Here is a 70,924-nt window from a genome sequence, read left to right on the forward strand (position 1 = left end):
CCTCCTCCTCCCAACCCATGGCAACCGGATTGTAGTCTCAGCTCTGTAATTTTGTCATTTGAAGACATTACATAAGGACTTCCCTGGCGGTCCAGTGGTTAGGAGTCCCCGCTCTCACTGCCAAGGGCGGAGGTTCCATCCCTGCTCCGGGCCGGAGCTAGGATCCCGCGAGCCACCCAGGGCTTTTTTTCACTCACACACAGCTCTTGAGATCCATCCATCGGAATTGTTGCAGGTATCAATAGTTAGCTCTTCCTTTGTATTGCCAGCTGTCGTCCTTGGTGTGGATCAGCCACAGTTTGTTCAGGCCTTCACCCACTGAGGGACATGTTGCCGATTCCCACTTTTAGGCTTCCACAAATAAATCTGCTATGAATATTCGTGTATAGGTTTTCCTGTGGTCAGAAGTTTCCATTTCTTTGGCATGCCTGCCCAACAGTGCAACTGCTGGGTTCTAAGGAGATGGAAGTTTAGCCTTGGAAGGAACTGCCAATTTGCATTCCACGGTGGCTGGACCATTTTACACGTTAGCAACCCACATATATTTAAAGCACATAACTGAAAATGTTTACAAAACATTATCTTAAGCAAGACTGTTAACAGTTCTGTTTCTCACTTCTAGCTATGTTCTTGTATGCAATCACCAACATGGTTATACTCACACAGTTTTAAAAAACACAAACCCTGTACATTCAATTGTGATTTTCTTTTGACTAGCAATAATATAGCTTCGAAATTCTTCCATGTCAGTACAGAAACATCTAGCTCATTTCTTCTCTGGCCACGCGGTATTTGATAGAGTACACGTCCTATGATTTACATAACAAATCCCCAACTGATAAACGTTTACCTTTTCCCTTCTTCTTCTTCTTCTCCTTTTTCTTTGTTTTTGCTACCTGCTCTGAACATGTGTCAATGTCACCCTAGAATAATTACCTCTAAGTGGACCTGCCAGGTCAAAGCCTATGGGCATTTACACTTTTAATGGACACTACATAACTGCCTCCCCAAAAGACCCTGCTTGTCATACACTAGGGCTGTTAGTCCTTTGTTCCATGTGTTGTAAATATTTTCCCTCAGTCTGTCTCTTGTCTTGAAAGACTAGGCTGGCTGGTTTGGGCTGTCAAGAAGTGATACAATTTTATATGACCAAATTTATTAAACTCTCAGTTGATGATTTCTGGGTTATGTATCTTGGGCACAAAGGCCTCCTCCCATGTGTGAGGAGAGTGATGCGACTCCCGGGGGGGTGGGGGGTGGGGTGGGGGGTGGGGGGGGATTTCTGAGTCCCTACAGCAAATTCCTCATTGACCCTGGCTGGCAGGTCGGCCTGCTGGCCAATCACTCTGGGGGGCGGGGGGGTATGCGCGCGCGCGCGCGCGCGCGGGGACAAATTGGGGGGAGGTGGTGTTTGTCACATGACCCCACGCTGTGTAGACCGGGATTGGGGACAGTGCCTCTCAGACACCCAGCCCCTGCCCTCCAGGGGTGCCAGTCCACTTGGGGAGAAGACAAGGAAATGTGTAACAAGAAGAGTTTAGCTATATTATTTAAATGCATAGGTGGCCCGCAGGGGAGCGAGGGAGATCCGTGGGGGAAACCGCAAATGGAACCAGTGGGGTGGCTGGGGCCGAGGCTGGGGCTGCAAGAGGAGCTGCGGGCGGGCTTTCCGAGGGACTCAGAGTTAATGGGCCGCAGAAGGTGAGACAGCAGAACTGAGAATCCGCCTGAAACCAGCGCTCCTGAAAGGTCACCTGCGCAGTGACAAGGAAGGACAGGGCTGTAAGACGCAGTGGGTCCATCCCAGCACGGGTCTGAGTGAGCAGGAGAGGAGCTCCCTGCCCCCATCATCCACAAGCTGGGGCTGCCTCCCCTTCCCCCGCCGCAGACAGAGGGGCTTCAGAGAACCGCAGGCTGAGAGAGAGGACGCCCACCGCCCCCCATCGTGGTAGTACTGCTGGGCTCCCCGAAGAGCAGCCGCTCCTGGAAGGGGACGCCTCACCCCCGGCTTCCCCCTCGGGACTCCCAGAGGCCCAGCCGAAGATGGGTCTGCCATCTCAAATTGAAGACACCGCCCACCCTCACGAAGCATCGGACGACTGGCCCTGTCAACGTCCTGTCCCCAGGGCATCCCTGTCAGAGGCCACGTAATATAGTTTTCGGTGAGGGCTGCGAGTGTCGGCTCCGTGCCTGGACTCGTCCATCCCACCCTCGCGGTGGCCCTAGGAAGTTGGGGGCGTGTCATCCCCATTCTCCAGATGAGCAAATGAGGACAACACGACACAGAAGGGTTGAGCAGCTCGTTCTGAATCACTAGCTAGCAGGTGGCCGAGGCGAGGTGTGGATCAAGGACACTGGCCTCTAAGGCTGACCTCCTTTTGCGGGCCAGGCGCTACATCTGGATCGCTCCCTCGCAGGGAGGCTCCTGGGCCCTGGTGCGTGTGGCACATCAGCTTGTCCTGAAGGCATCAGAGGTGAGTCCTGGTGACTATCCGCGCCCTGGCCTTGGGCCAGCCCATAAAGGGAGGAGGGTGGGAAAGAGAAACCCCTTATATTCTTGTGCTTAATGCGGGGGGGGGGGGCTTTGAAACACAGACTGACATTACCTTTGGATTCTCCTGAGATCAGAGAGCAGTTCTCATGGGTATTTACAAGTCGTTTGCATTATTGTGCTAGAAGGCTACTCCAACTCCCCAAATCTTCAGCAGCCTCCAAGACACAAAACAAAGATACCAAGGAAGGAATCACAAAGATAAGACTAATTTTAAAAGCCCAGGCCGCTTTGAAAAAGAAAAAGAACTTTAGAAGTTAAAAACAAAGCCACAGTCCTTGAAATAAAAATCTCAACAGATGAATCAAACCACAGATCGGATGCCACCGAAGAAGGAACCAGTGACCTGGAAGATAGGTGGTGCCTCGGAAATCACCTCCTGCCCCTCCTGCGCCGTTCCCCCTCTTAGCCGATGCTGTTGCTTTCTCCTTCCCTGAGAAACTGCAGCAGCCCCTCCTCAGAGATCCAGCCTCTGTTCTTCAAGGCCCCTTATCCTGGCCTCTAGGCTTCAGATGACGTCAACACCCTCCCTTTTTCCCAGGCTCTGGGGGTGGGGGGCAGCTTCTTCCTGTACCATCTCTGTTCCTCCAGCCCTCCGATCCCTGAGTAACCAAGTGGGGCTCGAGGCACCCGTGACCTGCGGGGGCCTCACCACTCATCAAGCTCTCCCCTGCGGTTGACTGGGATGAAGGGCCAAGTGCAGCAAGTGCCCGGGGGAGCCGCAGCGGCTGCTGCCCTGAACTGTCGTGGAGGGGACGCTGGGGATCAAGGCTGTGCTGTGGGGTGACTCCAGAGTGTCCCCGGGAGTGCACAGAGAAAAAACTGACAAGGTCAGATTCCTTACCTCTCAGCTCAAGGCACAGTACACAGCCAGAGCACTTCCATGGCAGCCCTAAAAATTCTCTTCCTCCTGTACCTGCAGGGCTGACGGTGCTGGAAATCAAACACTACAAACACAAACAAAACCTGCATCATTGTGCGGGTTGCAGAATCCCAAAGTCACCTGAATTCCCAGCCTCTCCATGTTTCTCGTGTGAAAGGTACGGCACTGGCTGGAGGAGCGGGACCCTGAAGCCTAGAATCGGGACATCTGGCTGCCCTCGGTGGAGGCTGACAATTGGGAAGCCCCGGTCCCCTAGAACCTCCCTTGCGGGTGGAGGTAGCCTGCCCTCCCATCTCTGGCAGGCAGCTGTTCTCTCCCTTGAGGACTGTGTCATCACCTCACCTGGCACAGATGCCTTGCAAGGGGACACCCACTGTCCTCCACACCCTCTGCCACCACACCCTGTTGCCATCAGACCCATAACTGAGGCCCAATCACAGCATGATCCGGGGGGACAGACCAAAGCCTGACCCTATAGGAAACAGCTCATACGTCAATAAATATTTTCCATAAGGATATTAAAAAAATATTTTCCAGACTTCACTGATATCTACCAAGTGAACTGTATTTGAACATTTGTGGTAGTAGTTTCTCAGGGTGTGCGACTCAGTAGGTGAGGTGGGCCACTCGATGGGGTGGATTAACTGATAGTGTATTTACTAGAGGTTCCAGATTAGAAGTATTAGGACAGGGACTTCCCTGGTGGCACAGTGGTTAAGAATCTGCCTGCCTAGGGACTTCCCTGGTGGCGCAGTGGTTAAGAGTCCACCTGCCAATGCAGGGGACACGGGTTCGAGCCCCGGTCCGGGAAGATCCCACAGGCCACGGAGCAACTAAGCCCGTGCGCCACAACTACTGAGCCTGAACTCTAGAGCCCGCGAGCCTGCGCTCTAGAGCCCGCAAACCACAACTACTGAAGCCCGCATGCCTAGAGCCCGTGCTGCGCAACAAGAGAAGCCACCGCAATGAGAGGCCCGTGCACCGCAACAAAGAGTAGCCCCCACTCGCCGCAACTAGAGAAAGGCCGCGCGCAGCAACGAAGACCCAACGCAGCCAAAAATAAATAAATTAATAAATTAAAAAATAAAAAAGTGTTAGGACATACAGCTGGTGTGTAGTCTAGCACCTCACATGCTTGGCTTGGACCTACTACTGAACTGCATTTCATGGGTTTTGATGCCACAAATGCCCTGACAGGAGGTGCAGGACAGAATCCATACGCTTAGGGAGAGAGGAATTTGAGAATAGATTCATCGTATCTAGCCTGAACACTCCATCCCCCAACTGTGTTCCAGGGATCGGTCCAGAAGCAGCTCTTTTCAGCAAGGCGCTGAGAGAGCCATTAGAGCAGGAACACTAGCGTTAAGGACTAAGGACCAGCAAAAGCGAAGGCCCCGACCCCAGGAGCAGTCTGGCATGTTCCAGGAAAAGCAAGAATGGTGGGCTGGAGCCAAGTGAGCAAGGCGCAGAAAACGAGCCTCTAGGAGGGAAATCGTTGGGCAGCCTGCTACAGGACTGCTTGATGCGTATAACCCTAAATCCTCTAGTTCTGGGAGCAAAAACCTGACTTGAGTTGCCCCCGTGGAGAGTCACACCTTCTCACCCAGTTTGCAGACCCAGAGCCCCCTGATGGAAGGGGAGGCCGTGTTCCCTGGGAAGGACCTTGTTGCAGCATTGCTGGAAGTGCACACCGCAGATCCTCCCAAGCCTTCCTAAAGGACCCATTCACTAAAGTGACAGGTCATCCTGGAGAAGAACAGGTGTGTCACACCTGTCAAGTGACATGGGGAAGACTTTGTTACCTTCTTGCTCTCCCCACCTCTAGAAGCGTGGGCACCTCGGGCGGATACGTAGATCCCTGGTGGTATGGGTACTAGCTCTGGACACTTCTCTGGATGCTATTCTCGGGCGGGCCGGGGAAGGATCCGTGCTTTATCTTAGAACATCTCAGAGACACACTCAGGAGGCCTGGAATTGAGTGGGCGGGGAAAGAGCTGTGTGTGGGGGTGGGTGCCACACTCTGGGCCCTGGGAGGGTGGAAGCTCCCAGGAGTACAGATCAAGGCAGCTCTCAGAGGCCAGGACTGGGGCCCAGCCGGACAAGGAGTGACAGTGCTCGTTTGCCCTCTGAGTGGGGTCGCCACCTTCCTCTTCCCCTTCTCCAAGTCACCCTGGGGAGCACAACGTCTCTTTTCTCTGCCGGGTCAGGGTGGGCCCAACGGTGCTCACGGGATCTCCTGAGCCCTGGATCTTGGGGTCGGCTTTTTCTTGGCCTTTCTTGTGGGAGGGCGCAGACCGCCTGGGGCCAATGCAGGCCCCAGGTCTCCGGGAAAGGAGGACTTCGCGTACAGCTCGCAAACAAGAGGGCTCAGGACTCTTCGGTTATGGCGGGGGTGGTGGTGGTGGTGGTGGCCTGCGGAGGCGGGGCCTATCTTTAATTTAATTTACCTGGCAGGTATTTTCTTTTTGTATTCCAGCCACATGGTTTACATTCTCAGAGTGAAATTAAGGAGTCAGCTCAGGGCTGGCTTTTCAGGCTGTATACTGTCCTCTAGTGGTGCATCTCCTGCCTGGTACCATTTCCAGGGCTTGTTAGGAGACATGGCTCTCTGCTGGTTTAGATAACAGCTCCTTCCTCATTTAGGATTTTATCAAGGAGAAACCAAATTACAGACACAAGGCACAAATGCAATAAAGCAGGTAGCCGGTTTTTAATTGCTTTATTAACATTAACCCTAACTAGCATGCTTAGCAGATGAGTACAGCTGAGATAACAGTTTGGTTTGGTCACTAGGCAAATGAGACATTTCTGCGATCTCACAGGAGTGCAGTGTGGAGACTAGAACGAGTTGTGTCCTCTCTTCACAGAACTGTCACCGCAAGCAGCACAGGACATACTAGGAGCTTTCCCTGCTGCTCCACAGCCTCCTCACAGAATAGGGGAGATGAAGGCAAACACCAGAGGAAATTTCAGGGCAACTGCAGTCACACAGTACCTGGGAGGCCACAGGCAGGACGGCAGCAGGTGAACTGGACTGGGACAGCAGTGCGCAGCGTGGTGTATAGTGCTGCCAAACCTGGGCAAGGGCGGGCTACAACTCAATTCGCATTTTCTTTACTTATGACACACATTTAAGAAACTGTTACCTTATGTTGGTCCTCAGCCCAGTTATCTGTAGTCTCATCAGAATATTTATTAGGTGGTTGTTTTGTTAGCTATTCTGTCACTTAAAACACTTAAAACCTTATCTTATAACCCATATTTATGAGTCAAAGGTGAAAGTTACTCTTGTATACGTAGTTATGGCTTAACAGGAAAGTAGTTAACTGGCTTTGCTTTTAAAAAGAATAAAGCGCAACAGAATAGATTTAAGTAATGGTTTGGCAATAAGCATACATGAAAGGTAAAGAGGCCAGTCTTTACCTGACCGAAGCCAACAGCTATTTTAATTCATTAAAATACACTTCACAGCCACTGTGATGTTTCTGGCACCGATTCCAAACATACTGAGCAGCTCACTCGGCCTTCCGCTCTGAGGCACTACTGGCACTGCCAGGTGGTAGACCTGGATGTCAGGCTCCATGGATACCGCTGCACAAACAGCCTCCCCGATGCCACCTGGAGAAGCAAGGGACATTAGGCCTGCTCTGGAAACAGCTGGGCAGCCTTAAACCCCCTCACACAGACGAGGCCTTTGGATTTGTGGTTCCCGTTGATTCATAAACCACCATCCCCTGACTGCCCAGAAGCATCTCGTTCAAAAGTGCGAGTCTCCAAGTTGCTCCCAGCCTCCCTTATGGCAGGGGCTCTGTCCACTGGGGCTCCATGGATGCAGGCGTCTGTGGAACTCAGATTCTCAAAGCTGTCAGGAACCTACGAACTGGATGCCGGCTTCGGAAGGGCCGGCTTGCAAGGCTGGCCCTGGGGTGGTGCCCGGCCAGTGGGCTGGTGCGAGTGCCCTGCATCGACAAGACACTTTCCCTACTGATAAGGGTGGTCCCTGTGCCTGGACTCTTGGCACCACAGGGTGGTTTAGGGGGCGCATGTGCTTTCCCCTGGGAATCGGGAAGTTTGGCACGTGCCGGGCAGTGACCAGCCCTCAATGAAACCCGGGGTGCCGAGTCTCGAGTGGGCTCCCTGGGTCTCCAGGGAGGCATCTGTCACTGCCGGAGAAGGGAGAGTGCTCGGCTGGCCCCTCAGGGGAGGGAGAGAGGAAGCCGAAGGTGTGGGGTTCTCCACCCCCGACCCACGTCTTCTGTCCTTGGGGGTGCTGGCGTGTGCCCTTTCCCTGTCATCAACCTCAGCCGGGAGGGCACTGGAGTGCTTTCCTGCAGATCACTGGGGTGCTCTTGGGGCCCCTGACATGCGAACACATGAAGCTCCCCACTCCCTCCTCTGCCTCACCTGACCTTCCCTAGCCAAACACTGCCCAGCCCCCTCTCCCTGACCACACTTTTCCTGCGTTTGCTGTGTTCTCTGCTTGCAAGGCACTATTGCCGTTTTTTTGTGGGGGGCAAACTATTAATCATTCAATACTCAAGAGCAACTGTGAAGCTTCTTATGACGCCTCCCCTCACAATGCCAAGTTAGACACTCCTCTGCACTGCCACTGAGCCAGCTACCCGGGGACCAGGCAGTGCACACTGTGCTGAGCACACACAAACGAGGATGGGCACGGCTCCACCCTCAGCCAGCCAGTGTAGGCGGGCGTCGCAAAGAGCAAGTAATACAGGTTGCTGGGTGAGTGGTTGGCTGGAGGTGCTGCCCACGATCATGGCACACCTCTGGTCAAGGAAAACAAAAACACGCTGCACCAAAGCAGACTTTCAAAGTGGTCCCCAAGGCCTGCACACACCTTCTAAAGAGTGATCCTCCACTGTGATAATCTGGCCACCTGTGGCTTTTGCGTTGGAGATGATGGTGGCTGCATCCAGGGGTTTAATAGTAAACAGGTCGATGACGCGGATAGAAATATCTGGAGAACAGAGATAACCAGATTGGTGTATGAAGCAGACTTAGAATAAAAGACAGATTGGGGCACAGAGGCAGCCCAACTCCTACCACTCCCAGCTTGAACTTCAGCATTCAGCAACAACCAACTGACCTTGCTTAGAAAGATCATCGGCGGCTGCTAAGGCTTCATGCAAAGTCACTCCAGCTCCAACAACTGTGATCCTGTCGTTGACACCACTGCGGACGACCTGGTGTTGCACCCACAAAACAAAAATGCTGTGCTTACTCCACACAGAGTGCGTCTCGAAGCGGAGGACACGCTACACTGCTATCCGGAGCCTCTACCAATTTCACTCCTTAATAGCTCACTATAAGAGAGGCCGAGTCAGCACACTGACCAACAAGGACATGTTCTTTTTAATAAGCCCCACTTCATGTTTGTTTAACAAATTCACCTACTTTTCCTCAGGATTCAAGACGCCAAATTACTAAGTTCTTTTACAATACGTATGCAAAATGACCCTTTAGCAAAGCAGGTGGATTTCCAACTGGGATGTGAAAGGCTGAAGGCCAGAAGCGAGTTGTACAGCCCATCTGCTCCAGAGCATGGACTCACACCCACCAAGGGGTCTGAAAAGGCACCACCTCTGGACTGCTTGCATATCTTGCTGGGGCACTGACACAGAATGGACTCTGATCATGAACATGCTAATGGGGACCATTTGGGGGCATTTTTGAGGTGCTGCCCAAGTGCCCTGTGAAGCCCGTGCATTAGTGGGCCCCTTCTGTGGCTGTGCAAAGGAAATCTCAGAGCAGGAGGAACTCGCCCAGGGAAGGGCTAAGACCAGCAGCCAGGCCCATCTGCCTTCAAAGCCCATGCTCCCAACCACTCGCTTTTCTGTAAGCAGACAGGGTTCTCTGCTCTTTTTTTCATCGTTTTGTTTCCTCCAAAGTCACCCAACCAAAGGCATCTGGAAGTCCGCATTGCATTCCTCTGTATAGCTTTTCCTGTAGCTTAAGAACCACTGCTGATTACGGATATTCAGGGCTTTAAACCACCCATCCCCATTCTTCGAGAATGTTCTAGCGTTTTCACACACACACACACACACACACATATACAATGTATAGATACATACATATACACATACACATACACACACCTACGTCCCCCTTTGCAAACCCAGCCCTTGAATTATCCATGGCATGCATATTATCACACACGTTTTAACTCACATCAGGAAGTTTACTTCATTTTGTCAGGACAGGACAAACATGGTGGGGGGGCGCAGAAAAGAGATATGAGAAAGCTTTGAAAACCATATGACTATCACCAAGACACACTCCCCACCACCCCCGGAGGCAAACATATAGCTTTGAGTTAGACGTGGGAGTCCAGGGAACAATAGTGTGAACGTGTAGCCCACACTGAAGTGAACAGTACAGCTTTTCCATTCGGCAGAACGGAACTATGGGGGACTGTTAAGTGCTCTGGGTACAGCTGCTCTACTGTGGCACTGAGAATTGTGGAGCAGCCTAGCCCTTAGCGATCAAGTTGGGAGTCACCTATTGCTCTTCAGGAGTGGCTATCAGTCTTTCACATACTTAAGGGGAGTATTAATGACGTTCTAAAAGGCTTATAAGATAAAGACAGGACATGAAACTTTCCTATGCAGTATGATCTCAACTAAGATATACACATATATATACGTGTATATAGAAAAAGCCAGGAAGAAAACGCGCCCAAATGTCTGTAAGCACTGCTCTCTAGGTGGCGGGCAGTCACTTATTTTCTCCACAGACGCTGCTGGTTTTCTGCACGCACAGCTCCGACAGGCAGGCGCACAGACGCCAGGGTGCCGTGGGGGCTTGAATCCTGGGCTTCCTGAACACCTTCTCTGGCCCTCATCTACAAAACATGGCCGGTTGCTAACAATCTGTGCTTCTAGGGCTTTCTCAAGGATACAGGAGACAGGAGGCACCTTGCAATGCCAGCCTTTTATCAGCAGGCCTGGGGGTGAGGCCACAATCCATGTGCAAAACCAACCTCAGGGTCACACAATGGCCAGAGGCAAGATGGTTCATATTTGTTTGTTGTATTCCTGGCCTTGGACCTGCAAAACCAGGACCTAACAGATATACTATTCATCTGAAATGGGTTGTATCATTTTGTTTAGCTTGAGGCTGTGATAAGGTGCAGCAAAGCAAATCAAAAGCCTTCAAGTTGTTACCAGCTTATCTTTAAGGGTGCAACAAAGAGGCTCCTTTCAGAAAGGAGAAAACTTCAGTTCAGGCTGATACTGGCAGAATGTTCCTTCCTGAAGAAAAGCAGGCAAAGGTCATGAATTTTTTTTTAAACTAGTGCAAAGAAAGAATGAAGCGTCAACTGTGGATGTCTCTAGCACTGGCTTTAAGAACAGTGCTCTCCACATGAACTGATACTGGAAGACACTGGAGAACTTGAGGCCTTACCTTGGCCTGTCCAATCTCAAAGTTTTCTTGTGGGGTGTAAATAACTGCAGTTTCTGGCCGACTGATCCGAATGTAGCACATCTCCTAGGGTGTAAATGAACACCAGAGCCACAGTTTAGAAAATCAAACTAAATTTCCAACTAATAAACCTCAAAAAGAAGCGGGGGAGGACCTAACAATTCTTTGTACTAAAAACAAAATGTGCTTTTTGGAGTGAGGGCCAGCTGTCACGGGGTCAGGTTACTACGAAGGACCCTGCTGGGGGCCCTGTGACGAGCTCTCCACACTGCCCTGGCTCACCCATGTAGGAAAGCTTTCTCAAATATAAATCGATCTGTTGTGTCTCCACAGAACATAAACGTGGGGCAGGAGCACTGACTCACCTTGAATAGAAAGCCTATAACACATGGGAAACAACTTTTGTCACAACAGCTTGTAATGCTCCATCCTTAGAAGTACCTTAGACACCGGAATATAAAATGACTATTTCTCCAACAAAAAGATGTAAATATGTTTTTTTATCACCTTGAACATATAAACAGGAATGTAAATGAATACTCCAATGTCCAGAGTATTTGTTAATTTACATACATATTTAAATCATACATGACAAACCAATACATTAATTTAGGAACACTGATTCCTTTTGTTCATTTACATGTTATGAACTAGTTCCATTCGGTGTATTTTTACGAGGTAAAATTTACTTAAGTGGAGCACGCACCGAATTCTGATAAGTTATACACCATGTAACCATCTCCTGAGTCTGGATAGCATTTGCACCTGCCCAGAAAGTTCCCTCATGCCTCTCTCCTGTCACTCTCCCCACCCAAGAAGCAACCTCTATTCCGATTTCCATCACCACAGCTTTGTCTCTTTTGAACTTCCCACAAATAAGATCCTGCAGCACACGAGATTGCACTGTACATGCAAGGACATAAAACAATGTCTAGGATATAGCAAGTAGAAAAATCCAGGACTATGTGTGAGGCCACTTAGGTTTAAAGGAAAAAAGTCAAAGAAACTCATGTCTCTAACACGTTGGAAATGCTTGGAACGGAACCCGCACAACCCACCCCAAGTGTGCCCAGGGTTGCCTGTGCAGGGGCATGGGTGCGTGCAGGGCTGGAGGGTGAGGTGAGTCTGGTGGCCGCTAGCTAGAGTGGTTAGAAAGATAAAGATTCTGTCCCCTAACCTCTGCTGCAGCTGGGTTCTGGACAGGAGTTAGGTTGTGTCCATCTGATGCCCTTGGGTGAGACTTCAGGAGGGGCAGGCAGGGCAGAAGCCAGACTTGTACCCTTCTAAGCTGTTTCTGAGGGCGGGACAGGGCTGGGGACCCCAGGGTTTGTCTGCAGTGGCCTCCCACTGGCAATTGTCCAGTTTTCTGATATCACGAGGTGGCAGCTGCACGGGCTGTGTCTAAGGCAGCACATGATGGCTTGTCGCTGGAGCCCACTTCTGTGGCCCTGCCAAGGGCTCCCTGTCTCAGAGCCCCAGAGCACCCCCTCTTCTTGACCCAAGTCCCACCCGATACAGGTCGTCAGGGGTTCGAAATTCTTCTGCACTGTTTTTTACAATGCACATGTATTCATGTTCTTCGTGGTTCATCACCTTTTTTGGGGGTAATGGTTCTACTTTTAAAAGGAATCCTACAACCAAATTTCCTATAACGAATATCTATTTTCTTTATGCTGAGAAAAAAATGGGGGAAAAAAAATCAAACCATCAGTATCAAACTAGCATCAGAGCCCAGAACCATTTTCTGCCTGCACCAGTGTCCCCTTAAAAATACCTTGGTATTGGCCGCCAGGAACACAGCATGCTCCGTTGAGATGGCATCGCTTGGATAGAAAATAGTGCAGTTCGGAATCGCTCGGAACATGGCCAGATCCTCCAGGACCATCTGGGAGGGGCCGTCTTTACCTGAGAAAGCAAAGCCATCGCCCAACAAAAAGATGAGCCTGCTCTCTGTCAGTCAAGCAAGCGTGCTGCCATGGCGACCACCATCGCAGCACACGTCACCGCCACACTCCACGTGAGGCTCCTAACTGACATCGCGAGCAACATGGCATAGGCCTCCTCTTGGCCCCAAGCCTCGCCAACACCTGGCACACGGTCATAGTGCTGCTGCCCTAAGTGACCCAACACTCCTCCCTGAGCACCAGGTCTTTGGCCCTGTTCTCTTCTCCCTAGGAGGGCCCCCTCAGACTCTGTCATTTCTTCTCTGCTCTTCTACCTTCTCCATCAAGACTACAGTTTTCAGACTCAAATGGTCTCATTCATTTCTCATGGCCTTCAAAGTAGCTGAGCATTACAGAACATAACCTTTGGGGTGCCCTTGGGGTGCTGCTGGAACTCAGGGGGCCTTCGTGTGTGGGGGAAAGAAACTCTGTGGAAAGAGAAAGCCCAGTGTACACCAGGGTGGCCTAGCTCTTCCAGCTAGGAAGGGAAATGTCACCATGTACACTGCCTGGCCTGGGACCGCTGTCTCTCCTCAGAACCCCAGCTCCTCTGGGCTGCACCTGGAGCCACTTCTCCGCTTAGCTGAGTTTACAACTTACTCCTCACCCAGCCCCAGGCAGAGACCCCAGACCTCTGTCCAGGCCCTCCTGTCTCCTTGCTCTCTTCCCCTGCATCTGGCCCATCCAGAGACCTCTTAGCCAGTCATGCTCTCCCAGGAAGTCCCCAAGACGACACCCAAACATGCACTTCCAGCTCTCCCCTCCAGCATGCTGGCAGCAAGTGTAAGCTGTCACATCTACCTTGACCTGCCCCGCCACAGGAATGTCAGATGCCCCATCTTTCTAGACTCCCCATTTCTGTCATCCACGAACACGACTCCTGGATGTTTCCCAGGCAAGAAACCCCTGGGGGCTGGGGTTTTGCTGTTCTTGCAGCCTGAGACTCCTCCTTCTGTCAGCAATGTTGAAATCTTTCTTCAGGTTCTCACAGATTTGCCCGATTTTCTATCCACTGCTAACACACACCTCGGTCCTCCTCCTGGCTCCCGCGTTTCCCCCAGTTTCCATGTAGTCCATCCACGGTTAGTGCCCACGTGTTGGGCCCCTTGAGGTCTCCCCTTCTGTCCAAGCAGGCTTCTCGTCCCCACTTAGACTAAGGCAACCAGAGAGCAGTAAACAATTCGGTGATGCCAGGGTGACCCAATCCCTACCTAGTATGTGGCTTGACAAAGAAGAGGCACTCAGGACAGATAATTATTTCTCTGTGACAGAAAAAATGGGCACTTTTCAGTAATACCAAGAGATTGGCTCAAAAGTTACCCAGAATGTCTGGAACTTCTAAAACATGACATGGCTTTTTTCAAAAAGGAGGTATGATAATTAAACATTATGGAACCTTAAGTACGCTGGCAGTTCAACCTCTTACAGGCTAATCTTTCTCTGTAAAGGAGGAAGGCGATTAAGATGACAGCACTGAGGACTCATACCTATGGATACACCGCAGTGGGACCCAATAAGGTTGATGCTGATTTGAGAGATGGCTCCCAGCCGGATCTGATCAAATGCTCGGGTCAAAAGGGCAGCGAAGGTGCAAACAAAAGTAACCGTCCGACCACGGGTGGCGCATCCAAGTGCCACGCTCACCTGCCACACAAAGAAGGTGAATCAGAACACTCCCGGACCCCACCGCCCCTTCCGCTCCCCAGCACAGAGTGTGGGGATCTCAGGGAAATCTTGACTCTGCACCCTCTCACCTTGCCACCCCTCCCCCAGGCACCTACCTGGGAAACCCCCAAACCTGGCACATCCACGGTGTCCCCTGAATGCTGCCAGAAAAGAGAGGAACTGCAGTGCTAACCCTGCTCCTTCAAATCCAAGATGTGGAAGCTCGGGACACTCAAGGCCGCCCTGCAGTCCCCGTGGGTCAACTTCCTATTCTCTTCCCCTACCTTCTGTCCCCTCTCTCCCTGCCCCTTTGCATGCTTCCCCTGGGCACTTCCGGGGAAGAGAGGTGAACAATGGAGGCTCTCCCATCCCATCCCCACGTCCCCAGCGTGTCATTAGCAGACCGGTACCTACCTGAGGCCCACTTGCCCACCCAACTGATCCTCATCCTTCTCTTGCTTTCTCAAGGGCATCTCTGACTGTGCAATTATGCCCGCCCCCATGTTCCCTCAGTTTTTCCCTCTCTGATCACTGAAGTGTGTGCTAGTATCTTCCATCTTCCCCCCTCACTTTCACCTTGTCCTCCCGCTCCAGGTGCTGCCCTTCGTCTATGTTCTCCTTCACAAGAAACTTCGCACACTTCCTCATTTCCCACTTTCTGCCCATTTCCCTTCATCTAGGCTGCCATTTCCTGTGAGGGACCCAGAAGCTGCCAGATGCAGAGGTCATCTGACCCTGTCTGCATCATATCTGACCTCTCAGGAGCCTCCAGCACTACAGATCACCCGTCTCACTGAACACTGCTGCTCCTGCCCAGGCTGGTTCTGCTGGGCGGTGCACCTAGACTGAGTCCTGGGGCTCGGGCCACACTCCTCCCCAACTGCCCCCTCCACGGGGAACCAGCATACGGTCCCATTGTGTCACTCTGATGTGCTTGATGCTAACCACCCCTCTCTCTCTCTGTTCTTCACCTCCCCTGGAACGCCAGGCTCACGTACCCTGACAGGTTTCAAACTAGAAGATGAACATCTTGGGGGTAAACAAAGACCGTCCAAGGGGCACATGGCTGTGGCTGGTCTCAACGTCAAGATCCTTGACCCCCACGTCTGTCGGCCAGCAAAAGGGCCCAGGGCCTGCTTCCTGCCGTCCCCCCAATAATCGCCTCCCAGTCACTGACTGTCAAAAGGCACCCTCTCACCCACACCGGGTCCTTCAGTCGGGCAACATCCTGGAGTGTAAGAGCTCCGCATCAAAACAGAAAGGACAATTCGAAATAATCGTAGCAGCCTTGAGAAACTACAGAACTCAAAAGATTGGATAACAAATTCTTTTTTTTTTTTTTTTTCTTTTTGCGGTATGCGGGCCTCTCACTGCTGTGGCCTCTCCCGTTGCGGAGCACAGGCTCCGGACGCGCAGGCCCAGCGGCCATGGCTCACGGGCCCAGCCGCTCCGCGGCATATGGGATCCTCCCAGATCGGGGCACGAACCCGTATCCCCTGCATCGGCAGGCGGACTCTCAACCACCGCGCCACCAGGGAGGCCCAACAAATTCTTTTTTAAGTCAGGGGTTTTCCAATTCTTTTAACAAAACTGAAAGAGAACCTAATGCAACTGTCAACCCTTTACAAATAATTTTCCACCAACAACTTTACATGAAAGATCACTGTGTGGTTTTGGCTTATAACAGGGAAGGAATTCAGATGAATTGAATGATGTTGCCACAACCAAACTCTTTCCCTTCCCATCACCTTATTTATGTAAACAAGGTTTCTTGGCACTTACATCATTAAAATACGAATAGATTTTGTTCTGAAACTTGTCTCATTCTAGCTTTAAGTGTACTTAACCAATGCTACACAAGCTAATAATTATAACTGTAGCTCAATCCAGAAGAAAAAAAAAATTGTAATGCTCCAAGGCCTATGGACATAGGACAATTTTTAAAAACTATCAATGTATATACATATTTTTATTGCAGAAAAGAACTGTCAATAAAAGGCTTTCATGCATAAATATATTTGGGGAAGCAGAACGGAAATAAGAATTCAAGTAGAAAAACGGATTTAATTTCTGACAAAGAGAGCCTTCATGTAATTGGATGATTTGAGTATTAAAGTGTCACAAATTTCAATATATGGGAAATTATATCCTTTGCATCTACTTAAATCTGTGATGAAAAATTTAGATGTTAACTTAAAGCTAGGCAGAAAAAGATCTAGTTTAGAAAAACACATTCAGCAGTTTGGAAAGCAAACACATCTGGAGATAAATGACCTATCCTCTAACCTACCTGGCGCCCCCATCCCCAGTCTAACAGGTACCCTGACCCCCTACCCCAGAGCGCAAAGAGAGCTCCGTTCCTCCCTCAGTCTTGTCCACGTCAGGAAGCGACACTCCTCTGCTCCCAGGTGCTCTGGCCTATGCCCTAGTGCCAGCCTTGGTTCCTGCCCTGACACCTGCCCCATGGCATCCTGCCGACTCTCCTGTCAAAGCAGATTCTGGATGAGTCTGCTTCTCTCCAACCCCACAGCTACTGTCCTGGTCCAAGTCGCCATCTCCTGTCACCTCCCCCCCTTCCCCCAACAAACTATTCTCCACACCGGCCCTTCCTTCTGCTCCCTAAACAGCTCAGATTTGGGCATGCCACAGAGCTAGCTGGGCCCTCTGCTGGGAATACCGTCCTCCCAAGATCTACGCATGACTGACTCCTTGTCACTTAAGTCTCAGCTTAAATGTCTCGGCCTCTGAGACCTTGCTCCTGACTGCCCTAGTCACGCTATCACTGTAGTCACCAGTTGCACCTGGTAGCACTGGATAGTACCCACTTGCTGGCTGCTTCTTTATTCGTTTTTTTCAGTTGCTGACTGAAAGAATCAATGAGTTAGGAAGCAAGCTTTTTGATAGGCGGCTCAATTCAGAAAATTATGAATTGTATTTTTTTCCATTCAAAATGGAAACAGCTTAGCTTAATGAGACGCACAGAAAAATGTACATATTCTTACAATTGCAATGACCTACTTTACTGAACAGGGGGGCTTAAATTCCAACACTGACAGGGCCAGGGAAGCACCGTGAACAAATGAGTGGGCCAGCAGGAGGCAGGGACATGGTGAGCTGGCTGTGGATCCCCATCTAAATGGGGCCCCTGCTTGGCCCCAGCTAACTGGTGGCAGGAAGGAAGGAATGTCGTCCCAGTGCTGCCAGATCTTCCCAATCTTCAAGAGAATCCAGAAATCTGGATTCCATATAAAATTTCCTGACTTTTAAAAGCTGGCAGCTGGGACTTCCCTGGTGGTCCAGTGGTTAAGACTCCGTGTTTCCAACGCAGGGGGCGCGGGTTCGATCCCTGGTCGGGGAACTAAGACCCCACATGCCACATGGTACAGGCAAAAAAAAAAACAAAAAAAAAAAACGACAACTAATTTAAAATATTTGTAAATACTACTTGTTCCAAATACAGTATCTCTGGTGGTCACGTAAGGCCTACTGGCCCATAGATTTCTGGCCAGTGCTGTTTTTGGCCTCTACGATGTGAAGGTACATGTGCGCTGGCCTCTGCACTGGCACAGAGCTTTACAAGTCAAGGCGTTTACTTGCACAAACTCCTTTCTCTCTCTTGAGGGGAGTGTGTGCGGATATGTGCATGCATAAGAGACTCCTGCATTAATGTCATCCTGGGAACAGACTGAAGCACAGATAAACAGAACAGCTCTACCTAAGGCCACAGCACTGCTGACATTCTTGAGACTGCAATTAGGGCAACACTTGAATATCTAGGATATATTAGGCCCCATGCAACAAGGTGGAGAGAAAAACCACAGTCCCTTGTAGCTTTCAATCTATTGGCCTCTGGGATGTTGTAGGATTGCCTGGTTGTGGGATGGGCAGGGCAGGAAGAGTGGGGTCACCTAGAGCTACCAGGGAGCTGGGCATGCTTTAGGCCTGGAGACCTGAGGGCAGATGGCTGGAGCCCCTCCCTGCAGTCCTGGAAGTCACCCCTCAGACTCTGCCTGGCTGCTCTGTACTTGTTTCCCCCGACACTTTTTCCCTCCAGCTCCTTTGCTTTTATAAGTGGAAAGAAAAACCGTAACACAGCACAGGCCTCCTATGTCTGTCAATGAGAAGCCTCAAGGTGGGTCCCCAGCATACATACCATGTTTTGCTCAGCAGCAGAACACTCAATGAAGCGCTCAGGGTGCTCCTTCTTGAATATATCAGAGCAGGTGGAGTTCTTGCTGTCACTGTCCAGCACAACGACTCTGTCATTTGCACGGCCCAGCTTAGCCAGAGCCAAACCACATGCTTTCCAAGTAGCTACCTGGAAGTTAAACAGTAGAGTTTCTTAGAATGGGTTTAGAAGGAAGGTGAATTGGTAGAATTATAAATTTTGTCATCTACCTTAATGAAGAAAGCGAATTTGTGATTCACCAATAATCTCCTTTTGGGTCATAAAAAAGGACTGCTAGCCAATTTTAAATCCATACTTGGCTCACTGGGTATCAATTTCCCCCAAATAAATTTATTCTTCTGTCTCATTCCTATAGTTGATTTAAAAATTTAAATTTCCCAAAATGCAAATGCCTCTGTGAGTGTTTAACTATAAAACTGATGATACTCACTGTAAATATTAAAATGTAGAACTTCAGAAACATAATACAAATAATAAACAATTCCATTAGGAAATTGTTTGAGATTGGACTCAACCTATGGATTAACTTAGGGGAGAACTGACATCCTTACAATATTGAGTTTTTATATTAAAAAAAAACAAGGTTTGGCATTTCCTCAAAGAGTTAAACAGAATTACTACGACCCAGCAATTCTACTCCTATAGGTATATACCCAAGAGAAAAACACATCTATACGAAACGTTGTACACAAATGTTCATTGCAGCATTATTCACAATAGCCAAAAGGTAGAAACAACCCAAATGTCCAGCAACAGATGAATGGATAAATAAAACATAAGATACACCCATAAAATGGAGCACTGCCACCACATGGATGAACCTCGAGAACACAGTGCTAAGTGAAATAAGCCAGACTCAAAACTTTGCATATTATATGATCCCATTTACATGAAATGTCTGGAATAGGCAAATTCACAGACACAGAAAGTAGATTAGCAGTTACTAGGGGCTGGGTGGGAATGGAGAGTAACTGCTAATGGGTATAGGGTTTGTCTTTGGGATGACGGAAATGTTGTAAGATTGAGTGTGGTGATGGTTGCACAACTCTTGTCATTCAATGCTAAAAACCATTGAATTGTACATTTCAAATGGGTAGATTATATAGAAATCCATAGCTTTATATATCTTTATTATCTCAATAAAGCTGTTATTTAAAAAAACAAGGTTTTCCTCCTCATTAATTTGTCTTTGTTCATTCATCTAAACACTCTTAAAAATATTTTTTAAAACAGGCAATTCATGTAGATGAGTACAAAAGTCAAGTTATGAAAGAATATCGAGTGAAAAGGCAATCTTCCTCCCACTCTCCCAGTTCCTCTCCCCCGAGGTAAGGGAAATGACAGGTTTGTGTAGCATCCTTTTGGCAATGGTCTACTCACAAATACTTGGTAAGCATCTCATGCATACAAGGCATGTGAGCTTCTTTTAGGGCTATAGTTTTATAAGTATCTTAACATAGACCTTATATACTTAAGTTTATTTTTAGTTATTTTAGTTTTTATTGCCATTGTAAAAGGGATAATCTCTCCATTTTATTAATATAAGAATCAATCTTTGGATATTAGTTTTGCTACAGGCTCTCTTTCTGGACTCCTCTTATTTCTAACCATTTTCTGTCGATTCTCTTGGGCTTTCCAGACATACGACTCTACCACCTGCAAATAGGCTTGCCTTTTCATTGTCAGGACTGAGTCTTTTATTGTTAATGATCATAATTCCCCCCTCCTGATACTGGTGAACGATATGCATTACTAATTTGAACTTCACTGATTCATATACTTCTTTAAGGTACTGAGTTGAGACCAGCGAACATTTTATTTAGAATTTTTACATCAGTATTCATAAGTGAGGTTGGCCTGTAGTTTTTTCCTTTGGGCCAGCATTATAACATTTTGGCTTCATAAATGGCTTTTTCCATAGTCAAGCAGGTTTGAAATAGCCTAGGAATTAACCCATTCCTTGAAGGTTAAAATTAAGTCACTCTTGCAACTTAGTGAGCCTGGAACTTTGGAGGTATAACTCTTGGACAGTTTTCTCAAATTTTTCTATGGCTGTTGATCTACTTAAGTGTTTTGTGTCTTTTTAGTCAATTTTGGTATTTTATGTATTCCTAAAAGAGGTCCATTTTTTTTTTTACAGGTTTTCATACCAATTAGAATAGTTTTCTCAAAATTCTGTTTTCTGCATCTGTGGTTATCTCCTCTAGTGACTAATTTTATTCATTTATGATTTTCATCTCTTTAAGTAGGCTAGATAATGGTTTGTCTACTGTATTAGTAATTCAAAGAGCCAACTCTTTGATTTGTGTATTAATGTGACTTCTTGTTCTTTAATTCATTAACTTTTTACGAACTGGCCTGTTTCCTTAATTTTTCCTATTAGTAAAATATATACACTTCTTTCAAAAAATGAAAAGCTTCCATAATCCCACCTACCTTCCAGACATAAACACTTCATCATAATCAATGGTGCAATTGACATTCATTCTATTCTGCACACTTGCACAGGTGTTTCTGTAGGATAAGTTCCTGTGAGTTGCACTGCTAGTTTTGAAGGGTATGAACAGCTAAAGTGTTAACACATATTACCAAAGTAGCCTCTGTTTATATGTACTTTTCCCTTATTAAGAGCATTCTTCTGCTTTTAAATTTGTTTTCTAATTTCCCAAATAGTCAATTCATTTATTTTAAACCCATATTACCAGGCTAAGAAAACGTAGGTAACACTCAAAATGTCCCCAAGTAAATAAATATTTCCTTCCTCCCAGGCTTGCCACCTTATTTCCTTAGGTTGTGAAGACCCTGCATACTTTGAATACAAAAGTGGTAACAAAAAGCAGAAAGGCTTTATGTTCAGGGTTTCACGCCTAATTTGTTTCCTTTTCGAAGAACTGGTCTTTGATGAGTTGGCGTGTCTCCTTGTGTAATCCAGGGAATAAGCCCAACAGATCAATCCAGCCAGGCCCCCATCCTTTGAGTAGACACAGAAGCAAGCAAAAGTTGCACAGCACTGAACACAAATAAGCAGCGACTGACTGGTAAGAAAATTCAGACCTGAGTTAAGTTTGAAATCAAAGAATAAATATCAGAAACAGTAAAGGAGAAGGTAATCCATATTTATTGCTTATAATCTTTAGTTAAATATCACATCACCTAACAATTTGTTCATTCCTGGAGATCAGAGTAAACAGAGTCCTCTGTATTTAGGAAAAGCAGAGAAAAAAGCAGTTTGCCTACCATGTCACCAACAGCGTAAGCAGGTGGAGAGGTCATTTCTGTATCTGTGATGTTGATTTGAGGCGAGTCTTCAACAGGGGGTTTTGGGTTAAGCTTCTTCTTGGTCTGTATCTGGCTCTCAATTAGTTTGATAATTGCATCCACTCTTTCTTTTGGCATTGGCCTTTCATGCCAATTTTCTGCATCCTCAACAGCTGCAACCCAATGGATAAAACACATTAATTCCCTAAGTATCTAATGAGCTCCTATTTGGTCATCTGAAAGACATCCAGATGGAGAAGATGTCAGCCACAGAGTAAAAACCTGGCACAGGGGGCCTGACATAGTACTACAGTCGCAGGAGACGGCCTTGACAAAGGCCGAGAGGCTCTTGAGGGGGCCACTGGCCCATGTGCTGGTGAATGGAGGGGAGAGAGGGAGATGAGGCTGGACAGGCAGAGCAGACCATGGAGGATCCTATGGGTATAAGGAGTTTGAGTTCTGTCCAAAGCAAGATGGGAAACCACTGACGGGTTTGGAAGGGGGATGGTGACTGATCAGATCCATGTTGTAGCAAGATCACCATGGCAGTCATGTGGGGGCTGGCTTGGGGAGACTGCAGTTAGGGAGAGATGACTGGGCCTCAGCAAGAGAGATGGAGAGGAGCAAACAGACTTGAGACGTACGTCAGGAGCAGAATCAATCAGAATCGATGATAGACTGGGTGTGTGTGTAGGGGGCACATAAGGGAGAGGTGGAGGCAAGGACAATACCCAGGTTTCTGCCAGGAGCAAACTGGTCCAGTCGACATTTACTGAACGGGGGTACCAGAATAAGACTGTATTTTGAGAAGGAGTCATAGAAGAGTTTTATTCTAAAACGTCAACACTAAAAACACACCAGGGATCACACCTACTGCAACTATTTATACTTGAGATGAACAACTTCAGATGTCCCCTTTGAAAGCTGCAAGAAGTTAAGACTTTCAAAACCCCCTCCCTTCCCCGACCCTCAGTTCCACAGTTACCTTTCCCAGAGGCGCTGCTTTACTAGTGGTCTGTGTGTCCTCCTAGGTAGCGTGGGAACAGACTAGGGCGCTTGCAGGCACGTACACTCACGTTTACGTATCTGCTCACGCTCAGCCCCCCTCTGGCTCTGCACTCCCATGGTGATGGCTCCCTGCTGGTCCTCTGATGGACTATCCTCTCAGCCACTCCCTTGCGCTCGCTTGCTGGGGGTCTGGGCTTCCTCCCCCTTGCCTTAACCAGATCTACTATCTACAAGCATGAAAAAGAGCCAAAGCGCTGGGCGCACGTCACAGGCGTAATCACCGTGCATGAAGTCAGCTGTCTGCCCAGCTAGACTAAGCCTCTCTCCACCTCATATGCTAGGCAGGTTTTTGACAACCACAAGCAGAAAAGCAACACTTCCTTACGTGACATGCCGTGGCCCCTGAAGGTCTTGGCAACTACAGCAGTGGGCTTGCTCTTCACTTGAGCCGCCTGCTGGAACACGTCGCACAGTGCCTCCACATCGCGGCCATCCACCGTGAAAGTACTCCACCTGCCAACAGAGAAGTGGGCCAGGTTAGAAGGCGAAGGGGGGATGGGGCGGAAAGAAGGTGCCACAAAACAGGACAGTTACCCAAAGGCTTCACAGCGCTTCTGAAACAGGTCTATGCAGTGCTTGAGGGGCAGGGTGCCGCTGTGGCACACGCGATTCACGTCAAAGATGGCCACGAGATTGTCCAGACTGTAGTGGGAAGCAAAGGCCATGGCCTCCCAGACGGAGCCTTGCGAGGACTCGCCATGTCCAATGAGGCAGAAAACCCGGTAGCTGGGGCAAGCCAAGAGATGTTAGGACCCTGCCTGGGGCTCCTCTGGGCAGCTCGAGCAAATATATTTCATGGAGAGAAACAAAGGAGGAGACTGAAGCAGCTGCTTCAGACCTAAGACAATTTTCCTTGTCAACGCTGCCCAAATTCCACAGCTGAGGAAACGCAGCTTTAAAAGCTTGGGCCTCACGACATGGGCTGCACCTTTGGCTAGTCTTCTCATTCTAGCTGTAAAAGTAATTTCTACGTTCTTCTGCCACTTCTCTGAGCCCAACGAATAAGAGCGGATGGGGAGAAGGCAGCTCCCTTAAATGCCCAAACATTTACATATATGGTTTCTTGATAAGCTCCATGTTAAGCACTGCCACCTTCTATTTCTGATCTTACAAATTTATATACAATAATAACAATCAAAACATCCGACCTCAGGAGCATTTGTTCTGTTATAAATATTAAACTCCTCCGCAGCAGAAACATGAAATGTTTAAACCACTAAAACACAACCCAGACCCCACAAAAATGCTATAAATGAAGTATAAAAAAAGTGATTAACCACAGGATAGGGACTAACAGAGGCAACAGTGAGAGATGAAAAGGTCAACTGTGGAGGAAGCACAACGAAGTGCCTCCAGAGGGGCCACCTGGGCTGGAACCTGGGACGGAGGGGCTGCAGACTCAGGCACCCTGGGTAAACCGTCGGAGTAGAACATGCACACCATCATGGCCAACCCTGAGCCCCCCAGGATCCCCCATCTTGCTGCTCCTACATCAGCAGCACCTGGGCACACACCCCTGCAAGAAAGGCATGGATCTGTCTGTCTTTAGGAAGGTGGACCATTCCAGAAAAAGAGACCTTTGATTAACATGTAGGGGTCCCCAATGGAAAGGCAAATACACCATCTGTTCACTCTATAGTGAACCTCACTGAGATATGGGAAACAGGAAGATGTCTCTTAGTAAAAACGTGAATCCTAGGACTTCCCTGGTGGTCCAATGGTTAAGACTCCATGCTCCCAATGCAGGGGGCTCGGGTTTGATCCCTGGTCAGGGAACTAGATCCCACAATGCTGCAGCTAAGACCTTGCATACCGCAACTAAAGATCTCGCATGCCGCAACTAAGATGCGGCGCAGCTAGCTAAATAAACAAACAAACAATAAATAAACTGTTTTCTTTCTTTTTTAAAATATTTATTTATTTATTTTGGCTGTGCTGGGTCTTAGTTGCAACATGCGGGATCCTACAGTTGTGGCATGTGGGCTCATAGTTGCAGCATGCGGGCTTCTTACTTGTGGCATGCATGTGGGATCTAGTTCTCTGAACAGGGATGGAACCTGGGCCCCCTGCATTGGAAGTGCAGAGTCTTACCCACTGGACCACCAGGGAAGTCCCTAATGAACTGATTTCTATACTGCAGGCAGCACTTAGGACCCAACAGGAGATGCTAGAACAGCTTCATGAAATATGATTTCTTTTTACTCCTTGACTACTTGGTAACCTGAACTTTTAATACAATCACTGTCTTCCCAAACTAATATGTGATAAATAAAGCCAAAGTGCTGGGGGAGGGGGTGGGGGGAACAGTTAAGTGGTTTCTGGGTAAGCGCCTTACCTGGCCTTGTCAAAGTACTTGCCAGTATATGCCATCCCACATGCGATCCCCAGTCCTTGCCCCAGCCATCCAGTTGCCACATTAACAAACGACAGTCTCTGTAAGAGAAGGGACCAAATGAGTCTACACACCCTCGTGCACCCCAAAGTGTCAGATCAACGTCACAAAGCCAACAGAGTCACAGGTAATCCAGCTGGTGAGGGCAACTGGAGCTCTGACAACATAGAAGTGGGAAGCTTCTGCACACAGCAGCCTAAACAGAGCCCAAGAGCAAAGCAGAAAAAAACATAAGCACAAGTCTTGCCATTTCCACAAGACCTTTTATCTAGTTGTATACAGACCAGATGTTCAATGTTTTTGGAGAATATAGACTCTTAAATAGAAGCTAGAAACACTGAAGAAGATTTCAATTTCCCTGGTTTGTAAAACTCAAGTCAATTGAGATTTGAGAAGTGGTGATGTAGGAGGTTATGCTAGAAATAAATCACTTTCTACCACTGCTCCATTTATCCCCACTGACCTGCTTGTACGCACAGGCTATCACTGTCCCACGGAGAGAATGTGGCCCTCTGAGGGCCACAAGGTGGTGCCAATGCCAAAGGTCTGCTGCGCTGAGGCCTCACTCACTCCCAAGCTTCTGAAGAGATATCAAACTTATTCAACACTTCCGCTGCCACCATCTTGGCCTAGCCACAAACATCTCTTGCCTCTGTCAGAGCAGTGGCCTCCCTGCTTCCCTCCACAGTCATTCTCAACACAGCCACCAGGCGGAGCACGATAAAACCGAAGTCCGTCCCCTCAATCGCTGTGGAGAACTGTCCAAGGTCTTGTCATCTAACGTCAAGTAGAGCTCAAGTTCTTGCAGTGGCCTGTTCACTCCAGACCCCCATCACCTCCCACTGCTCCGGGTGCCTGGCCTCCTGGCTGTCCTTTGAGCACACCACGCACATGCCTGCCTCAGGGCTTTAGCACGTGTGGCTCTCTCTCCCCCAAGTGCTCAGTGCTTGTGCCTAAATAAGGGCACAGCTTACTCCCTCACACCATCCAAGTCTCTGCTCAAATGCCAACACCAAGGCTTTCCTGGACCATCTCTTTCACCTAGTACCTGCCCTCCACTTCCCTTGGATCTAGGATACTCAGCTCCATCTGACATGCTATTTCTGGGTTTGCCTCTTGTCTGCCCCCTCCCTCCATTCAGATGTCAGCTCCATTCAGAGGCTGGTTTGTGTTGTCACTACCACGGATGAGTGTACAGTAGCTGTTAGTCTCAGATCCCTCTCCTGTCTTGCTCCACCCTACTGTTCTGCTCTTCCTGGGGCTCCTGAGCTTCCTGAACTTTCTCTACGTGCTTTGTGCCCTCACAGATTCCTGTTTTGCATCTCTAGCCCCGAGAACTGTCCCACTGAAGTCTCTCATGACAACATCGCTAGCTTAGTCTTTCTCCCTACAGCTCCTATTTTACTCCTGTAACAAGCTCTGGCTCCCAGGTGCCTTATGTGCCCTTGGAGCGAGCCTGCGCTCTACACTCAGACCAACTCCACTTCCCCCCAGCTTTAACGCAGGGGACAAGTAAGCCCACTTCCATAAGGCTTTGCTCTCTGGGTATGATGGTGAGGAAAGCCCCGTTCAGGAAGCAAGAGGCTGTAGGATTAATTGAGAAGATTAATGGGGCACCAGCATGATGTCTGGCATGGTGGAAGCACGCCCACATGGGTTCCCTTTCCTTTCCCAAGAATCCTTTCGCTGTGGGGGGGACACTCACAACTGAGGGGCCAAGAATAAAGATGCACACAAGCTGCTGAGGGCACCCAGGAAAGAAAGCTTTCTCTTCCAGGTGGTACTTCTCATCTTTGTTCTGACACAAAGTGTGCTTCAAGAACAAATTTACAAGAAGGCTTTTTGGTTACTTCCCAGGCCTCCTTGGCTAAAGAAAACAAAAGAGCTGATAAAATAAAAACTAAGGCCTGGGTGGTGGACGGAGAGATCATGAGCACCTCAGTCAGTGCCATGGCCAGGCCTTAGCAAGCGGCCTCCTCATGCAGCTGTCTACATAGATACTCCTGCCCTGGGAGCACAGATTATGGAGACCCTGGCTTCTTGGCCTCTAGCAAATCCATTTACTCCATTCCCAACCAGAGCCAAGATGGACTATGCTCCTGAGTGTTTTCTTTTTTAAAAAAACTAAATTTATTTATTTTATTTATTTTTGGCTGCGTTGGGTCTTCCTTGTTGCGTGCGGGCTTTCTCTAGTTGTGTTGCACGGGCTTCTCATTGCAGCGGCTTCTCGTTGCAGAGCACAGGCTCTAGGCGCATGGGCTTCAGTAGTTGTGGCTCGCGGGCTCTAGAGCGCAGGCTCCGTAGTTGTGGCGCACGGGCTCAGTTGCTCCGCGGCATGTGGGATCTTCCTGGACCAGGGCTCGAACCCGTGTCCCGTGCATTGGCAGGCGGATTCTTAACCACTGTGCCACCAAGGAAGTCCCCTGAGTGTTTTCTCTTGTCTTCAAACTTTATCTGCCGCGTAAGTCTGATGAACACACAAATCTGGCAAATGAGTAGTGCCCAGCCTGAGGCTACACGTCAGAAAGTCTCTCTATCCCTCTAAGGCCAATGACTCTGATTATACGATAGCAGCAATTACGGGATAGTCTAGGCATCTTTTTTTTTTTTTTTTTTGGGCTGTGCCGTGCGGCTTGTGGAATCTTGGTTCCCTGACCAGGGATTGAACCCAGGCTCCCAACAGTGAAAGCATGGAGTCCTAACCACTGGACCACCAGGGAATTCCCACATCTTTCTCTTTTTTTAAAGTAAAGCTCTAAACACCCATACTTTGTTTGTATACCTACAGTTATTCAGTTTTTATGATGAAGGAAATTCAAGCTTACAGAAAAGTTGTACGAATAGTACAATGAAGTTCCATATACTCTTTACCTAAATTCGTTGACTATTACTAATGGACTTCGTTTGCTTCATCTCTCTTCCTCTACACACACGTTTTATTTATCCTTTGCCAAACCTCATTTGAGATTGTGTTTTAGACACCAAGACAAGGATCACAACTACGGCTCCAGGTACTCTGCCTATACTCTGCCTTTGTCTTTACTTCCCGCTGCCCAGATCTGGGGTTTCTATTTGCACATGTCATTCTACCAGTTGAGCTTTAAATGCTTTGCTCAGAACACAGCAAACTTTCACACAGCATCAAAAGAGCTGCTTGTTCTTCTAGATTGACCTTGCTTTTAATATTTCTTTTCTTTCCTGTCCCCCAATGTCATGAGGTATCTCATACTATAGCTAGCCTAATGAGAAACTCCTTATTGGTATCAGGTCAGATACACAGAGAAATGGAAGAGAAAGCTGACTGATGGGTGGGATGTCCCTCCAAATCAAGCTCAATGCTCCTCGAGCTCAACAAGTTGGATTCACTCACGTGGCCCTCCTCTATCCAGGTGGCAGAGGATCGGAGCAGCATGACCCTGACAAGGGGGGCTTTAGTGGGGTAAAGTGAGGCACCATCAAAGGAAAAGAAGGACTGCCAGCTGCCGCAAGTCTTCCTTCCCAGCACGCAGTCCTCACTAGAACACCTTTAGATCTTTATGAGGTGCCATGGTCTGAATGTGTGTGCCCCCTCCCCAAAATCCATTATGTTGACAACCTAATGCCCAAGGTGATAGTATTAGGAGGTGGCGGTCTTTGGTTAGTGATTAGGTCATGAGGGCAGGATCCTGAAGAGGGGGGTTAATGCCCTTATAAAAGAGAGACCATTTCTCCTTACATCACACGAGGATACAGTGAGAAGTCTGCCACCAGGAACAGGACCCTCACCAGAACATGACCATGCTGGTGCCTTGATCTTAGACTTCTAACCTCCAGGACTGTGAGAAATAAATTTCTATTGTTTATAAGCCACCCAGTCTCTGGTATTTTATTATATCAGCCTGAACAGATGAAGACATGAGGCAAAGAGAGAAGCACCAAAAGGATAAACAGAGGCCATTTCAGGTCTTGTTGCCACATGGTGGCTTTTAAAATGAGTTCAGGAACCAAGTGTCTGAGCATGGGTTCCTATGCCAGCTTACCTTGGAGAGGATGAATCTGTCATTGTTCGGGTTCTCCGGGTCCATCTGTTTATACCTCATGATGTAGAACAACAGCACGGACATGATCTCAGAAGCACTGCTGCACAATGTGGGGTGGCTGAAAGACATGGCACAGGTCGTTTCTCACAGGCAAGTGACTCACCAGGGACACACACAGTGCATGAGGAGGCCTTTCAGCACATGGTCTCCTCAAACTGGAAGCAGCAGTCATTTCTCACAGCCCTGAAAGAATCCAGCCAAGGGAAGGGGATGCTGGGCCACTGCCCGCCAGGTTCACAGCTTTTAAGGATGCTTTGAGGCCCAGGAACCTCACAACTCCTCTCCCTGTAGGGAGCAAGACCTCACAGACCAGCCCCCTTCTATCAGTGGAGCACTGGCATACTTGGGGAAGTTCGCCTGGGAACTCTGTAGGCATTTGAGTGTCATTTCACTTGTATGAATTCATCTGTGATATCATTAATCAGAAATTTCACAAAGCAGAAATAAACCCACACGTATGTGGTCAACTAATTTTTGATGAGGGAGCCAAGAATACTCAACGCAGAAAAAACAGTCTCTTCAACAAGTGATACAGGAAAAATTGGATATTCACATGTAAAAAAATGAAACTCGACACCTATCTTACACCACTCACAGAAATTAACTTGAAATGGATTAAAACTTAAACCTAAGACCAGAAACCATAAAACTCCTAGAAGAAAAACATAGGCACTATGCTACTTGACCTGAGTCTTCGCGAGGATTCTTTGAATCGGACACTAAAAGCAAAAGCAAAAAAAAAAAGCAACAAAAACAACAAACAAACAAAAACCAAGTGGGACTGAACCAAACTCTTCATGGCAAAGGAAACCATCAACAAAATGTAAAAGCAACCTACTGAATAGGAGAAAGTATTTGCAAATCACATATCTGATAATGTGTTTACATGGAAAATATATAAAGAACTCACACAATTCCATAACAAAACAACAAAAAATCCACTTAAAATGGGCAAAGGATCTGAATAGGCATTTTCCCTAAGAAGACATAACAACAGGCACATGAAAAGGTGTTCAACATCACTGATCATCAGGGAAATTGCAAGTCAAAACCACAATGAGATATCCCCTCACACCTATCAAAACGGCTGTCATCAAAAAGATGAGTTAACAAATCTGGCAAAGATGTGGAGAAAAGAGAACCCTTGTGCACTGTTGGTGGGAATGTAAATTAGAGGAGCCACTATGGAAAACAATATGGAGGATCTTAAAAAAAAACCCACCATATGATCCAGCAATTCCACTACTGGGAGTATATCTGAAGAAAATGAAAACACTATGGGGAAGAGATATCTGCACCCCTACGTTCACAGCAGCACTATATACAATAGCCAAGCTATGGAAACAACTGAAGTGTCTGATAGATGAACGGACAAAGGAGATGTGGTACAGATATATAATGGAACATAATTCAGGCACAAAAAGGAAATTCTGCCATTTATGACAACATGGATGGGCCTTGAGAACATTATGCTAGATGAAATAACTCACAGAAAAAGAAATACTGTATTATTACACTGTGGAATCTAAAAAAACCCCCAAACCCAAACTCATAGAAAAAGAGATTACCAGATTTGTGGTTACCAAAGGTGGGGGTTGAGGGGAGGAGGAACTGGATGAAGGTGTCGAAAGTTACAAACTTCCAGATATAAAATAAATAAATACAGGGTTTCCCTGGTGGCGCAGTGGTTAAGAATCTGCCTGCCAATGCAGGTGACATGGATTCGAGCCCTGGTCCAGGAAGAGTCCACATGCCGCAGAGCAACTAAGCCCATGAGTTACAACTACTGAGCCTGTGCTCTAGAGCCCGTGCTCTGCAACAAGTGAAGCCACAACAATGAGAAGCCTGAACACTACAATAAAGCCCCCGCTCGCCGCAACTAGAGAAAGCCAGCGTGCAGCAACGAAGACCCAACACAGCCAAACAAACAAACAAACCCACAAAACTCCACAAATAAGTAAATAAATTTTAAAAATAAATAAATACTTGGGATGTAATATATAACAAAATGACTATAATTAACACTGCTGAATGACATATTTGAAAGTTGTTAACTAGATCCTAAGAATTCTCATTGCAGGGAAAAAACATTTTTCCATTTTTTGGTATCTATGAGATGATGGGTGATAAATAAACTTATTGTATTTATCATTTTACAATATATGTAAGTCAAATCATTATGCTGTATATGTTAGATAGTGCTGTGTGCTCAATTACATCTCAATAAAACTGGGAAAGAAAATTTTAAAAAAATCCAACAAGGAAAACGCATTCTATTTCCTAAAATGAATTTCTTTTAGGAAGTGAATGGTCAGACTGAGAAGTTTCTCGTTGTGGTGTAACTTGAGGCCCTTATAGAATGAAGTAACTGCTGCTCTTAGAAAGCAGCCTGCATGGGAGTCCAGGCAGTCTGCCATTAATTAAGAAGGGGAGGAGGTGGCAGGGAAGAGGACAAAACCAACTCCCTAGAGCCCTGCCATGCCCCAAAAGTCAGAAGAGTAACATTTTAAGCCCAGCTCATGTGTATTAATAATCTCCCCTTTCAAGTTCCACAATACAGAAAATGGAGAGTTAAACCTCTTGCCTTTGCAAGTATCCCAAGTGGATAATTTGGATTTAAAAGCTGTTACAGATCTCTTGAGAAAATGCACACTGTTATTAATTTTGAAGGTGAAGGGAGCAAAATGAAAATGTAAAAAAAAAAAAAAAATCCAAAACCATGCAGGTCTTAAACTCATTGACATTGCCTTTTTAATGTTATAGCACAGGCTGGAGAACAAAACTTAAAAAAGATAACACGTTGGGCCTCCCTGGTGGCGCAAGTGGTTGAGAGTCCGCCTGCCGATGCAGGGGATACGGGTTCGTGCCCCGGTCTGGGAGGATCCCATATGCCACGGAGCGGCTGGGCCCGTGAGCCATGGCCGCTGAGCCTGCGCGTCCGGAGCCTGCGCGTCCGGAGCCTGTGCTCCGCAGCGGGGGAGGCCACAACAGTGAGAGGCCCGCATACCGCAAAAAAAAAAAAAAAAAAAAAAGATAACACGCAAACTATTTTATCTGACCAGGACAGGGTGAAGTTAGAAGTCAATAATAGAAAGAAAATGGTAAAATTCACACATTTGTGGGAATTAAACAACACACTTATAATAACTTTAAATGGGGTATAATATGTAAAAACATTACATCACTATATTGTACATGTGACACTAATGTAAGAGTCGACTACACTTCGATTAAAAAAGAAAACAACCTTCCCCCACAATGCACTTAAACGAACAATGGGTCAGAGAAATTTCAAGAGAGTTTTATATTGAGGCAAATGAAGAAGAAAACATAAAATACCAAAATTTATGGGATGTGGCAAAAGCAGTGACAAGAGATAAGTTTATAGCTGTAAACGCTTGCATTAAAAAAGAATGATCTCTGGGAATTCCCTGGTGGTCCAGTGGTTCGGACTCGGCGCTTTCACTGCCGTGGACTCAGGTTCGATCCTTGGTTGGGGACCTAAGATCCTGCAATCTGCACAGTGCGGTCAAAATAAATAAATGAATAAGTAAATAAAAATTAAAAAAACAAAGATCTCAAAGAAGAAAACCTAACTTCACAACTTAGTAACTAGGAAAAGCAGAACTAAACCCAAAGCTACCAGCATGGAAAACGTAATAAATATTATTGCAGAAATAAATAAAAGACTAGGAAAGCAATGTAGAAAATGAACCAAAACAAAAGCTGGTTCTTTGAAAAGATTAACAAAATTAATAAATCTTGGGCTTCCCTGGTGGCGCGGTGGTTGAAAGTCTGCCTGCCGATGCAGGGGACACAGGTTCGAGCCCTGGTCTGGGAAGACCCCACATGCCGCGGAGCAACTAAGCCCATGCACCACAACTACTGAGCTTGCGCTCTAGAGCCTGTGCTCTAGAGCCCGCGAGCCACAAGTACTGAGGCCCGTGTGCCTAGAGCCTGTGCTACACAACGAGAGCCCTGCGCACCACAACGAAGAATAGCCCCCCTGCTTGCCGCAAAGCCCGCACGTGCGGCAACGAAGACCCAACGCAGCCAAAACGAAAACAAAAACAGAAGCCTTTAGCTAAAGTAAGGAAAAAAGAGAAAATTACTGAATTTACTAAATCCAATTTGAAATTACTAATTACATTTCAGGAATGAAAGTACGGATATAACCACCAATTCTACAGACATTAAAAAGGACTATAAAGGACTGTGAACAATTGTACGCCAACAAATCAGTTAACCTAGAAGAAACTTTTAGAAATAGAAAATCTGAATAAACCTACAATAAGGAGATTGAATCAGTAGTCGAAAAGCTCTGTGACAAAAAAAAAAAACTTTGAACCTGATGGCCTCACTGGTGAATCCTCAATCCTCCTCCAACTTTCCCCCCAAAACTGAAGGGAACACATTGAAAACTCACTCTGGGAATTGCCTCCATACTAAAGGCAGACAAATACCTTCGGGGAAAGCTAATGGCTAACATCTCTTACGAATGCTGACGCAAACATCCTCAACGAAATACCAGCAGAACCAACAGTCCCCTTTTGCTCCGATTCTTACTCGCCTATTACTTTCTTTTCGGCTTTATTTCCTGGAACTCCTCGTCCTGGGCTGGGACCCTGGCGTCGAGGACAACCACTTACACGGAAAACGCTGGGCCGCTCCCACTCCCAGTCTAGCCAGTCGGACGCAGGCACTCCGCCAGCCGGCCCGCGTCCTGGCTTCTCTTCACTAGCAGGAGAGGCCAGAGGCCCTGGGCCGCCACTGTTGGCCGGCCGCGGGCCAGTGAGGGGCGGCTGCCTGAGTACGTGGCCAGCAGCGGCCATGAGTCTGTGGGTGGCTGCCAAGCCCTGAGGGCCTGAAATGCGGTCACTAAATAATGGAGCCCACCCCGCCCCCGACGGCTCCGTTCAACTCTCTCCCTGGTCGTCGCCGCAGGGCCGGCCGCTCAACGACCGGAGCTTCGACCAGGGCGCCTTACCCAGAGTCTGAGGCACAGAGGGACCTGATGGCGTGGAGGCGCAGGCGACTAGCCATGTCTTGGAGCACCTGCAAGATGTCCTCGTCAATCTTGGCTTCTTCCGCCATCACTCCGCTCGCCTCCTCGTCAGCCATAGCTGAGATCTCGCCCGCGTCTGAGGAGCAAATGGTGAGAAGCCTCCTCAGCTGGCCGCACGCGCGACGCCCCCTCCGCGCGACGCCCCCGCCGCGCAACGCCCCCTCTGCGCTACGCTCCCTCCGCGTGACGCATCTGAGGAGCAAATGGTGCGAAGCCGCCTCAGCTGGCCGCATGCGCGACGCTCCCTCCGCGCGCCCTCCAACTCCATGGATTTTGAACAATTGTTATTCATATGTTGCACATTATTCGAATTAATTTAATTCTTTTATATCTGCCCTCGTCCTATCAATTCAAAGAGGGCTGCCTCCACGCAGGACCAGGTCTACTTTTGGGGTGATAAAAAAAATTCTGGAACTAGATGGTGTGATAGTTGCGCGACGTGGTAACTGTAGTAAAGGAGGGCCGATGCATTTACAGGCTTTAAAAGAGTTATTGATACAATAGTGCAGTTTGTTTTGCGCACTTCCTCACACTATAAAAAAAAAGCCACGCTGGAATCTTCCCCTTTGCAGCCGCCTCCTTCCAGCCCCTTAGCAGCCCAGCCCCGGGCAGTGGGGGTTGGGAGGTCTTCACAGCAGATGAGGCGGCCTGAGCGTTCTGAGGCAGTGTGGCAGTCTCTGCGCGGACCTTCTTTCTCTTTCTAGAACTTTCTGGATGGCCAGCCCCGCCTTACCGTTGAGGTGGCGTGAGCCCAATGCTAGGCTACAGCTTTTCCGGGAAGCCTGACTTGAGTGGGCTTCCATTAACTTTCAGTCTGAAAGCCCCCATCACCAAGGCCACAGTGTAGTGTCAGAGCTCATCCCTCCGACCCTGAGATGCTTTTCCAATGTCCCAGTGGCACCGTCCCGCAACTCCACACCCTCACTTCAGCCACTGGGGAGTTTCTTAGTTCAAAGCTGTCGCCCTCCCGAGAGACCCCCAGCTGACCTGAAGTTGGCCGGGGGCCCACGTTCTCGCCGGGTTAAAGGCTTCGTGCATTGACAACGGCGCAACGAAACCCCGAACCTCTGTGTCCTCCTACCGCAGATATGTGAGTGAGCCTTTCCCCACGTCCTCATCACCACCCGATGTTAGTCTTTTTAATGTGTGGCATTCTGATGTATGAGAACATCTTTTTTTTTTTTTTTTTTTTTGCGGTACGTGGGCCCCTCACTGCCGTGGCCTCTCCCGTTGCGGAGCACAGGCTCCAGACACGCAGGCTCAGTGGCCATGGCTCACGGGCCCAGCCGCTCCACGGCATGTGGGATCCTCTTGGACTGGGGCACGAACCCGCGTCCCCTGCATCGGCAGGCAGACTCTCAACCACTGCGCCACCAGGGAAGCCCGAGAACATCTTTTTTAATCATTTGATTTATGTCTGCCTGATTTCCTTGAAGTTGCACATTTTTTGTATGTTTACTGGTATTCATAGTTCATCCTTTCTGAACTGTCTGTTACTACCCTTTACTGTTTTTATGTTTGATGATTTGTTTTTAGCTTCCTAACTTGTAGGAGTTCTTTATATATTATGTTGATTAGCCTTTTATCTCTTAGAGATAATTGCAAATCTTTTTTTCTTATTCTGTTGCTCTTTAAAAATGTTAATGGAGATACTTTACTTTTAAGAAGAAGCAAGTGTTTGAACCAAAACTGAAATGTTGCTTCTTAACTTTATGCTTCCTTCACCATAAGAAGGTTTAAAGATTTTTTTAACTGTAGTACAATATGTAAATCTTTTCCTTTATGGCATTTTGGTTTGAGACTTGTTCAAAAAGGTGTTCTCCACAGAGAGATTATAAAAACATTTCCTATTGTGTCCTTCTGATACCTTTAGAGTTTCATATTTATGTTTAGTTCTCTATTCTATCAAGACTTTATTATTGTATATGATGTAAAGTAGCACTCTAACTTAGTTTTTATTCAGATAGCCAAGTATCCCAAGACCATATTTATTTTTCATTCCCAAAATTTCTTAGCTATTTTTTGCATTTTGGAATTAGCTAATCTAACATTCATAAGACATTCCCATTGGGTTTTTCACTGTTATTTCATTGAATTTATAAGTTAATATGTAGAGGGCTGACATATTTACAGTATTGAGTCTTCTTAAGAACATTGTATATAGCCATTGATAATCACATCTTATTGCCATCCTATTTTGTATTTTCTACTTAACCTGATATCTCATTTCTTTTTGTTCCTCCTTTCCTTCCCTTTTTCGGATGAATCAAGTTCCTTTTTTTCTGCCCTTGATTATTTGGATGTTATCTACCTGGCTTTTTTCTACTGGTTGCCTTGAATTTTTTTTTCACCAACATATTCTTCTGTCAGTTTTGAGTTTTATATGATATCTATAAAATTCCTCAATAGAACAAGTCATCAGCAAATTTTAACTTTCCCTATTAACTACTTTCTTTAAAAATACTTAGTTCTTTCATTTATCAGTGCTATGTATGAACATTGTTTAAAGCAGGGGTCAGCAAACTGTTTCTGTAAAGGGCCGTATAGTAAATATTTGATGCCACATGTTCTCTGTTGTAGCTGCTCAACTAGACCTTTGTTGTGGCACAAAGGTAGCCATACACTATATGCAAATGAATCAGTGTGGCTGTGTGCCAGTCACACTTTGTGGACACTGAAATTTGAATCTCATATAATTTTCACATGCCACAAAATATTCTTCTTCTTCTGATTTTTTTCAACCATTTAAACATGTAAAAACCATTCTTAGCTCACACCTGTACAAAACCAGTCCATAGTTTGCTAACCCCTGGTTCAAAGAGTTAAATGGTTCTACAAGGCTTATTACAAAAAATAGCAATCTCTACAGGACTTCCCTGGTGGCCCAGTGGCTAAGGCTCTGCACTCCCAATGCAGCGGGCCCGGGTTCGACCCTTGGTCAGGGAACTAGATCCCACATGCCGCAACTAAGAGATCGCATGCTGCAACTAAAGATCCTGCATGCTGCAACTAAAGATCCTGCATGCTGTAACTAAAACCTGGCACAGCCAAATAAATACATATTTTAAAAAAATAGCAATCTCTTGCTTCCACCCACAGTCCTCTATCCATTCCCCAGAATCAACTACATTCAGCCCTTCTAGCTGTTTCTTTTGGCATTTACCTCTAGTTCTGTAAATAAATTGTTTATAGTGCTGTTTCTTTATTTTTTAGATTTTGGGAATTATTGATTGACTTCTCAGAGTAAAAGATGATGATGTAGCTCTTTCACCACCCCCATCCTTCCAGTATAGTATACAATCATCTGCATTAGATTTTTCTTTGGTGTTCACGTTATCCAGTCTATGGCAACTCTGATGACTTTTCCTTTCTCTCTTGATGTTTTGTTTTCCTTAGAGTTAACACTTGTCTCTCCCCACTCCGTGTTGCTTGTTCTCTACTACTTATTATAGGTCAGCACTTCCCCAAACTGGCTATATCTCCTCTCCAGCTGCTGAAAGATGTCCTGAATATTTCATTCACTTGGAGCACTCTCTCCTGGAGCCTTTTGTCTTGCCCTCCAGGCCCACTGCCCAGCTGCCAGCCTGGGTCCCCTTCCATCATCCTGGAGATTACACTTGCCTTTCTTTTAGCTTGGGGCCCCAGTTTCATAAATCCCATCTCTACCTCTGTCTTAGGTTCCTCTCTGGTTTTGGTGGCATGTCTTCTCTAGTAGCTTCCAGAAAAAGAATGCAGAGGAAGTAAACTATTTGAGTTCTTTCATGTTAGAAAACGCCTTTAACCTAAAAATTGACAGTTTGGTTATAGAATTCTAGGTGAGAAAATAGTTTTTAACCCAAATTTGGAAGGCATTACTTCACTGTTTTCTAATCCTTAGTGCGTCACTGAAAAGGCTGAAGACATTGTGGCTTCTGATTCTTTGAATGTGACCTTTTTTTTTTTTTCTCTCTGACAGTTATTCTCTTGGCATATTGAAGATATCATTCAACTCTTCTGGATTTCATTGATGCCTTAGAGAAGGCAGCTTTTAGTCTAAAAGTCATGGTTTTAAAGGTAATCAGCTTTTACAATCTTGCTGCTTCTAAGATCTGTGTCTAGGTGTGGATCTATTTCCGTTTTATCCTGTTTGGGATATCTTGGGCTTCTTCTTTTTTTAAATTAATTAATTAATTATTTTTTTGCTGCATTGGGACTTCATTGCTGTGCATGGGCTTTCTCTTGTTGCAGCAAGCAGGGGCTACTCTTTGTTGCAGTATGCGGGCTTCTCACTGCGGTGGCTTCCCTTGTTGTGGAGCATGGGCTCTAGGCACGCAAGCCTCAGTAGTTGTGGCTCACGGGCTCTAGCGCACAGGCTCAGTAGTTGTGGCACACAGGCTTATTTGCTCCGCAGCGTGTGGGATCTTCCCGAACCAGGGATCGAACCCATGTCCCCTGCATTGGCAGGAGGATTCTTAACCACTGCACCACCAGGGGAGTCCCTTGGGCTTCTTGAATTTGTGGATTTATGTCTGTCATCAGTTCTGGAAAATTCTTAGTGACTATCTCTTAAAACCTTGCTGTTACCTTAGTCTGTCTTCCTGTGGCATGACAGTTAGATTTTTTGTTAGACTTTCTCATTCTATCTTCTGTGTCTCCTATTTTTCAAGTTTTTCAAATTTTATATTTCTTTGTGCCTCTGTGCTGCATTCTGGATGCTTTCTTCAGCTCTGTTTTACAATTTACTAATTCTCCAGCCATTTCTTACCTTCTTATCTTATCAAGAGATGGATTAAAACCATCTCTTGAACATTTAAAAACTTTTAAAAATTGTGAAATCCATGCAGAGAAAGCTTTCAACAAAATTCAACACCCATTTATGATAAAAACCCTGCAGAAAGTAGGCATAGAGGGAACTTTCCTCAACATAATAAAGGCCATATATGACAAACCCACAGCCAACATCATCCTCAATGGTGAAAAACTGAAACCATTTCCACTAAGATCAGGAACAAGACAAGGTTGCCCACTCTCGCCACTCTTATTCAACATAGTTTTGGAAGTTTTAGCCACAGCAATCAGAGAAGAAAAGGAAATAAAAGGAATCCAAATCGGAAAAGAAGAAGTAAAGCTGTCACTGTTTGCAGATGACATGATACTATACATAGAGAATCCTAAAGATGCTACCAGAAAACTACTAGAGCTAATCAATGAATTTGGTAAAGTAGCAGGATACAAAATTAACGCACAGAAATCTCTGGCACTCCTATACACGAACGATGAAAAATCTGAAAGAGAAATTAACAAAACACTCCCATTTACCACTGCAACAAAAAGAATAAAATATCTAGGAATAAACCTACCTAAGGAGACAAAAGACCTGTATGCAGAAAATTATAAGACACTGATGAAAGAAATTAAAGATGATACCAATAGATGGAGATATATACCATGTTCTTGGATTGGAAGAATCAACATTGTGAAAATGACTCTACTACCCAAAGCAATCTACAGATTCAATGCAATCCCTATTAAACTACCACTGGCATTTTTCACAGAACTAGAACAAAAAATTTCACAATTTGTATGGAAACACAAAAGACGCCGAATAACCAAAGCAATCTTGAGAAAGAAAAACAGAGCTGCAGGAATCAAGGTCCCTGACTTCAGACTATACTACAAAGCTACAGTAATCAAGACAGTATGGTACTGGCACAAAAACAGAAATGTAGATCAATGGAACAGTATAGAAAGCCCAGAGATAAACTCACACACATAAGGTCACCTTATCTTTGATAAAGGAGGCAAGAATATGCAGTGGAGAAAAGACAGCGTCTTCAATAAGTGGTGCTGGGAAAACTGGACAGGTACATGTAATAGTATGAAATTAGAACACTCCCTAACACCATACACAAAAATAAACTCAAAATGGATTAAAGGCCTAAATGTAAGGCCAGACACTATCAAAGTCTTAGAGGAAAACATAGGCAGAACACTCTATGACATAAATCACAGCAAGGTCCTTTTGGACCCACCTCCTAGAGAAATGGAAATAAAAACAAAAATAAACAAATGGGACCTAATGAAATGTAAAAGCTTTTGCACAGCAAAGGAAACCATAAACAAGACGAAAAGAGAACCCTCAGAATGGGAGAAAATATTTGCAAATGAAGAAACTGACAAAGGATTAATCTCCAAAATTTACAAGCAGCTCATGCAGCTCAATATGAAAAAAACAAAAAACCCAATCCAAAAATGGGCAGAAGACCTAAATAGACATTTCTCCAAAGAAGATATATAGATTGCCAACAAACACATGAAAGAATGCTCATCATCATTAATCATTAGAGAAATGCAAATCAAAACGATGAGATATCATCTCACATCAGTCAGAATGGCCATCATCAAAAAATCTACAAACATTAAATGCTGGAGAGGGTGTGGAGAAAAGGGAACCCTCTTGCATTGTTGGTGGGAATGTAAACTGATACAGCCACTATGGAGAACATTTTGGAGGTTCCTTAAAAAACTAAAAATAGAACTACCATACGACCCAGCAATCCCACTACTGGGCGTACACCCTGAGAAAACCATAATTCAGAAAGAATCATTTACCAAAATGTTCATTGCAGCTCTACTTACCATACCTGGGGCATGGAAGCAACCTAAGTGTCCATCAACAGATGAATGGATAAAGAAGATGTGGCACATATATACAATGGACTATTACTCCGCCATAAAAAGAAAGGAAATTGAGTTATTTGTAGTGAGGTGGATGGACCTAGAGTCTGTCATACAGAGTGAAGTAAGTCAGAAAGAGAAAAACAAATACCATATGCTAACACATATATATAGAATCTAAGAAAAAAAAAGAAAAAAGGTCATGAAGAACCTAGGGGCAAGATGGAAATGAAGACACAGACCAACTAGAGAATGGACTTGAGGATATGGGGAGGGGGAATAGTAAGCTGGGACAAAGTGAGAGAGTGGCATGGACATATATACACTGCCAAACGTAAAATAGATAGCTAGTGGGAAGCAGCCGCATAGCACAGGGAGATCAGCTCAGTGGTTTGTGACCACCTAGGGGGGTGGGATATGGAGGGTGGGAGGGAGGGAGACACAAGAGGGAAGAGATATGGGAACATATGTATATGTATAACTGATTCACTTTGTTATAAAGCAGAAACTAACACACCATTGTAAAGCAATTATACTCCAATAAAGATGTTTAAAAAGTTGTGAAATCCGGCATATGCATATAAAGGTGCAGAAAACATCAATTTTTAGTTTAGGAAGTAATGATAATGTAAACACACATTTAACTGCTATTCAGATCAAGTACACTAGCTTCCTCATGTCTCCCCAATCACCATCCCCTTCTCCCACTCTAGTGGGAACCACTATCGATATTTATGCTACTGAAGCCTGTGCTTTTCTTTCTTTTTTTAAAATTAATTAATTAATTTATTTTTGGCTGTGTTGGGTCTTCATCGCTGCGAGTGGGCTTTCTCTAGTTGCGGCAAGTGGGGACTGCTCTTTGTTGCAGTGCACAGCCTTCTCATTGTGGTGGCTTCTCTTGTTGCAGAGCATGGGCTCTAGGCACGCGGGCTTCAGTACTTGTGGCACACAGGCTCAGTAGTTGTGGCTTGTGGGCTCTAGAGTGCAGGCTCAGTAGTTGTGGCACACGGGCTTAGTTGCTCTGTGGCACGTGGGATCTTCCCAGACCAGGGCTCGAACCTGTGTCCCCTGCATTGGCAGGCAGATTCTTAACCACTGTGCCACCAGGGAAGTCCCCATGCTTTTCTTTACAGCTTTACTTCCTGTGTATGCATCCCTAAACAACATCATTTCATTTTGCCTGCTTTTGAACTTTATATGAGTAGAACCATATATAGTATGGATTCTTCTGTGTTTGGCTTCTTTTGTTCAACATTATGCTTGTTCATTCATGTTTTCAAGGCTGTAGTTTATTTTTATTGTTGTATAGCAGTAAACTGTTGAATATATTACAGTTCACTTACACATTCTATGATGATAGGCCAGGTGGGTTGTTTCTAACAGTTGGTTATTGAGAGTATTATTGTACCTGCCTTTCAAGGATATATCTAGGAATGCAGTTGCTGGGCCATTCAGTATGGATGTCTTCAACTTTATGATATTACCAAATGCGTTCCCAAAATATTTGTACCAATTACTCTCCCACCAGGAGTGATTGAGGGTTCCTGTTGCTCCATATCCTTTCTGAGATTTATTATAGTTTAAGTTTTGCCAATCTGCTAGGTGCATAGTGGTATCACATGTTTTTTTAAATATCAAGGAATAATTTGCATAGAATCAAATACACAGAATCAAAATATCTATTACACTATAATCACTCCTTGCTTCCCACTGGGAGAGCATTTTCAGATTGAAAACAGTAATGAAGGGCTTCCCTGGTGGCGCAGTGGTTGAGAATCCACCTGCCAATGCAAGGGACACGGGTGCGAGCCCTGGTCCAGGAAGATCCCACGTGCCGCGGAGCAACTAGGCCCGTGCACCACAACTACTGAGCCTGCACTGTAGCGCCCGTGAGCCACAGCTACTGAGCCCACGTGCCACAACTACTGAAGCTGGCGCACCTAGAGCCTGTGCTCCACCAGAGAAGCCATGACAATGAGAAGCCCGCGCACCGCAACGAAGAGTAGCCCCTGCTCACCACAACTAGAGAAAGCACGCGTGCAGCAACAAAGACCCAATGCAGCCAAAAATAAATAAATAAGTTAATTAATTTAAAAAAACAGTCATGAAGGTGCTTTCAGTTAAAAAGTAGAAACAACAGAGGCTCCACCTGTCCTGACCTCACCTACCTCTCCTACCTCATCCTTGTCCACTCTACCGTGGTCTCTGGTGTTCCAGTGAGGCTGCTATGTCCATCTTTATTTTAGAGATGAGAAAACCGACCGTCTGAGCGGTTTATTAACTTACTCAGGGTCTCAAGAGTGGTAGAGTCAGGATTTGAACTGGGCTCTATCTCCAAGGCAGTGCTTACACCAGGTCCCCAGTGTCTCTGAGACCTGGAGGTGGAAGTCAGAGCTCCTTGCCAAGTGCTCATTCTGTCCCGGGACTGCCCAGGGCTGATGGCAGGGGCGGGGATCAGTGGGGTCCCCTCTGTCCTCATTCAGAGTCCTCAGCTTGAGCCCTGGCAGGTCCAGGGACGCCCCCTGTGTTCACCCGAGGCCAGACCCTCACACCAAGGCTTTCACTGTCCCGAGACCCCCAGGGGGAATCTATGCACAACACATCAGGCCACCAAGCCCAGGGCTTCTCAGGGCTGAGATGATCCGGCGGGGGTCCCTCAGCGCTCCCTCGGTCCTCACTTTCCCGCCCAGCTGGTCTGGGCGCCTCCCTCTTCCCAACTGCCTTTGGTCCCCTGAGACCCAGGCCCTCCCCTGCCAGGACCCCTGAGAGGGAAGCGGGGGTCGCGGGTGGCGCTTATACCCACAGCCCTGCCGGGGGTCTCTCAGGGCTGACAGCACGGCTGACCTGGATGCCTTGCGGCCTCCGAGTCCCCCTCACGGTTGTACCTTGACTCCTGGTGGGGCTGGGCTCCTTCCCTCTGCCGACCTGGCCCCGGCCTCCCTGACCCAGGCCCTCGCCTCCCCCTCCCAGGGGGATCAGTGCATGTCCCATCTGGACAGCATGCCGGAGGGCTCCCAGGGCTGTCGGGAGGGCCGCAGATGCACCCCCTGGGGGCCCGCAGTCCTCCTCTGGTCCTCACCTCGACTCCAGGCAGCACCTGGGCCCCTCCCTCTGCCCACCTGAGACTGTGCCCCTCAGACCGAGCCTCTGACCCCCCGAGATCCCTGAGGAGTTGGGGGCGGCGGGCGGGGATGGGCAGCCTCACAGCCCGGCCCGGGGTGCCCCAGGAGTCCCAGTACGGGTGGAGTTGCATGCTGGGGGACCCTCTTTTCTGGGCCTGCTGGACCCCTCCTTCCTCACTCAGGAGGGTCCTCCTCAACCCCTCAGAGAAAGGCTGCAGTCCCAGCACAGATGCTGGATGGGGGGCTGCCGCGCCCATGACCGTGGGGGGAGCACAGAGAACCACACACCTTCCCCTCGGGGCTCCTCACCAGCCAGCAGACTTTGGAAACCTGTTTTAAGAAAGGTTTAGTTTTAGCTGAAGAGGCCTGAGCAGTGGCAGGTGATTTAGGGGAACGCTTGGTTTGATGATTAGATCATATTACGTGTTGGAGTTACGTGATTGTCACTTTTTCATCCTGATTCATAGTGAGAAATATATTTTACATGTCTGTATAGTGTAGTGTGTGTCCTATACATATACCTATATATCTATAATGTGTGTGTAGAATATATGTGTTTATATACACATGCATCGACACACCACATGTATGTATAGGGAATGCGTCATGTATGTTCCAGTACCCACACTGAGGTCATCCACAGGGCCCTGAAGGACACAGACACTCACGCCCCATGGGGATGCTGAGAGTCCTCCAGCCCGGCCGTCCCCGTACTTTGAATGCAGGCTTGCCACCTGCCTGACAGCCAGTGTGCCCGGGGAAGTGAGCCTGCAGGAGAATGTGGGGCCACCACGCCGCTGGGAGAGAAGGAAGCAGAGTGGGCAGTGGAAGGAGAGAGCAGGGCCCAAGCCTGAGCATAAGAGCCGCCTTCAGAGGGCCTTGCCTCGGACCCCCACGTCCAGGACCCTTCTCCATCCTCACGCCCTCAGTCCTAGACTCTCACCCTCTTCCCTGGCCCTCGTGTCCATTTCACGAGAGATGGTGACCTGATGGGTCTGGGGAGGCCACGGAGAAGAGAACCAGGAAAATGTCACCAGACACCGGACCCGCAGAGAAAAGCAGACCTCAATCCTGCTGTCCAGACACCAGAGAGCACCCCCAAACTGAACACCCACAGGCCCCTGGCAGGGACCGTCACCTCCACACCTGTGTGTCTCAGGACAGTAAGGACTCTTTTCAGGCCTCTGACCTGGGCGTTTGAGGGGCTTCACCGGGTGTCTGCTAGGTGCCCGCACTGTGCCGGGGGTGGGCTGTCTCCTGTCATCGTTTCCTGCTGAGGGGACTCAACTGCTCAGCCAGGCCCAGGACGGAGGCGCCAAACACGTGTTGGGCAGAACATCGCTCTCATGTCCCCACGCTCTTTATTGCCCTGCAAGGTTCTGACCGCGTTACCACCTCCATGTGTCTGCAGGGTCTGCCTGGTCAGGGTCTTCTGTGGGCCGCCCGGAGGGGCCGGTATTCCAGGAGACAGCGGGAGCCCTCGTAGTAGTGGCAGAAGGGGCTCAGGGGCCGAGGGATCAAGGTCAGGGGAGGCGGCAGGCCTGGCGGCCACCACGGTCATCAAGTGTGCGCGAGAGGCAGTGGCGAGGCCGCCGGGAGCCACGCAGGGGGGCTGGCTGAGGAGCTGGGGGAGCGCGGCGGCCAGGCCCAGCACGGGCCAGGGAGGACGCATTTGGGCGGGATGCCAGGCGCAGAAGAGCCAGGGGACCTCAGCGGGCTGGGCCAGCTCTGCCAGGACAGGGACTAGAAGGACTAGAGGGACCAGGGCCGGCGCGTTGTGATCCAGCATGGGGGGCTCGGCTGCTGTCCGAGGAGGGGCCGGAGGGACAGAGTCAGTCCTGGCCAGGGCGGAGGCATGGTCGAGTTCCGGGTCGCTCGGGGTCCCCTGGATGTCCTCAGCATAGGGTGGGAGGCCGTCCTGCGGCTCCGAGGCGCTGGGCGGCGGGAGGTACCCCAGGGCTGCCGGCTTGCCGCCCACCTGCCCGGATGCTGGTTTAGTGTGCTCCCTCCTCTTCATCCTCACGAGGAGGTGCGGGCAGTCTCTCTTAAACAGGGGACTGCGGTAGAAGTGTAACTGAGGTCGCAGTTGAGAGAGAAAAGGAAACCCCGAGTCACAAAAGAGTTGCTTGCAAGCAGCAGCCGCCTGGCTGGGCCCCTGACCGCCCTCCCCCAGCCGACCCAAGGCCTCTTTGGAGAAAGGGGACCCGGTCCCAGCAGGACGCTGTGCCCCAGTTTTTACATCCCCGAGACTCGCTCACTCACCATCCCCTTTCGCCCTTGGAAAATGACTGAAAATGGCCCCTTAGTATGAGTACAAGGCCCACGAAAGGGGACTTGGTGTTTGCAGATACGAGACTGCAAGAAGGTTCGGTAGCTTTCTAAGGAAGTGTCAGAATCCCCCCCACCGGCCAGCATCGCCTGGGGCGAGACCGGGGACACTGACTGCTTCCCAGGAAAGGACCTGAGCCCTCACTTAAGTGATGCTCTGGAGCTATGGGAGTCAAGGGGGCACAGAAACCTCCCCCCTCCCCCCGCCGGGCCACTTGTCCCCGAGCAGGAGGACGGGAAGGGCCAGCATTTCAGCAGTGTCCTCTTGTCCCCTGGTGTGACTGCGATGTCAGGGACAAGCAGCACTGCCCACGTGTCAGGAGGACAGGATGACGCCTTGCCCCCGTGTACTGTGAAATGATCACCACAGGGGGGTCAGTTCACACGCATCATCTCACACAGACACACCAAAGGGAAAAAGAGGAGGAAGAGAAGTGACGTCCTTGTGCTGAGACGCTTCGGGTCCCCCCGTAACAACGTCCCAACACAGCGCACGGCACTGCCAGCTCCGGCCATCACGCCGGTCCCCAAGTACCACCTTTAAAGGAAGCTCTCCCGACACGCCTGCCGCCGTCCCAGGTGGCCCCGGGGTTGGCACCCGCCCCCCACCCCACCCCCACCCCCGGGCCCAGCAGCTCAGCCCCTGGAGAGGGCTCCTTCCCCGCCGTCCCCCGCCCTCCTTACCTTGCTCAGGACGTCGGCGGGCCGCTCATTCGTGGAGAGGTTGTTCAGGCAGAGGGGCATGTGCTTGTCCTGGCGCACTTTCCTAAATCCATAGACATTGAGCTGGCCGATGAAGCTACTCATATAGTAAGTCTTGAACACCTTGTCCAGGCCGTCCCTGTCCAAAACCTCCTTTTGAAACAGCTGCGTGTTGAAGCCTATGCAAGTCCCGTCTTCATTCCACAAAATAGATGTAAAGCGACTGCTATTGACAAGTATCCACAGCTTCCTGGGAAAGGGGAGGAAGAGGAGGCTGCCTTCCCACATGGCCTCGCAGGTGGAGCAAGGCCTTTCCAACAAAGGCTCTTCGGTCAAATCCTGGAAAGCGGCTTCTCCAGGCAGCAGCCTGAGGTTGGGGTGCCCCGCGGGCACGGGCTGGGCCAGGGCGAGGGACTGCGGGGTGCAGCTCCCTGAGCCGAGGGCCAGAGCCACTGTGTCGGGAGGAAGAGGCGCCTCACCAAAACCGGGCACCCTGCCCGGGGCGGGGCCCTTCTCGTCTGCAGCCATGTGGAGGGCGGTGCGTCCCTCTGTCACGTGAATGGGACAGTGCAACGCAGCTGGCAGCACCCTGGGTTCACACTCCTGCTCAGCCGCTCACAGAAGTGCTCCGGTTTCTCGGGGGTGACATCACTGCCCAGCCAGGAAGTGACATCATAAAGGGCAGGCCCTTTATGATGTCAGCCTCCTGCTTCATGCCCGTCAGAGCCACAGGCCGAGCACTCGTGCAAACCGGGCACGGCCTTCTGGTCCCGGAGCCCCCGGGCCAGGCAGATGTGCACGGACCCACGTGTCACCCACGAGATCAGAGATCCTCCTCTCTGTCCACTGGCCTTCAGGGCCTTGCACAGCACCCATGCTTTCAAGCATGAGCAACGTCTGGGACGGGGCCCACGGTCAAGGGCACTAAAACTTTACAATTCACCTATGAAATGGAAGAAAAGCCCTCACCCTGTGTCGGTCTGCAAAGTGCCTACCCTACCCTTTAGCTGGAGAGGTGTCCCATGGGTGCTGAGCAGGAATCCGACTCTGGACCCCCGCCCTCACCTGCAGCAGCCCTTTCCCTCCATTGCCCACAGCAGAGGCCACACTCAGCTGAAAATTTCAGGGAAATTTATTAAGAGGAACATTGACTGAAACCATTGAACAGAGGGCATGATAACACAGAGAGGAACTTCTAACAGCCACCAGAGCCCACGGGTCCTGGCCCCCCGCCCAGGGTACTCAACAAGGTGCCTCCGCTACACCCCATCCGGCGGCCCTCCATCCCCCCACAGTCTCCCTTCCTGAGGGCCCCGCGGGTGGCCTCTCGCCAGGAAGATGGGCGCCGGCAATGCCCGCTCCCCTGGGGCAGCCCCTCCCCCTCTGGCCCACATGCCCGGGGCCTACAGGACAGTCCCACAGCAGGGCGTGCACCACCAAGCCGAGGATGTGGAGTCCCGAGGAACAACGGGGTGGTACAGCCGAACACAAGCCCTGGGGGAGCCTCCCGCAGACCTCCTGCAGCCGCGGTCCAGGTCTTCCTTCCCAAGGTCCCAGGTGGGCTCCCAGGTCCTGGGGTGGGCGCTGGCTGTGACCGCGTCCATGCCGTCCTCTCCACCGGCTCCTGAGACTGGGCTCGGGGTCTCCGCGCCAGGACCGGGGTGGGGCGAACTGCTCAGAGGAGAACACATGCACATTTCCACAACAACAAGCGGTGCTGGGCCTGAATCTTAGCCCAGAAAGCACACGTAGAGCTCATGACACTGGCCCACAGAGACCACAGCCTTGGTTGGCACGTGGCGCACCTCAGGACTCTGCGGGGGGACGATGGCTAGGGTGTGTGCATTGGGGGGAGGGGAGCGGGGGCTGGGGGGGTTCCTTGACACCTAGGTCCCTCTGGGGCCTACAGGGACACATTTGGGCTTGCCAGTTCAGGGAGCAGCCTGCCCCAGGGGATGATGAATAGGGGTCCCCTCTCAGGAGGGAGGCTCAGGAACCTTGAGTGGCCCCTAATATGGGGCCAGTAGGCTGTGAGGCCTGGCCTCCCCCTGCCTCCAAGCCTGGGGGACCCAGGGCCTGCTGAGCCTACTGGCCTGAGGTGGACCCCGGGGGGCTCATGTCTGCAGCCCCGTCCTCATTTCCCGACTCTTCTGGGATGGGCTTGAGCCCCTCCTCAGGGGTCTACTCGGCTTCCTGGCCTACTGCCTGGGCGAGGCCCTCTGGCTCCCAGCCAGGACCTCCTGGGGCCACCGGGGAAGCACTGCCCATCCGGCCAGGCATGGGGACTCCGGGGACATCTGAGGGTCCTTCCTGACCTAGGCCCGCAGGGGCGGGAGCACTTCCATCTTCCTGAGTGGCCGCGGAGGCCTTGCTGGTCTCCCCAGGGCCAGGGGCTGCCCTGGCGGCACCATGGTCTTCAGGGGCCGCCTCGCCAGCCTTGGCGTTGTCGGCAACTGCCGCACTGGCCTCTTCATGTGCCGGGTGGTCCTCGGCGCTACCTTCCTTGGAACGGGCGGCCTGGGTGGTGGTATCTTCCCCGGCCGGGGAGGGCTTGGTGTCATATGCAGTGGTGCCTGCGGTGATGGCCTCATGGGCCTGGGCGGCCTGGGCGGCTGCTGCCAGGACTCCCACGTCCACATGGGCCTCTTCTTCCCCTGGGAACGGCTCCCTGCTAGCCGGATCGGCCTCCCAGGCCTCGGTCTTCTGGATGAGCCGCAGCATCCCCACAAAGCCGGGAGGCCTCCTCATCAGCCGCATCCTCCTCAGCTTCTCCTGGAGCGTGTCGTTCAGCAGGGCCCACATCAGCACCTGCCGGGTGCCCAAATGGTCTGCCATGGCCGGCTGGATGGCCCCCTTCTCCAGGGCCGACTGCAGCAGGCCTTCCAGGCGCATCACGTACACAGAGAGAGTCTCCTGGGGCCGCTGGGCACAGGTCACGAACTTCAGCGAGCGCTCCCCCGGGGCTCCTTGTTCCCAAACGCCTGCACCAGCGCGGGCAGGCAGTCCTGGGCAGCCAGCTCGGGATCTTCCGCCAGGAGGCCGCACAGGAGGTCCAGCGCGGGGCCGTGCAAGCTCTCCACCAGCCTCTCCCTCTCAGACACGTGGCGCCACAGGTGCAGCGTGTCGTTGGCCTGCTCCAGCCAGCTCTCAAAGGACTCTTCCCCGGGGCCCGGCTCTTCCATCCCAGAGAAGGGTTCCAGCTCCTGGTAGGCCATATTGTCTAGCACGGGCTGCAAGGCCTGCCTCCACTGCTGGGTCCAGGGCCCCGCCTCATCCATGGGGCCCACCGCTCTCACAGCTGCTGCCTCAGCTGCAGTCACTGCGTCGCCCGCGGGTCCTGCCATACCCAGAAGTCCTGCCACGCCTGCAACATTTCTGTCACGTGCAGCTCCTTCCTCATCTGACACTCCTGCTCCACCTTCAGTTCCTGCTTGACCCTCAGCTCCTTCCCCACCTGCAGCTCCTGCCTCACCTGCAGCTCCTGCTTCACCTGCAGCTCCTTCCTCATCTGCAGCTCCTTCCTCACCTCCAGCTTCTGCCTCACCTGAGGCTCCCTCCTCACCTGCACCTCCTGCCTCACCTGCAGCTCCTGCCTCACCTGTATCTGCTGCCTCACCTGCAGCTCCTGCGTCACCTCTGGCTCCTGCCTCACCTGCATCTCCTGCCTCACCTGCAGCTCCTGCGTCACCTCCGGCTCCTGCCTCACCTGCATCTTCTGCCTCACCTGCAGCTCCTGCCTCACCTACAGCTCCCTCCTCCCCTGCAGCTCCTTACTCACCTCCAGCTCCTGCCTCATCTGCAGCTCCTGCCTCACATGCAGCTCCTGCCTCATCTGCAGCTCCTGCCTCACCTGCAGCTCCTGTCTCACCTCCAGCTCCTGCCTCACCTGCAGCTCCTGCCTCACCTGGAGCTCCTGTCTCACCTGCAGCTCCTGCCTCACCTGCAGCTCCTGTCTCATCTGCAGCTCCTGCCTCACCTGCAGCTCCTGTCTCACCTCCAGCTCCTTCCTCACCGCCAGCCCCTGCCTCACCAGAGGCTCCCTCCTCACCTCCAGCTCCTGCCTCACCTGCCCTGCCAACCACTGCTTGTCTCTGGGGCTGTGCAGGGAAATTGGGTCTATCCTGTGACTCAGCATCAGGGGCCTGGGGCAGGCAGACCACCGCCCAGGGCCCCCCCTTGCCTGGTATTTGACGGGGGAGCAAGCTTCGATTTAAATACTCAGCAAACTCGACCAGGGCAACACTCGACCCCAGCTCCTTTCTGTAGACCTCGCCCAGCACTCGGTACCTGCCCAGGGAACGCAGGGCAGCCTGCGCAGCCTCCTGGAATTCCTGGTCTTTGCGGTCATCTGGGATGCCCAGGATGAGCAGAGATCGCTGAGCATTCATGCCCATCGACCTGTACCATTCCCACAGTATCGCCAGAGCCATCGCCATCTTCGAGGACCTGAGGGTGGGGGGAAGCAATCAAACAGGCTGTTGAAGTGTGGGAATCAGCCTGTGGGTGCAAAGAGGAGAGAATCATGTTTGTGCCACACAGCCCACCCTAGTGCCCCTCACAGCAGCCACCTGGAGCACCAACCTGCCCTGTTTGGCTTGTTTGACTTTAGGAAACTTTTTTTATAAATTAAATTTATTTACAAGATAGAAGGCTAGAGACTTCCCTGGTGGCGCAGTGGTTAAGAATCCTCCTGCCAGTGCAGGGGACACAGGTTCGATCCCTGGTCCGGGAAGATCCCACAAGCCGCAGAGCAACTAACGCCGCATGCTGCAACCACTGATCTAGCGCTCTAGAGCCCACGAACCACAACTACTGAGCCCACATGACACAACCACTGACGCCCACATGCCTGGAGCCCGTGCTCCACAACAAGAGAAGCCACCGTAATGAGAGGCCCGCACACTGCAACGAAGAGTAGCCCCCGCTCGCCGCACCTAGGGAAAGCCCGCGCGCAGTAACGAAGACCCAACGCAGCCAAAAGTAAAAATAAATTTAAAAAATAATAACAAAAGAGCACTTGCTGTGTACAACTCAAGAAACAATAATAAAATAAAATAAAATAATTTTTTAAAAAGATAAATAGAAGGCTCGTCACCTTTTCTGCATTTCTGGCCTCAGTTTGAGGAAGCTGCCTTTTTCCCAAGGAATTTTTCAAGTCTTCCAATTTTTTAGCATAAACATGTCCATAATATCCCTATATCCTCTTTTTTAATGTACATCTGATCCGTAATGTTGGCCCTCTTTCATTCCTGATATTGGTGATTAGCGTTCTTTCTATTTTTCCTTGATTCATCGTTCTAGCACTTTCTCAGTTTTCTTGCTCTTTTGAAAAAAGAGCATGGCATTGTTCATCGTGTCCATAATTTGCTTTCTATCACTGATTTCCTCTCTTAGCTCTCTTATTACTTCATTTTATGTTTCCTTTGCTCTTCTTCTAGCATCTCTAAATGGACTGTTAGCTCACTGATTTTATGTCCTGACTCTTTTCTCTTGTGGACAGCATATATATGGGTCTTGTTTTTGTATCCATTCAGTGAGCCTGTGTCTTTTGGTTGGAGCATTTAATCCATTCACGTTTAAGGTAATTATCGATACGTATGTTCCTATTACCATTTTCTTAATTGTTTTGGGTTTGTTTTTGTAGGTCCTTTTCTTCTCTTGTGTTTTCCACTTAGAGAAGTTCCTTTAGCCTTCGTTGTAGAGCTGGTTTGGTGGCGCTGAATTCTCTTAGCTTTTGCTTGCCTGAAAAGCTTTTGATTTCTCCTTCGAATCTGAATGAGATCCTTGCTGGGTAGAGTAATCTTGGTTGTAGATTCTTCCCTTTCATCACTTTAAATATGTTATGGCACTCCCTTCTGGCTTGTAGAGTTTCTGCTGAGAAATCAGCTGTTAACCTTATGGGAGTTCCCTTGTATGTTATCTGTCGTTTTTCCCTTGCTGCTTTCAACAATTTTTCTTTGTCTTTAATTTTTGCCAATTTGATTACTGTGTGTCTCGGCGTGTTTCTCCTTGGGTTTATCCTGCACGGGACTCTCTGCACTTCCTGGAGTTGCGTGGCTATTTCTTTTCCCATGTTAGGGAAGTTTTTGACTATAATCTCTTCAAGTATTTTCTCGGGTCCTTTCTCTCTCTCTCCTCCTTCTGGGACCCCTATAATGCGAATGTTGTTGTGTTTAATGTTGTCCCAGAGGTCTCTTAGGCTGTCTTCATTTCTTTTCATTCTTTTTTCTTTATTCTGTTCCGCAGCAGTGAATTCCACCATTCTGTCTTCTAGGTCACTTATCCATTCTTCTGCCTCAGTTATTCTGCTATTTATTCCTTCTAGTGTAGTTTTCATTTCAGTTATTGTATTGTTCATCTCTGTGTGTTTGTTCTTTAATTCTTCTAGGTCTTTGTTAAGCATTTCTTGCATCTTCTCGATCTTTGCCTCCATTCTTTTTCCAAGGTCCTGGATCATTTTCACTATCATTATTCTGAATTCTTTTTCTGGAAGGTTTCCTATCTCCACTTCATTTAGTTGTTTTTCTGTAGTTTTATCTTGTTCCTTCATCTGGTACATAGTCCTCTGCCTTTTCATCTTGTCTATCTTTCTGTGAATGTGGTTTTTGTTCCACAGGCTGCAGGATTGTAGTAGTTCTTGCTTCTGCTGTCTACACTCTGGTCAACGTGAATTCTTTCAGAGCCCTGAGCAGTGGGAGCTGCAGCCCTGACTCCAGCAGAGGCCTGAGGCCCAGTTGGTCCTCAGCAGGGAGTGGCAGGATGGGCACTGGGGGCTCCTGAGCACCTTTAGCACCGTCTGTGGCCTCAGGTTGAGGAGCAGTAACCTCGGGAGCTGGAGCAGTCCATTCACTGTGAAATTCCTCCTCATTTGTGGCCTTTTCTGCAGCCCCTGCCCTTCCTTTCCAATCTCTTCAGGACCTGTGGAGGTGATTTTCATAGGACACTACAATCAAATTGGAAATCTTGGGATTCCTAAAAGCCCCTTTGTCCAAATAAGATTTCCAAGGACAGATTTACATAAAGTAAGACCAGGGCTCGATGGCTGTTATGAATATTCTCATACTTTTCTATACTGCCCAGGCCAATGGGACTGTTGTGCTCTAGTAAGTTCTTAACCTGTAGCAAATCAGCAGCTGCCAGCCGTGCAGGGGAGCAGAGAGACCTACTTCCCTACAAGACTCTGCATGAATTCTGCAAGCGTGCACTTCTAAGCCACCACCCTCCTCACACATCACCACCACCAGCAGCATTGGACTGACTGTGGTGGGAGTGTGAAATAAGCTTTCATCGTCTTCAGCCACAGACATTTTCTGGTCGTTGGCTACAGCAGTTAGCCTACCCTGATTAATATACATTAGAAACAAAAAGAGCAGGTCTGTACGACTCAGATTTACCAGGAGAAATGGAGAATGGGCTGAAGAAGACTTAATGTAGTAACAGTGACAACAGGGAGCGTGTAGCATTGATCACCTGTAGTGTTCAATGCCCACTTTACAGACAGGGAAACAGAGTTTCAGCTCAATGAAGTGTCACCCAGTGTCCACAAGTGTGTGGTCACTACCCAGGTCCCTGCAATTGTCATGTCTCCTCTGGTGTGTCACAAACTGAGGTTTCAAAATGAAAAGTTCTGTGACACTTCTTACACGTTATATCTGTTGGCTTTCAAGAGGGCTTTTTAATTTTTCAATTGAGACAAAATTCACAGAACATAAAATTATTCATTTTAAAGTCTACAGTGGCATTTAGTGCATTCACAGTGTTGTGCAACCACCACCCTATCTAGTTCCAGAACATTTTCATCACTCTAGAAGGAGACCCTGCCACTCCCCTTTCGCCTTCCCTCAGCCCCTGGTAACCACCAATCTGTTTTCTGTCTCTCTGGATTTGTCTATACTGGGACATTTCATGTAAATGGAAGCATATGTTATATAGGCCTTTGTGTCTTACTTCTTTAACCCAGTGTAATGATTTTGAGATTCATCCACATTGCACACAGGAACAATTCATTCCTTCTTGCTCAGCAGTGCTCTGTGGTGTGAATGCAGTGCATTACCCATTCATCTGCTGCCAGTTGGGGCTGTTATGAATAGAGATGCTATGAACATTGTTCTACACATCTTTTTGTAAACATATGCTTTCATATGTGGAATTGCTGGATAATAGGGTAGACGTATGGTCAACATTTTTTTAATTTTTAAATTTTTATTTATTTATTTTTGGGTGTGTTGGGTCTTCATTTGCTACACGTGGGCTTTCTCTAGTTGTGGCAAGCAGGTTCTACTCTTCATTGTGGTGCGTGGGCTTCTCACTGTGGTGGCTTCTCTTATTGCGTAGCACAGGCTCTAGGCACGCGGGCTTCAGTAGTTCCGGCACACAGGCTCAGTAGTTGTGGCTTGCAGGTTCTAGAGTGCAGGCTCAGTAGTTGTGGTGCATGGGCTTAGTTGTTCCTCAGCATGTGGGATCCTCCCGGACCGGGGCACAAACCTGTGTCCCCTGCATCTGCAGGCGGACTCTCAACCACTGCGCCACAAGGGAAGCCCTGGTCAACCTTTAAAGAAGCTGTTTTCCAACATGGTTGTACCATTTTATGTTCCCACCAGGAGTGTGTGAGAGTTCTGGTTGCTCCACGCTCTTGCCAACACTTGGTATGGTCAGTCTTTGAAACTTTAGCCTCTTAAATTCAGGCGTCACTTGGTGGCCCTAAACTCCAGATAGTGTCACCATAGCCCAGATTTTCTCAACCTCTACACTACTGACATTTTTGACCAGATGATTCTCTGTTGTAGGAGGCCGTCCTGTGCATTGCAGGATATTTAGCAGTGTCCCTGGTCTCTACACACTAGATGCCAGTAGCACGCTGGAGGGATTTCGTCTGGCTGTCCTAACAAGGTATCCCAAACTTGGTGGCTGTGAACAACAGAAATTTATTCTGTCATGGTTCTGGAGTTCAGCAGTCTGAAATCAGTTTTCCTTTGGCAAAGTGTGTCAGCAGGGCTGTATCCCTGTGGAAACTCTAGGGGACATTCTGTTCCTGGCCTCTTCCAGCTTCTAGGGGCTACTGGCTTCCTTAGCCTGTGGCCTTGTCACTGCAGTCTTCAAGGGCAGCATCTCCCCCCTCCCTCTGCTCTATCTTCACGTGCCTGTTCCATCTTCTAAGGATGCGTGTGATAGCACACGTGCTCAGGAGGAACTGCTCAGTCCCTGCCATGTTACCCCATCTGACCCACGCTGCCTCACCCCTTGTACCTCTTTCTCCACCTCAGACTTCTCCTCCAAGTTTCAGGCTGTTAGGTTCTAGCTCAGTTTGTCAAAGCCCATCCTCAGATGTGAACAAGAATATAGTCTTCTTCAACAACAATAACCTTTGAGACCACTTGTATTGGAGAGGGTGGCCTTAACAGCTTTGGAAGATTTGGGGGGCATTTTGGTTGACTGACCATGATTTTGTCTTTGTAAGAGCATTTTCCACAGTGGTGCATTTGCCTCCATGGCTGTAGGAGATGGACAGAGAGGAGTCCTTGACCAAGGGAGGGACAAGAGACGAGAGTCAGCCGTGTCACAAGCCAGGACGTTGCTGCTGCCTTGCAGGGGGCGAGGAGGCTGGGCGCCAGAGAGAAGAGGAGATGGAGGGAATAGCCTTATAAATTAACATCTTCTTAGTTAGGAATCCCTTCAAGTATGTGTTTAAGAGTATAGTCATGGGACTTCCCTGGTGGTCCAGTGGTTGAGAATCTGCCTTTCAATGCAGGGGATGTGGGTTTGAGCCCTGGTCGGGAAACTAAGATCCCACATGCCGCGCAGCAACTAAGCCCGTGGGCCGCAACTACTGAGCTCGCGTGCCTCAACTAGAGAGCCTGCGTGCTGCAAACTACAGAGCCCACGTGCTCTGGAGCCCTGGAGCCCACGCACCACAACTAGAGAGAAGCTCGTGTGCCACAACAAAGATCCCGCATGCCACAACTAAGCCCCAACACAGCCAAATAAATAATAAATCAATTTTTAAAAAAATAATAAAATTTTAGAAAAGAGTATAGTCATACATTCTTATAAATATATATTAATGAAGAATCTACGTGTTGACTTCATACTTGTGAAGAATATATTCATGAATATACACTTGGACATGGTTGGTATCTTGAACGTCCTTGCAGCTCCATCCTTCATGTAAATGGAAGGACAGCCATGGGGAATCTGCTTTCGGGGTGGACACCCCACCATCTCTGCCTCTTTGTGGGTGGTAGCCTCGGCCACATTGCCAGACCAATCTCTTCTCAACAGGGAACAAGGCAGAGACTAATGGAATAGTCCTTGAAATACCATCACGAACTGGCTCCTGATTAATTGGCTTCAACAAATGCGTGTTCAGCTTCTCAGCTGCCTGGGGGCATCTCCACATGGTGTCAGTCAAGTCCTTGAAGTAGGGCCTAGCTGACCCGCTCACCTCCCATTCCCTGTCCATCCCTGTGCTTCTCCACAGGGCCCCGGGCCCCAGCCGTTCTCCAGCCTCGCCACCCCTGGCTCGGGTCAGGCCTTCCTTGGCTCTTCACTAAAGAGCTAGAAGCTGCTGTTTGGAAATATTCCAAACCCAGGGAAAACAGAGAAGAACATGATGAAGGTTATATGACCGCCCCCAGCTTTCTCAAGTCTTAATATATTTGCTTCAAAATTTTTTTTAAGAAATAAAAGTTTAAAAGATGATTTGCTTGAAACTCTCACATTCCCCTTCCCCCTTTCTGCCCACCTAGCTATCCTCACTAGGCACTTAGCTCTTCCAGGCATGTTTTTAGACTTTTACTACTTACATATGTGGCCATAAACAACAGGTAGTGATGTTTTATTTGTGTGTTTTTTTTTTTTCAGTACGCAGGCCTCTCACTGTTGTGGCTTCTTCCATTGTGGACGGGCCTCTCACTGTTGTGGCCTCTCCCATTGTGGAGCACAGACTCCGGACATGCAGGCCCAGCGGCCATGGCTCATGGGCCCAGCCGCTCCGCGGCATGTGGGATCTTCCCAGACCGGGGCATGAACCCGTGTCCCCTGCATCAGCAGGCGGACTCTCAACCACTGCGCCACCAGGGAAGCCCTTCTCTGTGTTTTTTTAACAGGTCTACTGAGATATAATTTATGTGCCATAAAATGCACCATTTTAACTGTTTCAATGATCTTTAGTAAATTTACTGAGCTGTGCAGTTGTTACCACAGTCCAATTTTGGTTTTTGTTTTAAACAGCTTTATTGAGCTACAATTCACATCCCATACAATTCAGCCATTTAAGGTGTAAAGCTCAGTGTTTCTCATGTATTCACAGAGCAGTGTCAGTCCAGAACACTGTCATCGCTTCCAAAAGAAATTCCATCCCCGCTAGCAGTCAATCCCCGCCTCCTACCCCGTCCAGCCCCCAGCAACCACAGATTTATTTCTGTCTTTATGGATTGGCCTATTCTGGACATTTCTTATAAAAGGAATCATACAATATGTGGTCTTTTGTGACTGCTCCATCCCTATAATCAACAGACTTTTATGGAAGAACTACTGCATACCAGACACTGGTGTGGGGCTATGTATGGAACTTAACAGCACACACGGACAGTTTAGATCTCGATTTGTGCAACTTCTAGTTTATTGCTATTTTTGTAAAGCCATTACAAAAGAGTGACTATATATAAAAGATACATGAATATCAGTGTGGGTGTGTTGCTGACATGCACCTGGGGTGTTCTGAGGCAGCCCTGGAGGAGGAGGAGGAAGGTGGATTCTGAACCCAAGTCTAGTCCTGAGGGAGGACCGCTCAGCCCCAGAACAAGCTTGGGGCCGGGCGCTCAGGCAGTGTTACTTTCTCTTTTGCTCCCAAGACAAGTGCAGCTGGAAGGACAGGTGAATGAGCACCTACAGGGACACCTGGACAAGGTTTACCACTTCAAACAGAATCTGGCCTGCACCAAGGAGAGAATGGCCTATATGTCCTACGAGAGAGCCAAGGAGATATGGGTGAGAACCTCACAGGGGGACCTTGTGAGGAGCGGCCAGTGAGAAGGCCGTGGGGACGAGAGAAGCAGAAGATGAGTGAATCCGCTCTGACACCCTTGAACCGAGGGAAGAGGCAGATCCTCAAGCTGTGCCCCACAGCATCCCGTGTTCCCGTTCCTGCTGCCCTTTCCCCGGTTCTGGCTCCGGCCTAGCTGCTCTGGGAGCTCGCACACTGAGGCTCCAGTACCCCCGGGTGGCAGGGGATTGGAGTGACAGCGGATCGGGGTGACAGCGTCACTCTCTTCCTCCTGCAGGAGGTTCTGGACACGTTCAAGAGCCGTGTAGCCAAGCTGGAGGCTCTGCAGCAGGTGACCCAACTGGAGGTGACAGAGAGCGTGCGTAGCCGGCCCCAGGGCTTCCTGTGCCGCCGGGCAAGCCTGCTGCTCCCGCTGGCCGCCGTCCTCCGGGTCCTGGTCTCCAGGACTGGGCGTGCGCCTGCCCAGTGCCTCTGCTGAACTCACGCCTGTGCACAGGCACCGCGCTCCTGCTCGTCGGGCTGGGCGCCCTGGCCTGGCAGAGGCAGCATGCCATTCCCGCCGCAGACTGGCAGGCCTGGGTCCCCTCCAGATGGAGACTGTGTTCCGGGGATTCCAAGCCTCTACCAGAGGGGACTTAAAGGGCCTGGCTTCACTAGCTCCTCCTGCCTCCCCAGACAGCTGCTTCTTGGCTCTCCCTTTCTTGTTCCATCACCAGCAGCCCAATGAGAGGTACATGGACGCCCGCCCACCTCGAGCTCACCTTTCTTGCGATCCTTCTATCCCGTCTGTACACATGAGGCTTAGAAAAGATGAGCAACTCCAAAGTACGGTGCTGTGCCCCGCTTTCCCCCACGTGCTCTGTCACGACCCAGTGACCCAGCGCTCAGAGGCTCGGGTGCCCCAAAACTGCAGTGGCAGCCTCTATGACTCGGTTGCTTTCGGCAAAGAGAAACTACATTTATTTCACAGGGGTGGAGAAAAGGGGCAGGGGCGGGGTGGCCAAAGCCCCGGTTACGTTTTCCAGTGGGAGACAGACGACTCAGGCAGGTGACACCGAAGAGACAGATGAGGCCTCTGTTTTGGAAACGCTGGAGAGTTCAGAGCTATCACCCACCTTCTTCCCAAAAAGCTGCAAGATGCAGTTTCGAAACTGGCAGGACAGAAAGTGTTATTGAGCAGAGCAGGCAGGGCCAGAGTGCTAGGCTAAATGTAATGCTGGGGCACCCTGAGCAAAGCGCTCATTCAGAGTCACCTTGATGGCTTACACACTCACAGTCTACGAGGAGAATGGAGGAAGCCTCCAGTTACTCCTTGCACATGGGGATGGTCTATTCCTGAGTGTTCGATTATCTAAGTCATCTCATTTAGCAGTTGACGGTGACTATTGTGGGCCCGGTTGTGTTCCCCCAGAGACATGTTCAAGCCCTGACCCCTGGAGCCTGTGGCTGTGACCTTCTTTGGAAATAGAGTCTCTGCAGATGTGATTAAGATGTATATTATCCTGAGGTCAGGCTGGAGTAGGGTGGGCACTGATCCAATGCCTGGTGTCCTCATGAAAACAAGGGAATTTGGAATCAGAGACAGAGGGAAGGTAAAGGCAGAGATTGGGGAGACTCGTCTACAAGCCAAGGAACACCAAAGGTTACGGGTACCTGTCAGGACCTAGGAGAGGGGCCTGGAACAGACTCTCCCTCAGAAACAACCAACACTGCCCACACCTTGAGCTCAGATTTCTTGCCACCAGAACGATCATCTCTTCAGCCAAGAGAGTCTTCTGGCATCAGGAGGGCTCTGCTCTTTACCGCTCCACCCCTAAAGGCATGTGGGCTGTATTCACTTCTCAGATTGTATCTCCTGTCGTCACTGAGTTAAGAACAATGCCTTGAGAATACAAAGCAGAGGCATTTGCTCTATATTTCAGGCCTCTTCTCAACTACATCCAGCTACTCCAACATCAAAACTCTTTAAAAAAAACATAATTGCTGAAATCAATAACATTGGGCTGGACAGCAGAATTGACTCAGCTGAAGAGCTGGCAGATGAAGCTGAGGAATTCAGCTCTGCAGCTGAGTCAGTTCTGCTGTCCAGCCCCATTCTTACATTATTGATTTCAGCAATTATGGGTTTTTTTAAGAGTTTTGATGTTGGAGTAGCTGGATGTAGTCGAGAAGAGGCCCGAAATATACAGCAAATGCCTCTGGTTTGTATTCTCAAAGCATTGTTCTTAACTCAGTGATGATAGGAGATATAATCTACATACTGGGCGCCCACTCTGTACTAGACTGTGTCCTCGGGGCATCAGCATCAAACCAAAAAGAGCAAAATTCCATGTCTTTGTGGAGCTCAATTCCAGAAAATTCTCTCTGAATGAAACAGGAAGGGATAACAGTGTGGAAAGGGTGAAAGCAAAATTCGGAAGTCTGGAGAGGCTGGAAGTGCAAACGACCGTAGAGGAGGGGCAGTTCCAGAAAGAGAGAATGGAAAGGCTCAAGTAAAGACAATGCTTGGCAAGATGGCCTAGGATTCCACAACCAAAAGCCAGACCTAAAAAGAGACCCACGTGAAAGACAGGAAAGAGTGGTCAGCTGTAGAGCTATGCTCTGGGTGTTGAGGTGCCAACAGTGGAGTCCCGGGGACTCCTTTGGGGTGCCGGTCCTACTTGATACTTAAATGTTACCATGGTGAGATGGCACGCCCCTGAGGGAGTGGTATTTCTGACCCACAGGCCTTGCTGGTCATCATCAAGTCACATCACAGCTGCACCTTAGTGAAGTGGATATGATGAATTCAAGGACGAATAAGGCAAATTGCACTTGGAAGATGATGAGCATCAATCACCTGTAACCTACTAAGAGGCCTAGGACTTGTGGGCTGCCATCTAGCAGGACCGCAGCATGTCCTGCCTGAACTAACCCATAAAGTCACAACAGCCAAAGATCAGCACAGGCAAGAAGGGCCTCTTTGTGTCCTGGTCACTGTTACGGTTTGAAGATGGAAAGGTTAAGTTCAAGAGAAGAGTTGTGTCTATGAAGTCAAGAAGGGCATGCCTAGGGGACATATAGACACGATCTGGCAATCTTAGGCTGTGTGAGCTCCGGGCTCGCCCAAAGGCCAGCAGAGGGGAAGGGCACACAGCACACAGTGCACTGCAGGAAATGCCCACCCTCAGGCCCAGATCATAAAGGGATCCAGAGGGAGGGCTGGCTGGGGCTGGGTCGCATGCTGAGCCTCCCCTGGTTATTGTCCTGGAGGTCATTGTCAGCCTTCCCACAGACACACTTCCAGGTGGGAGCCATCACTGGGCTCTTCCAGGGTCCATTTCCAGTTTGCTCTGTCAACTGCGTGACTTACCTGCCGGTTCATAAAGACATAGATAATGGGGTTGTAGATAGTGGCACTTTTGGCGAAGTAGGCTGGCAGGGCGGCCACCAGAGGGTGGAAGGCATAGCCAGGGTGGGCAACGGCGAAGCATGCAAAGAATGTGTAGGGCCCCCAGCAGAGGCAGTACGCGAAGATCATCACCATCACCATGTGGGTTACCTCCTTCTCCGCCTTCTGGGTGGACTCGGATTCTTTCTGCTGCTTCGCCACCTGGGGGAGACAGAGAGTCGCCCCGGGGACAGTTAGTGGGAGAACCCCTCAGGGCTCTGTACCCCAGGGGATTCCGTGTTGCTGCTGCTTGGGTAGCTAGTCAGGGAGGGTAATGGGGAGAAGCAGATGGGCCCAGCTGTGCAGTACCCGGGCCACCCGAGTGGGACCAGCCTTGTGGGAGCTCTTACAGGCTTGGAGGTGGCACAGCTGGGCTTGGCTAAGACAGCCCTGAGCTGCGCCCGCCGAGCTCTTGGCTTAGTTTGCTTCCTGTTAGGAGTCTGTGAAGGAGGTAAGGAGGCTGTGTGTAGCCTCACCTGGTCCCTTACCAGAGTGTCCCCTCCCACGGTCAGGTCTGAGGGGCCAGCCAGGAGAAGACACAGGGGTAGCGGCAGACAGCTGAATGGGGGTGAGGGGTGGCTGAGGGCTGGGTGAGGGGAGCGAGAAGGTGGCACAGGTCACACACTGAAGGCAGTGAGGGCAGCAGAGCTTATCTCCAGCCCGTGGCCTCCACTCATAAGCACATGCTGATCCGATTGTGTGCACAAGCAGCTTCATAGAGAAAAGGTGCCACCCCAGAGGCCTCTTATTCCCTGTGCCAGGCAGGAGCCCAACAGGGACAGATGGCACCTTCAGATCAAGCTGATTGTAGGTAAGCTGATTGACAAAGGGACAATGTACGCACGGTGTTCAGGACCCTGATCTCATTCTCCTGCTTCGCTCTGATTTCCCACACCAGGGGATCACCTTCCCGGGGGGAGGGTGGAGTACAGGTCTGGGGGGCAGATGGCATGTGAACGGGACGCGAGCACTCCGGTAGCAGCCTTTTCAAAACACCCCTTGATTGGCAAATTTAGCCTTTGGATCTGGCCAGCCGTGCTCCACTCCATGGCAGAGGCTGGCTTTCCACCCCCCGGGATCAGGAAGAAATGCAGTTGTGTTCCCTTATTTGGTCCCTCCACGAGGAGGCGGGCAGTCCCTTCCTACCCTGTAGGGGCGAGGCCGAGGGAGCCAGGGCTGCACCTGCCACCTCGAAGGCATTGGCAGATTCTGGCAATTCCAGATATCTGGTTTTGGGGCTGGAGAGCAGACTGGGCGGTCCTCTGTGCCAGCCTAGACCTCCCTGGCGTTCACGATCCTGCCTGCAGGGGTGAAGCTGGGAGGGTGTGGGGCTCACCGCTCGGATGGCCAGCCACACTTGCAGGTAGCAGAGCACGATAACGCTGAGCGGGGTGAAGCAGCAGGTGACCATGAGCACGAGCATGTAAGACTGCACCCCAGGGTGAGCGCTGAACACGTCCGGGCCGCACGATGTCTTCAGGCCATGGGGCCAGTACCTGGGGAGAAGGGCCGGCAGCCCGTCCTGAAGTGGGCAGCGACCCGAACCCCTGCCCACCCCAGCACACCACTGACTTGGGTAAGGTTGTTGGGCTTTTTTATTGAGGTGAAATGCACATTACATGAATTAACCTTTTTTTTTTTTTTGCAGTACGCGGGCCTCCCACCGCTACGGCCCCTCCCGTTGCGGAGCACAGGATCCGGACGCACAGGCCCAGCAGCCACGGCTCATGGACCCAGCCGCTCCGCGGCATGCGGGATCCTCCCGGACCGGGGCACGAACCCGCATCCCCTGCATCGGCAGGCGGACTCTCAACCACTGCGCCACCAGGGAAGCCTGAATTAACCATTTTTGAAGTGAACAATTCAGAGGCATTTAGTACATTCACAATGGTACAACTGCCACCTCTGTCTAGTTCCAGAACATTCTCATCACCCCCAAAGGAAGCCCTGCAGAAGGATTTTAGTAAATCCTTGTCCATCTCTGGTCACATATTCCCTTCTTTGTTTATTGAGGTAAAATACACATAACATAATTATGAGGTTTGGTACATTCACAGTGTTGTGCATCCATCACCACTATCTGGTTCCACAACATTTTCATAACCCCAATCACATCCCCTTTTTACGAAGGGAAGGCGAGGCACCCTCTTGTCTTAACACCTGTGAACCCCAGAGGATTCAATGAGCACATGTTTCTCGCACTGATGGAAGCTTCCCAAAGAAAGACCACACCCTCTCCAGACACCACAAGGACTTGTTCACGGGCTTGCAGTGGAAGATACAAATGCAACGGCCTTGTCCTGTCCAGCCCCCTCAAACACCTGAGCCGTTTCCTTGGAAATTCGGGACTTCCCCCAAAGGATCCACCGGGAGAGGACACTGGTAACCAACAGCCCAGGTGTACCTACGACCCAAGGAGCCTCGGAAAGGGGGCCCCTCAGCAGGTGCAAGAAAGAGGCCTGGGGCAGAGTGGGCAAGAGGGCTCTGGAATCCAAACGTGCCTGTGGCCTCAGCCGGCAGCGTTTCTCTATGTGTTCTCCAGAGCTGCTCCTGTTTGGGAGAAACATACCCTTTCCAGAGGCTTGGAGACCACAGGACCCGTTTCCACGTTGCAGCAAGGCAGATTCACGCATTCACAGACAGTGCACGCTCCAAGGGGTCTCAGGGAGAGTCAGGTCCATCCTCCCTTTACTCGTGGAGCCACAAAGGCCCAGGGACAGGAAATGATTTGCCCCAAGGTCACAAAGGGAATCACGAGTTTGACCCTCCCTGCTCCGCTCTAAACTAATCGCCTTCCTGGCACCCTGGCATCCTTACCTGCTCCAACCAAAGATGGGTGGAGCTGTCCACACAGCAGCCCAGATCCAGGAGAAGGCAATGCCCGCAATGGCCAACCTGGCATCAAATCTCACGTTGCCAAAGGGCTTGCAGACCACCATCCACCTCTCCCAGGAAATGATGGCCAAGGACCAGAGACCCGTGATCCCTGCGGGGGGAGGAGCAGACAGAGGAGGGCTTTGAGTCAACGCTTTTCAAGATCAAGAGGACACCCCCCAGCTACCTGCAAAACCTAATTCTCCAAAAAGTGTTTTCCGGTCCGGGGAGCAGCGGGTCTCTTGGTCAGTTTCTTTCTCTAACCCCTGCTTTCCCGGCTCCTTCCCCATTGGGCCTGCACCCGCCTCCCCTTGCCTTCTCTGATTTGGCCTCATGGCCCACCTCGCTTCCCATCTCTCTTTTACTCGGCCACCAGCCTTTCTTGTGATGCTGTCAGTGCAACTCCTGACGGCCACGTACACACCTGAGGCCACACTGAGGTACTTCAGTCCCAGCCCAGAGCAAGGAAACAGGACGTGTGCAGTAAGCTGTGCCCTCCTGCTGGTGGGCAGGCCTCCCCTCAGCCCAGGCCTCTCAGCACCGCCCAGCATGCAGCGGTCTGTGGATGGAATCCGGGGCACCATGAACTGGGGTGGGGAAAATGATGTCTTTGTTTCCACTAAGGTCTACTGGACACTTGGCCTTCTTTACTTCCATTACGAGTGTGGTAGCGTTAGCAGTGCCTGTGACTTGGTCACTTTACAGGAGTGGCAGACATTTCCCAATATGACTATATTCATTACTACTTTGACATTTCAGTGGCTGTCTGGCCAGATACAGTTATTTGATACCTTAATAAAGAATGGCGTCACAAATACTTCTAAAAATACTGTTAATACTAATACTTTTCATGAAGGAGTAGGTCACTAGTGTTTAACACTTGGATAACTATACTTCAGTATCATTGGCTTCCTTTGTAATCCTATGGATCTCATTGTGCACATTTGCCAACGTTCTTCTAAGAAGGGGTCCATGGGCTTCCCCAGAGGGCTGAGGGTGCCTGTGGCCCCCAAACTGGTGACCCGAGAGCAGACCTCGAGCAGTTACAAAGGCAAGACAGGCGTAAGCGAGGAGCCACCCAGGGGGTGGCCAGGCACCAGCTACCGAGGTGCATGGAGTGTTGGAACTTGGGATGGACTTTCTCTGCCTAACCTTCCCTGGTAAAGTAACTTGGTGGAGCTGACACCACTAGTAACTCAAGTCACTGACCAGGTCCCCGCTCTCCTGTCCCTCTAATACTAGTGTCTTTCTGTCATTCGTCTCCTCAGAACCTGAATTGGAGATCACTTCAGGTGGCAGCAAGACAAACCCAAGTTAGACGTGGGAGCTAAGGGCCCAGGCACTGTGACCAGGTCGCCCTGGGAAACTTGAAAAATGGGAAGGCAGCTGCAAGCCTTCGCTGCTTTGATGGCCGGGGGCCTGGAGACAGGCTGCACGTGGTGAGTGCTGTGGCCCTTGGGCTCCCTGTCATCTCGGGTGGACGCCAAGCTACAACCCCACAGCCCTTGGTTCTGTCCTGGGGACGTGGTGCAAGGGCCTCTGAGGCGTCCTTGGCCTTGTCAGGCCTGCCGGTGTGCTTCTTCTTCATGGGCCCTTGGCAAGGAAGCCCCGCCACCCTGGCCTTGACTGGCACCCAGTGCAGACCCACACCCTGCTCTGCCTGGCTCAGCCCTTGCTCCCTCGTTCAGCCTCCCCAACGTCAGCCAGCTTCCTCCTGGTCTCCCCATGGGGTCCCCTCCTCCCCACTCCTCAGCCTGCCGTCCTGGGCCTATCGCCGCCCGCTATCTGCTCACCCGCGCTCTGGCCACCCAGCCACCCCAGCTGTCTGCGCCCCTTCCTGTCCCGCTGAGTCGACATCCGGCTCCCTCACCGCCTCCTCCTCCGAGTCACGCTCCTCTGAGGGTACTGGTGATGCCACGTGCTCACTGTCTGGATGGGAGCCCCTCAGGCCTCGGACCCTGTGTGCAGCATCCTAGATGCCTTACAGCATGGAGCCGGGAGCGCAGGTGCTTCTGGCCAAAGTTGACGTGAACAGGGTCACAACCCACGGAGATATTAGCAGTGGGGCTGGTAGGATCTAGTTTCAATATCTCGGAGGCCTCCCCTCCCACACTGTTCTGAGATTATGTGGATCTGTCTGTCCCCGTTCAGAGATGTGCCTCGAACACACCCCAGAGGCACACCTACGGATTTTGCCACATGAGTGTTTCCTTTACGCACGGGAGGCTGTGGCCAGGCCTGTGCCCAGGCCCCGGCTGGCTTACCACACAAGGAGACAGTGTAGCCCTCCATGATGCACAAGGGGTGGCCCAGCACAAAGTAGCCGTACATCTGGTTCACAACGCTGATGGTGCTGGCAATGATCGTCTCTGCCAGGTCAGCGATGGCCAAGTTCACCAGAATCCAGTTCAGAGGGTGGCGCAGCTTCTTGAACTTCATGGTGGCTGCCAGCACGAGCCCATTCGTGAAGATGGACGCGATGACCACAAAGACCATCCAGACGCTGGTGAGGTGGTACACCCATCTGGGAGCGATGTGGTAATTGGGGCCGTCGAAGGGGTCTGGAGGCAGGAGACACAGAGTGCACAGCTACATCTCTGCCGCCCCCCTCACCCCATCAGAATCTCCCCCTCAGCCCTCCTGCCTTCCGCCCACCGCACTCACCTTTGCAACTGGTCTTCCCCTCTAGCTTTGCCCATCTGCAGACAACCTTCCCTCCATTCTGTCTCTCAAGCTCGAGGCCATGGCCTGCTAGATGCCCACACGGGCATCCTTGAACTTAACAAGTCGGATGTGCGCCCCGCCATATGCCACGTCGGCCTCCTGGACTGTGGTTGGCTGGCTTGCTCGTCTCCCCTGAGCCCTTCTGTGCCTGGGCCTCATTCGCCCCTCCCACAGGGAGCTCCCAGAAACCTACCGACAATATCTGCAACCACGCTAGATACCACAGGCTCCCAAGGAACAGGCCTTTGACCACTTAACACCTGTGTGGTGCCAGTTTCTGCACAAAAGGGAGCAGAGGGGAAGCACTGGGGTTGCTGATGGGCCCGAGAACAGCAACCCCCCAAATTGCCAGCAGATCTGACCCAGAAAGTCCAATGGGTTAGTGTGAGAAAAGCATCTGGAACTAGGGGTTGTGTGGAATGCTCCGGCTTGCAGACAAGTGAGAGGGGCTGGGACGGTTTCAAAACAAGGCAGCCTGACCGTACTTCCTGGACAACCCATGAAGTCTGAATCAGGCAGGGACGATGGCCGTGTGTGGCACGGAAGGGACAGGAGCACTCCAAGCGTGGGAAGCAAAAACAGGGGGCTTCCAGCAGTGCAACAAGAGCAGGCGCACCGGCCTGCCCCCTTCTCCTGAAACTTTCAGGTCTAATTTTTTGAAGAAATGAGCACGAGAAGGGTATCACAGTCAACTCCCAGGTAAGGGTCTCCTGAGAATACAGGGTGGGAGGGAATTGGGTATGGGGGCTGGCAGGAAGCAAGATTTCTTCCAGTATACCTTGTTTTCTAGATTTTAATTTGGAGCCTTGTAAATATTTCATTCCATAATTATAAAACAACATTAAATTTTAAAAAGCAATCCCTGAAAAATCAAAAATAAAACAAATGGACCTGACCGCATATGCACTCGGTGGCATGGTCACATAGAGAGGGGCTACTCTGAGAGTCTCAAGAAGACGCTAGTTTGCCCATTCGAGCCTAGTGGCACGTTCCCAAAGGATGAAAACACCTGTCCAAAGGTTAAGCTTTGGGTAATCATGTTGTTGGCGATAGTGTTGGCGTCATCATTCTGAGACCATTTTGAGTGTGTTTGAGATAAAGCAAATGAGCAACGAAATGATATTCTAATTCCAACTCTACCCACAGCCCTTAAGAACACGATTCTTAGTGGGAGAGAAAGGAGACGCAGAGGTCAAACCCAACTGGCTCCACTGGGGAACCAAGTCACTATTTGGAACTGGGCGAAATAGAAGGAGACTCAAGCATCTCTTCTGCCTTTCCCATGCACACCGTATCCCTGGGGAACCCGATAGCACGTGAGAGCCTGTTTCTCTTTAGCAAAGTAGTGAAGCTAATAAATGAAGACAGGGTCAGAAGAATCCCAATGTCACCATTTCGAAATCCCCAGTGGTTTGATGGGTCCTGGCATTGAGTATCAGCAGCTGCCAACACTGTGGAAAAAGGGACACCCTCCTAATGGAGCGGACTTGCCCAAGCACCTGACACATCCGCCTGGCTGCCCGGCAGACCTTCAGCTCGACGGCTAGTTGACGGAAACAGGCGTGGCAGAAGGGTGTGGGGAGCCATCAGCAAAGTCTGAAGTGGGTGAGTCTGGGGACAACACACTCGCTTTCTTCAACAAATAAATTGCAAGGAGGTTGAGGGGGAACCTCTAAAAGTATGACCTTGTGGTTGTGTCTTTAAAGAGTGCTTTCCTCTTACAGGAACCGAAGATTGACAGAGAAAATGATGTGATGTCTTGCATCTGCTTCCAGAAATCGGCAGGAGTGGTTAGTGGAGGGGGTTAGAGATGAAATAAGACAAGTGATGGATACCCGGGGGCCATTATACTCTCCCCTCTACTTTGGTAGACACTTGAACTTCTGAAAAAATTTTACAATAGGGAATCTTGTGCATCGATGAAGCCCCATGGGCCTCCAGGGAGAGCATTGTTGTGTCTACATCCAGGACATTCTGGGGTGCAAACAGTCAGGTCAAGGTGAACTTCACGGTTCTCAACCAATTCGGTTTGGGAACCCTGTTGCCGGTCCTGCTCTGGCTGTCAAGGAGCTGGTGTGGCTTCTGGAAACTGCAGCAAGTGAGACATTCTTAAAGGAACTGAAGGTCTTTGGTTTGAAGAAGGGACCTAGGCAGGGGGGCCAGGGGCGGAGGGTCATTACAGTGTCCTCAGGTCTCTGATGGGCTGGCATGTCCAGGGCAGAACTCAGGCTGCCTCGATGGAGTTTTCGGCTTTCTTTTGGGCTGAAGCCCTCTCTACTGGGACAGCTCGGAGCAGAACAGCTGCCCCGGGAGCTGAGCTAGCCTCTTCCCTAGCATGTACTGCCAGAGGCCATGGGCTCTGGGCATGAACTTGGACAAGATGGACACCACAGTCTCTTCTACCCTTAGGCTCTCGAAGTCACTCACCCTCCTCCGGGCCAACCCAGCCTCTCACTCCTGCTGGTGGTCTCCATTTGGCTTTGGGAGATGCAAAGATGAGTCAGGCCCAGTTCCCTCCCTGGAAGCTCAGGGATGAGTGTAATGAGC

General features: G+C 49.7%; 4 protein-coding genes across 4 annotated transcripts in view; 1 reads left to right on the top strand and 3 right to left on the bottom strand.

Annotated features, from left to right (window-relative positions):
* Positions 1-6,879: 6,879 nt before the first annotated feature.
* On the bottom strand, positions 6,880-29,510 carry TKTL1 (transketolase like 1). The gene is made up of 12 exons (XM_060086737.1): positions 29,412-29,510; positions 25,336-25,433; positions 23,535-23,726; positions 23,326-23,453; positions 21,912-22,105; positions 18,639-18,803; positions 14,308-14,464; positions 12,652-12,782; positions 10,860-10,943; positions 8,539-8,635; positions 8,290-8,409; positions 6,880-7,052 (listed from the first exon to the last, which is right to left on the bottom strand). Exons 1-12 carry the CDS (start codon positions 29,493-29,495, stop codon positions 6,880-6,882), a joined length of 1,623 nt encoding a protein of 540 aa, XP_059942720.1. The 5' UTR covers positions 29,496-29,510.
* A 19,920-nt stretch (positions 29,511-49,430) lies between these two features.
* Positions 49,431-51,781, bottom strand: LOC132482736 (paraneoplastic antigen Ma6F-like). Its single transcript, XM_060088093.1, is given in 3 exon segments — positions 49,431-50,290; positions 50,293-51,136; positions 51,191-51,781. Coding segments are annotated over 3 exon segments (2,295 nt in total).
* A 5,958-nt stretch (positions 51,782-57,739) lies between these two features.
* On the top strand, positions 57,740-59,988 carry TEX28 (testis expressed 28). Its single transcript, XM_060087939.1, is given in 4 exon segments — positions 57,740-57,762; positions 59,198-59,333; positions 59,627-59,794; positions 59,797-59,988. Coding segments are annotated over 4 exon segments (519 nt in total).
* A 401-nt stretch (positions 59,989-60,389) lies between these two features.
* LOC132482215 (long-wave-sensitive opsin 1-like) overlaps positions 60,390-70,924 on the bottom strand; it is a 10,889-nt gene continuing 354 nt past the window's right edge. The window contains 5 exon segments of the mRNA XM_060087357.1: positions 60,390-60,500; positions 62,702-62,941; positions 64,116-64,275; positions 65,597-65,765; positions 67,918-68,214. Of these exon segments, the coding sequence (XP_059943340.1) occupies positions 60,390-60,500; positions 62,702-62,941; positions 64,116-64,275; positions 65,597-65,765; positions 67,918-68,214 (977 nt within the window).

This window comes from Mesoplodon densirostris, chromosome X, assembly GCF_025265405.1.
Source record: "Mesoplodon densirostris isolate mMesDen1 chromosome X, mMesDen1 primary haplotype, whole genome shotgun sequence".
Classification (NCBI taxonomy): Eukaryota; Metazoa; Chordata; class Mammalia; order Artiodactyla; family Ziphiidae; genus Mesoplodon; species Mesoplodon densirostris.

Excerpts from the sequence above, each read along its gene's own strand:
- TKTL1 (XM_060086737.1), bottom strand. The coding sequence starts at position 29,495 with ATGTCCGTGCTGTTGTTCTACATCATGAGGTATAAACAGATGGACCCG. Across the intron at positions 23,727-25,335 it reads AAGTACTTTGACAAGGCCAG|CTACCGGGTTTTCTGCCTCA; the intron begins GTAAGGCGCTTA and ends GGCTTGCCCCAG. Across the intron at positions 14,465-18,638 it reads CTGCTGCTGAGCAAAACATG|GTGAGCGTGGCACTTGGATG; the intron begins GTATGTATGCTG and ends TTTGTGTGGCAG.